The 71,450-nt window shown below is 39.3% G+C and overlaps 3 protein-coding genes across 11 annotated transcripts; 1 reads left to right on the top strand and 2 right to left on the bottom strand.

The window, feature by feature from the left end:
• Positions 1-9,919: 9,919 nt before the first annotated feature.
• Positions 9,920-18,857, bottom strand: CDO1 (cysteine dioxygenase type 1). Of its 2 annotated transcripts, none has more exons than XM_054397830.1 (5): positions 18,679-18,857; positions 16,226-16,303; positions 14,196-14,353; positions 12,024-12,193; positions 9,920-9,989 (listed from the first exon to the last, which is right to left on the bottom strand). In XM_054397830.1, exons 1-5 carry the CDS (start codon positions 18,855-18,857, stop codon positions 9,960-9,962), a joined length of 615 nt encoding a protein of 204 aa, XP_054253805.1. In that variant the 3' UTR covers positions 9,920-9,959. The 2 variants fall into 2 exon arrangements, with proteins under 2 accessions (XP_054253805.1, XP_054253808.1); XM_054397833.1 differs by having other exon boundaries at positions 14,196-14,350; positions 18,679-18,854.
• Positions 18,858-28,183: 9,326 nt separating this feature from the next.
• ATG12 (autophagy related 12) lies at positions 28,184-31,886 on the bottom strand. Its single transcript, XM_054398001.1, has 4 exons — positions 31,715-31,886; positions 31,421-31,557; positions 28,962-29,024; positions 28,184-28,622 (listed from the first exon to the last, which is right to left on the bottom strand). The coding sequence occupies exons 1-4, from the start codon at positions 31,884-31,886 to the stop codon at positions 28,563-28,565; spliced, it is 432 nt and encodes a 143-aa protein (XP_054253976.1). The 3' UTR covers positions 28,184-28,562.
• A 318-nt stretch (positions 31,887-32,204) lies between these two features.
• Positions 32,205-61,672, top strand: AP3S1 (adaptor related protein complex 3 subunit sigma 1). Of its 8 annotated transcripts, XM_054397330.1 has the most exons (7): positions 32,205-32,273; positions 35,132-35,223; positions 37,597-37,708; positions 45,109-45,180; positions 51,109-51,216; positions 59,202-59,232; positions 60,410-61,672. In XM_054397330.1, the coding sequence occupies exons 1-7, from the start codon at positions 32,205-32,207 to the stop codon at positions 60,553-60,555; spliced, it is 630 nt and encodes a 209-aa protein (XP_054253305.1). In that variant the 3' UTR covers positions 60,556-61,672. The 8 variants fall into 8 exon arrangements, with proteins under 8 accessions (XP_054253305.1, XP_054253306.1, XP_054253308.1 ...); XM_054397331.1 differs by lacking the exon at positions 59,202-59,232 and having other exon boundaries at positions 60,427-61,672; XM_054397333.1 differs by lacking the exons at positions 59,202-59,232; positions 60,410-61,672 and adding an exon at positions 54,151-54,186.
• Positions 61,673-71,450: the final 9,778 nt, after the last annotated feature.

Genomic DNA, 71,450 nt, shown 5'->3' with positions numbered 1-71,450 from the left:
CTCAGCACTTTTAATACTATATCGCTATAAGCTGTTTGCCTCACAGTAACATGGGTAGCAATAACACTGATGTGTTAGTACTGCTTTTAACTGATAAGTCACTGACCTTTCGCAAACCAATAATACGAGATTTTCCTAAGAGAATATTTTCCCCAGAGCCCTCAAGGGAATCATATATGTGGAGATCTTATATGATCTTATGAAGTGAAGAATGAAGACTTCTGTAAAAAAAATCAGCCAACATCTAGTTTGTGCAGGCAACTCTGGTCTTAGAACCTCGTGATTACTGCCAGTAGGAGTTCTTGGCCCAAGTTCATCACAGAATCATAGAATCATAGAATAAGTCAGGGTGGAAGGGACCACAAGGATCATCTAGTTCCAACCCCCCTGCCATGGGCAGGGACACCTCACACTACATCAGGCTGGCCAGAGCCTCATCCAGCCTGGCCTTAAACACCTCCAGGGATGGGGCCTCAACCACCCCCCTGGACAACCCATTCCAGGCTCTCACCACTCTCATGGGGAAGAACTTCTTCCTCACTTCCAGCCTGAATCTCCCCACTTCCAGCTTTATTCCATTCCCCCTAGTCCTATCACTACGTGATAGCCTAAAAAGTCCCTCCCCAGCTTTCTTGTAGGCCCCCTTCAGATATTGGAAGGCCACAATAAGGTCACCTGGGAGCCTTCTCTTCTCCAGACTGAATAGCCCTAACTCCTTCAGTCTGTCCTCATAGGAGAGGTGCTCCAGCCCTCTGATCATCCTGGTGGCCCTTCTCTGGACATGTTCCAGCATGTCCATAACCCTCTTGTAATAGGAGCTCCAGACCTGGACGCAGTGCTCCAGGTGGGGTCTCACCAGAGCTGAGTAGAGGGGGAGAATCACCTCCCTTGACTGCTGGCCACACTTCTCCAGATGCAGCCCAGGGTCTGGTTGGCTTTCTGGGCTGCAAGTGCACATTGACAGCTCATGTTGAGCTTCTCGTCCACCAGCACCCCCAAGTCCCTCTCCTCAGGGCTGCTCTCCAGCCAGTCACTGCCCAGCCTGTATTTGTGCTTGGGATTGCCTCAACCCAGATGCAGGACCTTGCACTTTGTCTTGTTGAACCTCATGAGGTTGGCTTGTGCCCACCTCTCCAGCCTATCAAGGTCCCTCTGGATGGCATCCCTTCCCTCCAGCGTGTCTGCTGCACCACACAGCTTGGTGTTATCAGCAAACTTGCTGAGAGTGCACTCAATGCCACAATCATCTTTTTTATTTGTTGCATGTTTCCTTGTGTATGGCTATTTAAATTCTGTTTATCTGAATATGGGATCCCTTCCATGAATCCAGAGCACGGAGTATTATGTAGTTATGTCTGTGTGCCAACTTAGTGTGCTGCTACTTTTCATTAGTGGTGTGACAAAGAGCAAGCTGAAGCTGCTTCAGGCCACTGTATATTTTAACAAGGTGAGAGCATCTCCGTAGAAGGTTAAAGCAACCTCTAGTAGTTCACAGTTGTCATGTTAGTAAGTAGACTTGGTACAACACCGAAGTTTCTTCCTTCCCATTCGGAATCTGAAGAATGTAGATGACAGCCAAAATGGTTGCTGCTTCACTGTTCATTGAATGTCACCTGACCACTACACTTTCCTTTCCATCTTGCACAAAGGACAGCTGAAAGTATGTGACAAATGCATCTAATAAATCTGGCATCAATTTCTGTGTGGCTCAATGTGCAAAGCTGCAGACTGTCATGGATCAGAGTCAGCTTAAGCCTGCTATGTGGCTCCAGGCTTTGGAAAATGGATGTGTAGATAGAAAGCTGGACGTACAACTTCTTGGTCTGTCTGTTTTAAATCACTGGTGAGTCTCAGTCCTGTTTGTTCTTTGCTGAAGTGTGCAAATGTCTTCACACAGCTAATATGAGGGAGCCTGCAACCCATGGTAAAGTCCAAGTTTTGGAATCTCTCTGCCCTACAGTGTAGCTGACTCTCAACAGGGAAGCCAAAGCTAGTGGTGCTGTGAATATGCACTTCTTTGGAATCACTCTGGTTTTAATCGACAGCAAGCTATCCCTTAGAGCTACTCAAGCAGTAGAGAAGCAACCATTTCAAAGAAATGGCTTGTAATGAAGGTAAGCATTTAATGCTGCAGTAACTTTCTCGTCAGAAAAGGATGAGAAGGAGGATTTGGGATCCTCTTACTAGCTGCTCAATGGGTACAAATAAGAGAATTCCAAAGGCAAATCAATATATGGGTCTTGTTTTGTAGAAAACCAACTGGTTTCCAAAACCCCACCTATGTTTTAGAATGATTCTGTGGAAAGAATTTTCCATTTGTTTTGAATCGTTTTCAACTCTGTGGAAAAGACCTGCTCAAGTGTTTGGGAGTTTCTGATGATGAAAGATGCTTTTCTTGAATGTTGCAATTGTGATTTCAGTGTCAGGGACTACTACAAAATACCTGGTGTTATTTCATTTGGGAGTAGGCTTTCCCTCTAAAAGAAGTATTTGATATTTTGATGTCTTAGTTCAACTTTTTAGTCTTACAATAGAAGTGCAAGGTAAGTTTGTTACAGACTCTCCTTATATTTTAGCTCCCCATAGAAGATGATATTTTTATAAGCTGCCACAGAAATGCAGACCAGTTAAATGGAACCTAGTACAGGGTTTGCAACACTTCTGTAGAGCTATTTTTCTTCTCTAACGGTCACCAAATTCACTGTTCACAGTGAATTCACAGTTCCCTCATTATTGAAGAATTTAATATTACTCATTTTCCACAGACTCAATACTGTAGGAATAAATACTTTCAGGAGCTCAAATGCTGCAGCAGAAGAGGCAATACAAGGTTCTTAGGCATAGTTTAGCTCATTTGGTGTATCAGATTCTTATTCTCTAATATTTGTAACATACTTCCACAATCCATGGAGTAATGGCACTATCACATGGCATGTAAGACAACAATAACTTGCATTCTTGTACCTTATGCATTTAATTTTCATTGAGAACCTTGGGTATTTTTCCTGTATGTTTTAAGGAAGTTTACAACTGGAATATTGCACTGGTCTGCAAAGTGCCCTAACCACAACCAAGTTACCAAAATTTCTGAGTCTGAGAAGTCTCCAGATGACAAGCTTTTTTTAGAAATGCTTTGTGCCAACAGAGCAGGGGCCAGAATTAAGAACAAGAACCCTTACCAAAGGGTTTTATTTTTCCAAGGTATCAGAACCCCAAAGTAGGTAGAAAAGAAATGAAAGGACATCCTTAATCTGAGTTTATTTTGCAATGAAGAAATGAAGTGCAAAAGCAGAGAGGTGTGGTGTTTGTTTTAACTGGTGTAATGACTTAGGAAGAGGCTTTTCCTCTCACATTTGTCTTTTGTCTGGACACTCTAATTTTTAAGACTCCTGGCCAGCATGAAACACTGGATATAACAGTTTTTCTCAAGCGGTGCCTTTTCACTCATAAGTAATCCCTTTCAGAAAGGGCCACAGTTTGAAATCTCAGGTAACAAAGCACTCAGTCCCAGTAAAGCCTTAAAATAAGAACCATTGTTTCAGCCAAGGTAAAACATTGTAAGTTAGCTGATGACAGCATTGCTACTACAGCTTATACTGAATAAAGATCTAGGTAATAAGGGCTGATAAGGCTTCCTCCAGGCTCTGAGTTTAAACAGGGCTATTTGCACGTCTCCTTTGAAGCAAACTTTTACAAGTGCCGTTTTCTTGCCCGTGAGTATACTTGGAAATACTCTCATACCAGCACTTCCAGGCCCGTTCAGAGCTCCGGTTACAGCAGAGTAGCTATGTACCACAGGTATGAGTGCCTTCTAGGAGGTTTTTGAATATTTCAGTGAAAGGTTCAAATCACGGCTTCTATGTAACCAGACCTCAAATGAACTTGTTTTTTGCGGTAGCAAAGGACCCTCAGCATTTATAGAGTAGTTCACTAATCTTCAGAGCTATTCCTGCTCCTCGTGATTGCCTGTCATGCTTAGGACATGCACTGTCAGGGCCATCCCCTAGGAGAGTGACTGATAGGAAGTCTCTGCACCTCACACCAAGCACTCACATAGCTGTTTTGCAGCCTAGGCAAAGGTTTGTACCTGCCAGCAGAGAGAAACAAAGGAAGAAAAAAATTTTAGCATTCTTATTTGACCAGAATGCTCTTTGCAAAATTATGATGTTTGCAAACAGATGCAAAGACAGCCATCTCTTTGTGCCAGGTATAGAAGAGGTGGTTCATTTTGCTGCTGTTCTTACAGCTTCCCAAGATAGTGACTTACAAGAAAAATAAAATGCTGCATTCACAATGTGACTTTAAAAATAAAAAAGGCAATTTAAGAACAGAGATTACTGAGGATCTGACCCTGAATACTGAGCCACAGCAGAGAACATGATGTAGCTGTCTTTCAGAGCAGTTTTCTTTCAGATCAGGGAACACATTTGGCCATAGTAGCTTTATCATTCATGTGGATCCCAGGAAACTGGCCATATCAGAGTAGTATGTGCCACACAATCCCTTTATGTCATTTCTCTAATTGTTTTGAATTAAAGAAGCAGGCTAATGAAGTTTTAACCCCTAGGAAGTACATTAATTCACACTTAATTGCTATGTTTTAAAATGTTCTGCACCAGCACTGGCCACAGGTGAACCAGTTAGCTAAACTACATCTGGGAGAGCACAAGGCCCTGAAGGAATATAAATCTAAAAGCAAGAGCAGGATGGGCATGAAAAAGAAAACAAAGCATAGGCCAGTGAACAGTGTATTAACTTTACCTTTGCAGTTAAGAAAAGGATTTTTTTTCCTACTGGGAAGTGAAATGCAAACAGAGTTGATCTTGACATTATGTATTCTTCTGAGCCTACAAGGAAATAGGAAGGAAGCAAACCATATATGTCAAGGAATAGGCTTTAAGAGGAAATAATGCAGTTTTTTGTCTATACCAAAGGTTTTTAGGAAATTGGAGAGTCAAAGCAGAGGAAACTGGTCTGGAAAAGACATAAGTTGTTTCACTGTTTGTTAACAAAAGACCAAACATTTCTTGTGTTGCACGTGGGAATAATTAGGCTAGAAGAATTTTTCTGTCCCTATTTTGGGGGTCATTCATCCCTGAAGCAGTACAGCGTAGTGCAAAGTACCCACAAGATTCAAAGATTTGAGATGTAATTACTGAAAAAAAAGCTTCATACGAGCTAGAAAGGGCAGAACTAGTCTTGAAGGCCTCATAAGTAATCCTGTTCAGAGAGGGCCACAGTTTGCAGGCTCCAGTAATAAATGTATCCAGAATTAAGCACTCAGTCACAGTAAGGCTTTAAAATAAGAACCATTGTTTCAACTAATGTAAAACATTGTAAGTTAGTTGATGACAGCATTGTTATTCCAACCTATACTGAATAAAGATCTAGGTAAAAGGCCTGCACAATTTTTCCATGGTGGTTCTGCTTCCTCTGCAGCCGGAGAGGCTGAAGCTACAGTCCACCCCCAGACTGTAACACTTTCTGCCATTTAAGGACAACAAATTCTTTCATGAGCTAAACCAACAAGAGCAGAATATGGTTGGAAAGTCCTGACCATCACGTTGTTCTGCTTGTCTCTACAAAAAGAGTCACTGTAGGCAGGTCACCTCTTTTGACCTTGGGAAGGCTGTGTTCTTGCAACACAGCTTTCTCTTGGTGGTGAGAGAAGTGTGAGAAAATAGCTGTGAGGTTTAGATAGTGAATAGCACATCTTGTATCTTTGTGGTTTAGAGAAAATGAAACAAAACAAAAAACCCAACCCTGCTTTTTAGTGGAATTAAGGTTACAGAATCACAGAAGGTGTATTTTGGTTCCGCTATGTTTCTCTGTACATCAGCAGCAGAAGGAGATTAATAATGCTGAAACACCAGAAGACTTAACTGTCACCCAGGCTTAAATAACAAATTGAACTAATTCATCCATGCTGAGATTTTGTAGGAGTTGTCCAGAAAGTAACTCCAGGCTCAGTTATCCACAAGAAGATTAAAAAGCTGTGTTTATACAGCAAGAGCTTCTCTCTGAAGCTTCAGAGCTCCCACATCTCAGCACTGGGAGAAAAGGAGCTGCTCACCTGCTGGTTATATATAGGTGAAAACCCCCAGAACACATCCTGAGTTCCTGAGAATCTAGTCCTCATCAGTCACAGCCACACTGACAGGGTTGGCATTTCTGGTCTTGAAGTGTCCCTTGTTGTCAGATTTCCCCTTGCATATGGCGTATTATGCCTTCCCAGGAACTCTGTGCTACAGAGTTTTCCCAAATAAAATGTTTCTTTGATAACAACTTCTTGCAAGATTTCTGATAATGACTCTCTAAAGCTAAAGTAAAACCACCAAACCCTTGCAATTTCATAAAATCACAGAATCCACATGATTGAAAACTTTAAAATCATCAAGTCCAACCCTAAGCTAACATTTTCCCGTACATAGCTGTAAGACTGTGTCCCAAACATCTTTTAAATGCCTCCGGGGACTCCACCACTTCCCTGGGCAGCTTTTTACAGTGCCTGATGACCCTTTTCATGAAGAAAATTTTCCTAATATCCAATCTAAACCTCCCCTAGTACAACTTGAGGCCATTTCCTTTCATCCTGGACATGGGAAAAGAGGCTGGCCCCACCTCACTACAGCCTCCTTTCAGGTACCTGTGGAGAGAAACGAGATCTCTTCTCAGCCTCCTCTTTCCACACTGAACAACCACAGCTTCCTCAGCCACTCCTTATAGGACTTATGTTGAAGACCTCTCACCAGCCTTATCACCCTTTTCTGGACACATTCCAGCACCTCAATGTCCTCCTTGTAGTGTGGGGCCCAAAAGGGAACAATTCACTCCTTGTGCTGCTTTGCCTCCCTATGTTCTTCACCTGCACAGAAATCTTTGCTAATGCACCAAATAATAGTTAGACGGAGTCCCTCCTGCTGTTGCCAGCCTGAATGATTTAGTAGTATTAATGGTTTATGGCAGTATCTCTTAACATTTACAGATTTAAGCTGTAACCAAGGTAAATGGGATACAGTGACCCTGGGACCCATGGGTACAGTGAGCCTGCTCAATATCACCTCCCCAGATGAAAGCATATGAAACGCTAAACATCTCTTCATCATCAAATGAAAGCTAATTGTGAGCCTACAGCATGCTGATATCTCATTAGCTGACCAATTAGCACTACTTCAAAGGTCAAGTACTTTGGTGTGCTAGAAGGTTTAATGCCTTGGCTGTTTAGACGTCATAACGTGCAAATACTGTTTTGTTGTTTCTAAGTTTTAAACCAGCACTGATTACATGAACATATTTGTGTAAGTGAAAAGTTGAGCCTATTTCTCATCATATGGCTTGATATTTAATGATTAAATATTGCCTTTGTTAGGTGCTAGCTGTATGCTTGTTCTGTACACAGCACAAGATGCATAGCTAGTGATTAGGAATTAGTAAAGGTGGCGGCTCTGGTGTATGTTCTAAGGACTCTGGACCCAATTAATCATTTCTCTTGAGGTTTCCTCTATCTGTGCCATGTATATTGGACAGGCTATCCTGTTACATTTCTGGTACAGCAGGCATGAGTACCTGGTAAGTATCTTGTTGTGAAACACTAGTTCTTGCATTATTCTATGTGATGCACAAAACCATGTTTACCATGGCCAAACAGTGTTTGGGACAGCTTGAGCAGATGGTTGGGTTTCTGTTTGGGTTTTTTTGTTTTTTTTTTTTTTTCCTGGCTATATTTCCTCCGCCTCACTTTCTAGGCTAGCTGGCTATGTGTATGGCTAGTGTATGGCTAGCTGGAGTACTGCTCTATGGTTCTACACGGATAGATCTTGGCACAGCTAACTGCTGTTATCATTGCTGTGCTTCTTGGCTGGCTTTCCAATCTTTCCAGTTCCCCTGATCTGACTGAACCTGTGATCTGTGAAGCTGTTTGGTTTGTCCTTTAATTTTACTTAGTAAGCAGAAGTATGATTGATATACTATATTTGAAGTTAGGTAAGTAAAACTGTTTATTTCTTGTAAGAAGGGAGGGAAAAGGACGAGAAGCAATGGGTGAAAACTGAAATATAAGACATTCTTTTATAAACATAAAGCTTTTTTTTAACTGTGAGGGTGGTCAAACACTGGATGACTTTGCCTAGAGAGGCTGTGTTGCCTCCATTCATGGAGATACTCAAAACCTAACTGGATATAGTCCTGAGCTATCTGCTTCAGGTGATTGTGCATGAGAAGGGTGACCAGACTGACAGCCTCAGATCATTTCTGGTGCTGTGACACTCTCACAACTCGAGTCATGCCAAACTAAGATGCTCAAGCCCAGGTTCTGGCCTGACAAGATTTTTCAGAAATTGGTTCATAGTGAATGAGAAAGAAACATGATAAATGCAGCTGTTCTGAAGTCTAGAAAAAGCACAGGAGCTTCTTTACATCTGCAGTGTTATTGTGCCTAATGCTTCCTTCAATTCTGGGCTGCATATTCGCTTGATCACTCTCTGGCATACAAATCTAGCTCCATCCCCACTTAACTGCTGATGCTTATTTCTGTTCTTTTCTTCTTATTATTTCTGTCTTTAGGCTTGATTTATCTTTTCCTTTTTCTACTTCTTCCATGACCCCTTTATTCCTCCTCCACCCCAAAAAAACCACCAAAATACAAACAAACAAAGAAATTAAAAAACACCTGCAAAGCACATACTGCTTTCCTCCAGGCCTTCAAGGAATAATTACAGCCCTAAAGCATTGGTTTGCTTAAAAAGTGCTCAAAGAGCTAAAATTTGACAGTATCCCTGGAAACAGGATCTCATAAAGTACATGCTTTTGGGGATTGGCAATATGCAGGGAAATGAGACTCATCTAAAAAGGATACTGTTAAAGTGCTGCCAGGGTAATCAGCAGTCACCTACTGGACCAGGAGGCTTGCTGCACATTCTCTACTTGTCTTACCTTATTAGCTGCATTAAGTGAGTGGGAAAGCCTCAATGTGGGCACCTTTCATGATTTTGATATGCTTAATTAGAGTTAACTTTTTCAAGATGGTTCTTTCCTTGTAACTAAATCTGGAGGATAAAACTAAGCATCAGTGAACTCAAATGGCAGAACATCTACCAGCTTAATTGGGATTAGGTTTCTTTGCATGTTTGAAATATTTTCAACATTTTAAAGCCTTTTCTAATAGTGTATTGTTTGGAAGACTTCAGTTTTGGTAAAGTGTGAAGAATTTCAGTTACCAGGAGAAAAAGGCTGAAAACTTTGAAATCTGTGCACAAATCCAGTTTTATTTCAGTTACTTTTTTTAGTAGCTATATATAATACCTTGGAAACTGGACATTAGTTGAATTAAGTATGATTAGTCTTATCAAAAAAAAGAAAAAAATCTGCCCAATCAGTTTTGAAAAATCATTGTGCATGAAGCATTTTGCTGCTCCTATTTTAAACAAGATCTGACAAATGAAATTGTAAAAAACAAACAAAAAACCCAAAAAGTAAAAACCACACAAAACTATCTAAAAGACTTAATTTAAAAAAAAAGAAAAAGCTGCTGTTAGTTTTATCTAGTGTACTATCCATAGGTACAAGTGACTGGAAGCTTAGACGTTTATATAGTTAATTACATTGAGAGTATACATACACAGAGGCCTATTAGGTATTGTCAGACAACATTTAAAAACCTTAATTCTGATATTCTCAGTGTGGTATCAGAAGTGAAATCAAAAGGAGGCTAGAATCAGAAAACAAACTATTTAATTCTGACAGGAGCCTGAGAAAAGGCATCTAACCCCTGAAGTAGTTTATGGCACTAGTTAGCTTAGTGTCCCATAACTGGCATTCCCCTGGGTGGCCTGAAAGCTGCCCTAGTGTACTCCTATGTACAAAGGTATAGAAATATAGCTGGCCATAGGCCTTAGCCAAGCAAGTCTTCTGTCCCCATTTAAACATTCAGCAGGTCTTATGCAAACACATGCTGGTGCTTCTCAGTTGTTCTCCTGCAGCACTGCTGTTGCCTAGAAGAAAAAGAGAAGAGGTTGCTGTTTTGAGGAAAGAGCCAGTTGCCCCCTATTTCATGTTCTCAACACAGGCCTTTATTCAGAGTAGCTCAGCACCTTAAAATACTTAGTGAAGTTATTTTCAGTACTATGCACTATGCACCTAACAAAAAATAACCCTGTCCACTGGCTTTGTGTGACGATGAGCAAGCCCATGGCAGAAAGATCAGCTGAGGAGTCCTTTCTCCTTCAGGCTATATTCTTTTCCCCAGTACTTTGTTTTACTTTCTTCTGTCCCTGCAAAATCCTGGCAGGAGGGACTAATGTGCTATGAGACTCCAGACAGAATGAGTTTTCTCTCAGTGAACTTTCACATGAAAATTCCCATATTTTGCAACAGGATGGTATAAACAGCTACTTCCACAGACAGGTCCATGATGACATTATATACTGTTTCAATTATTAGGCCTATATAGCTTATTATCTATTTACTAGAGAGATAGTTAATTAAGATTTTGCAATGGCCACTAGGGATTTACCAGTGTATTTTACCAGCAGAAAAAAATTAAGACAAAGAAGAAGCACCGAATGTGCTTGAGCTAGGCAGGTCTTCTCACTCATAAAAGATACACAATTTACATTACCCTTTTGGTATTTTTAACTTACAGCTCTCTGTCTCCCTACATTCTTTTGAGATCTGGTAAGTAGAAGAATAAAATTCCAGTCAGTTTTCACTGAGACTAGAGGATTTTTGTAGTGTGAAGTCATTTCAGGAAGCTGGATAACCCAGACTTGCTATCACCTTCTCCCTTACTGGAATTTCATTTACAGGAATTCATGAAAGAAGTTCAATGATTAAATTGTACCTCTCTTCTGTAAGTCAGATCCAGTTTCCCACAAAAGGTACAAACACTGCCAGATGATTACAGATCAAAAGTATAAAAATAGTCCTAGTCAAAACATCTAGTCTTGCTTGCTATCTTACATACTTCATATCCAATAAACACTTAAAAACAAAGCAAGCAAACATCGAATTCTTGCACGAATTTTGTTCAACATTTTTCCATGTCAACTTCCCTTTAAAATTTGTAGTATAAATTTGAGTTTACTTTTTCAAGGATTTTTCATACTCAGAAAGCCCAAAGTTTTGCTTCATCTGTTTGGTGAAGTTGTAATCATGTAATGTGACAAACTTCAAAGGAATAATTTACATGGCATTCGTCAATTATGTAACTTTAACTGGATCTTACTAAGGGCTCACCCCAGGAAACGCCTGAACACTGAACTTCTGGCTTCAGTGAAAGATGAAAATGTTCTGTATCTAACAAAACCAAACAGTCTTTGAACCTCTGTGGCTGAATATCAAGGATCTGTCTTTTCTCCTCATATAAGAAGTTCTGTTTCCCAGTGCATGGAAGAGCACTAAAAGGAACCCTATTAAATTCTCCCAGCTTGGTCCCCCAAAGCTGATCTAAAATGTTGTTTTTTTTTTTTCCAACCAAATAAAAGGTCACACCATTGCTCAGGAATGCAGACAACAAATGACCAGCCTACTCCCAGTCCAGAGCAAGTCTTTCTGTCTGAAAGTTTTGAGTTTAAAGAATTAAATTTATTAAATAGTTCTTTAGAGTAAGCTACAAAGGTTTAAAGCAGCTGACTTGAAATACGATGCTTTTTGGCAGAACAGTTCAGGCAGGAATTGTTACACATAGCTTAAGCTGGCCAAAACAATGCAGCTGCTTCAGAGTTTTCCATTGACTGGGTTGCATTTACCATCATTTTCTTCCTGAAGAACTTAGCTAGTAGCAAAATGCTCATTAACTCTCCTCTCTGCTCAGAACTGATGTCCTGCTGATTAAAGGGAAGCAAGCTACAAAGCAGGGAGCTCCACAAAGAGCAAATCCAGTAGTATTTGAAAACAGGTTTTATGCTGGTGCCTAGAGAGGGATGGCCCCAAGAGAGGTAGGGCATCCACAGGCAAGAGGTCAACCCCTTGACCCACACGGGCTCACAACTCATGGCAGGATCGGGAGCATTTTATCTTGTACTTACACTGTGAGTCCTTTCTCCAAACTCACTGTAGAAGGTCATCTTCACTTTGTGCTTGTGTCCAGTCCTCTGATCAAAGGTGTTACAGCTGTCGAAGGGTGGGCTGTACAAATGCAGGCTTACAGCAGTCTCTGTGTGGCTTATGTTCTCCACACGGTGCAGGCCAATGGAGTCTACAGCAGCAAGGGTGTGAAAAAAGAGGTTGTGTTAAGAGAAAGGTTTAATGAGATCTGATGCCTGGAGAAATACTTTCTAAGCTGATACTGGTGAGAAAGCCATATACGTATGACCACACTTTTATGGGCAATGAATAATGCATATGGGGGGTGGTTAACTGTTGTTCTCTAGCAGATTCCTAAATACACTGGTAATTCAAAACATGCTCTCTCCTTCCACACTTCACATAAATTCTGGTTTATCTGCTAAAAGATAAAGGCCAACAGAAACCCAGAGAAACCGGAGGAAGATCATGCTGCTAGCAGTTTTCTAGCTATCATTCCCAAAGAACTTCAAGGTTATTTACTTTCCTAGGAGATGCTGTTGTTATAGTTGCTCCAGAAGCTGGAGGGCTTGTGTTTCTAAAAATTAGTGAGACATCTTACAAAGAAAAAGATTTTATATTGCTAATTCTTAGCCTGTTAACAGATATTAGTCACATTAGAAGTCAGCAACGTGTATTCAGGGTATGGACTTGTAGACAGAGATATAGCTCTCTTCTACTGCAGGCCATGTGTTTCTTAATAAGTCCTTCCAGTCTATTCGTTTGGAGAACAGGCTTTTCATTTGTCTTCTTTTTTGACTAATGTGACAAATTAGTACTGCCTGGAACACTTCCAAACACAACTGAATGGTAGCATAGTTGAATATGTAATAAAAGAGGGCACTATCTGTTGTGTAGTTACAATCAAGTAATGTCTCTTTCTGCGATGATGGTGTAGAATTCACACTGTTAAATGAAAACATAGGATATGAAGAATCACTTTCATAAAATAATTAATATCCTACACTAAAGTACAATTTGTGAGTAACTTAAAAAAGAGCTTGAATATAAATTTATGACCCTGCTGTGAAAAACAACTCAGGCCTTTGTACTTAAATTAATATATTATATAATACATAGCCCTGTATTGTGCAACAATGGCATGATACCCTGAAAATCATGAGTACACCCTCAACTTGTGTAAACCCTAAGTATTGTTAACACAGTTTACCTAAATAGAGGTCCATAAATGAGGATGAAGCTCCCTCCAGCTGGGGAGTTTCCAAGCTCAGCCACACTGAGATGTGTACTTGAGTTTTTAACTCATCACATAGGCATGTGTCCCCCTTCTCTGACACTGCCCTTTTTTTGCTGAAATTGTTGATGTTCAGCATGATGTGCAATGTCTTTCATAGCATCAGAATATGTTACACACAACTGACCACTCCTGGATGGCCTCCAGTGTAGTACAAGGTGATGGTAGTTACACATGCGTAATGACAAAGACTTAGGGTACCTAGTGAGCCTTACTGGAGACAAGTTAGTTTTATCATGTGGAGTCAGGCAGCTTTTTTGGTAGAGTGGGTAGACCTGAGCATCTCAATTCTGCTGACACTGCAATTCAGCAGTAGAATCTTTTGCTGATTTTTCAGGGAGCAGCAATGAGGTTCGGGACCTCTGCTCCTGGCTGGTCCGTTTATTCCATAGCCAGCTTTCACTGTGCATTTATATCTAGGATTTCCATGACTGACCAAAAGGATTGTTTCTTTGAAAAAAAAAAATAAAATAAAGGTAATTTAGCTACTGAAACTTTGTTTCCCTTATTTCCCACAAAATACCATTTAAGATCTATATTTACAAGTAATTTCAGACCGCCATTGGGGACACAATGCCAAAGACTGCTTGGCCTAGAGAAGCTACCCAGGATATTTAAGTATCCAGCCATTGTTACAGTGTCTTAAGTGTGAGGTAAAAGGACATCTTTTAGTCGTGTTTTTTTGTTGTTACTGAATCTAAATACAGGTTTGTGCAGAATCTAGAGAGCCATGTTCTTAAACGGTATATGGATTAGCATTATAGTGTTAAAGTATTATAGAATTATACCATTAAAGGCAGGAGATAGTGAGCAGATGAACTTTTATGTTAGGAATAAGGCTCATGGGTGGGTAGTTGTCAGAACAAGCTTAATAGCTTACCATTAATATAGGCACATTGATTTTCCCTCAAAACACGTTCTGATTTCTTAATCATTTCACCATTCCATTTTTTCTCAGGCCATTCAAACAGAGTCTCCTTCAGATTTCCCTGGAGGATCTTCATGAAGCAGTGTGAGTCAGTGTGGTCATGGATACTGCTATATATGTAGAAAGAATAACTGAACTCAGTCTGACATACATATTTGATTTCAGTACAGCAAGCAGGACAAATTACATAGCATATTGTATATGGACATAGCCCAAGACTGAAATGCCATTGCACAAGGGTCACGAACAAGAGTGGTAGGAAAAAACATTCACAGTGATTAAGCTATGCCTTAATTATACGTAAGGTATGCTGCTTTAGAAATCTCTTAAGATAAGCTCACATACAGGAGAACGTTAAGAAAAGTCAGACATTAATCAGCCTATGACTTTTCCACAGAGAAGTACATGCTGGAGGAAGGAGGACAGAAAAATTTTCAGAACACACTCTTGTGGGCCAAGAAGTAAAACAATGCTTTCCACAGTGACCCCAGTTAGAGGCTGGCATACATTTGCAAGAACACTTGACATTTGCAGATCCACCGTGCTTATGGGAGAAAGGAGCCATTTCTGCTTAATTTATATGGTCTCTTTACTTCCATGGTGCACAGACATCTGCTGAAAAAAAATGTTGTACCCCTCACTCTGATAGTACCAATCATAGCCAGCTACATTAAGCTGTTCATTTCACTAGGTTGGCAAAACATAAACAAAACAGCAGGGTCTGCTGTGATTTGTCTGCTTCCTTGACCTGTCTCCTTATTCCAAAGAAGGTTTTAATTGCTATATTTGGAGAAATATGGGCTAGACATGTAGTCTAGTTTAGGTTTTATTTTTTTAAACAGGTGACTAATGCTTCTAGAAGTCAAAGGGATTAGGAAAATGGGAGAGCTCTGCACTCATCAGGGGCAAAGGAGAAGGGGGAATCTGACCCTCGAACTACAGTACCACTGGGTTTCATTAAAAAACTTCGTACTTTTACATTGTTCAGTAAACAAATGTCAGGGTTTCTTACAAGCTAAGATGCCAAGAGAGAAGACCTTGCTTCAGGCATAAAAGAGTTCACAAATGCCACATTGTCATGCTTCTTCCACGTGCCATGAGATCAATCTGATTGTCCTCATGCAGGAAGCAAAACCAGCTTGTGGTCTCAGTCTAGTTCCAGCAAATGCTCATTCAACTCAAACACGGTTTGACATAAATTATAGGATTTGTGGGAATAGGCTGGAAGGATCCTGAGTATAAAGTCATGGTTTCCCCAGAGAATACTGTAAACATTCAATTGCATGCTCAATTAAAACAAAGAACTGTTCCGACATTTTCTTTTATCTATTCATATTTAAGAACAATCTGTCAAAACAGGCAAATTTTAATTATTCCGTATTTTGTTTTATCCCAAACTTTGTAAAAGATCTTCCAAAGGACAGATCCCACCTTCACATTTGTTTGACTGCAGTCCATGTACACAAGTCAGGAAGCTACATAAGCAGTGTAGCCCATTTTGAAGGAGCAGATGGGATGCATGAACCTGGAGAAAGCCAAGTATTCCTGGAAAGGGGCTCTCTCCTTACACCCTTCTGTCCTAACACAAATCTACTTTTGTTTTCATAGAGATAGGAGTTAAACAACATGAGAGAACAAAAACTATTTACACCGCACCAAGTCCTTCTTATGCAACCATGTTCTATGGGATGGGTTGTACAGACCCTGAACCCACTGTATCTCTGGGACTAAAAAACCTCCCTTGACAGAAGGGATGCTTAGATGTGATAGAATCAATTTTAAGGGTGCTCTAAAAATGTCCATGAGGTACAAATTCGCAAATACTCAGGACTGATATACCAACAGGAGCTCTGCACTGCTTAGTTTCCAGACACTTTTCTGATAGCTCACATAGAGCTGGTTGAATTTCTCTTTTTGCTTGACAGTGAAAGATACAGTGGCTTTATATCTGTTTGCTAAAACCATAGACTTTGGATACGAACCTGCCATGACCTTCACCCCAGCACAAGATCATCAAGTTGAACTTTCCATTTCCACTATCCACAAGATTTCTTGTATACCTGAAATACAAAGTATTTTCTTTTTATTGTACTGATATGCCCATAAAAGACAAAATTACACAAACACGTTTATGAAGGAAGGTCAAGACACAGAAATACAATTTTTTTTTCTTGTTCTTGAGAGCCAAGTTTTACTTGGAAAATTAAGTTGTACTTTTATTTTATTTCTGACAAGAGTTCTTTTTCTGGGAAGAAAAAACTAGATATATTTGATATTTTATAATCATATTGGTTTTGAATAATACAGATGATGGGAGTTTGGGAACTGTGTGTCTGAGACTAGAGTGGTAGACAGGATCAAATCAAAATAGTTATTGAATGAAGTCACTCCAGCAGCTGGCTTATAATTAGAAACAGAAGACTGCAATGAAACAAGGAAAATACATAGTCTCATACTTTTGCAGCTCCTTTTCAGATATTCTTGGCTTTCCTTCTGTTATGCAGCACTCATTTGTACAAAGCCAAAACCCCAAAGAAATAGTATGACAGACTTTCCATACATGTTCTCCTAGTCTGTTACTGAAAGTTCTGTGTCTTGTATTGTAGCATCTTCTGTGGATAAAACACTTGTGGAGTGAATTCTGCAAGTATCTACTTGTAAATAAAGTTTATCATAACAAAATTCTTCCTGAAAATTTCATGTCGTAACTTACAGGTGGCACAGAAGAAGATTGCTTCTTATAGATACACATTATAGACTGTGATTTGCTCACAGGACTTGAAAATATCCGATGTTGGTTTTGTTATACTCTTTTGCAAGCCTTCCCCAAGATGCCACTTATCCTCTATTTGCTCTAGACATCACTTTCCACAGACACTACTTTCCATAGCTGGGCTCTTCTGATCATGGCTGGTGCGTGTAGCTGACATGGTGCAAGTAACCCATTGAGACCTTCTGATGTAATTTTGGCTTTAGTCATGACTATTTGCACTTTGCTAAGAGAAACAGATATTTATGCCAGTGAAAGGACACCTCAGTCTTGCCTAAAAGATGCAGTCAGGAGCACACAGAAAGTGCACTGAGGTCAGCTGGGGTTTTAGTTAGTTTCCACTTAAGACCACTCTATTTTACTCATGATAAGATGCTCATGGTGAATTAATTTCAAAGTATAGCATATACATCTGTATGCTGCTTCTCACTGCATCCACAACTTGCACATTACATAGGTAGACATATTTTTACTGTGATGCCAGAACATAAGCAATCAGTGCTGGCATTTGACTGAATTTTTCAAGTGATGTTATTTCTGTACAGCAGGTCTGGCTGGCCAAAATCAAAAGGCTGCCATGCATACTTCTAAGATTAGCACACTGTATTTTACCCATTCTTAATTCTCTGTGTTCTGTCACAAATTTTGTGCTTTGTTCTGAATGGAGGATAGTCAATGCAAGTTGAAAGGAGGCTAAATGAAGTCCTGCCATGCTTTCATGATGGCAAGGTTAAAAGGAAAAATATGGGGGGTTGGGGTTTAGGTTTCATTTGGGGTTTAATTTTGGTTTTCTTTCTTTCTCTCTCTTTCTCTCTCTTTGGTTTTGGATTTTTCTTTTTTAATTTTTGGTTGGTTGGTCTTATTTGGGATTTTGTTTGCTTTGGTTTTGTCTGTTTTTCGTTTGTTTTGCTTTGTTTTGTTTTTTTAAAGAAAGTCGTGAATAAAATGTGTTTACATTGAAATTTAAGACAGGGAAGTCACCAATGGCAGGAATAAATCAGTTGTTAGCAAAGTTGGAGTGACTCAAAACCCTAACAGGTATCTTCCCTCTTCCTGCCAAACAGCAAAATCCATCGACCTCGGGGATAAAGAGACGGAAGCGCAGGGGGCAGCCAGCACCGGCTCCTCGACAGACACCAAACACCAGCTTTGGGGGGGTCCGCCCCCCTACCCCAGCAGGCTGCACAACCTCCGCGGGGGTTTCTGCTGCCAAGTTGCTTCTCCCGGGCTTTTCTTCCCCCGACTTTTTAATCTTTTTGGTTGCTTCGGTATGTTGCTGTCCCCTCCGCGAGTTATACCCCTGACCGAGGCAGCACCACGCCTCAGCCGTCGCCCGGACGCGGTCCTAGGGGCAGCTCCGCCGGTCCCAACCCTCCGTAGGACCGCGGCTGGGGGCCAGCCGGTGCCGCCATTGGCCGGTGCCGCCCCGCCCGCTCCCCGCCCCCGCCCGGCCCCGCCGCGGGGCACCGCCGAGGTGCCGGAGGAGCCTTTCGCCCTTCGGCCCCCTCGGCGCTGCCGGAGGAGCTATCGGCTGGGTTTGGAGGGCGGCTGGTGGGGCGTACCGGTGGCTCCCGCTGTCTGTCTGGGGCTGTGCCCTGCCGCCGGCCCCACTGGTAAAGTGAGCGTCGCGGAGTCGCGGGATGCCCGCTCCAAGACGTTTTGTACCTGTACTGGTCGAATTTGGCGTATTGCAGCCACTCCTCGGGGTTGCTCTCATACGATTCCATCAGCGCCTGCACCTCCTCTACGCTGACTTTGTCCTCAGCGAATATCCGATGGAGGATGCGGATCAGCTCCTCCAGGCTTTGCGCCTTCCACATCTCCGTCTGCACCGGCTCCATCATCGCCGCCAGCCGCTGCCCCCAGCCGGCCCCTGCCACCTCCCTTTATGCGCCGGGAGGCACGGCGGGAGCTTACCACCGCCCCGGCGGGCGGAGGGGCCGGGCGGTGGCGGGCGGGCCCGCCGCCAGCCGTGCCCGTCCCCGGGAGCGGGGCCACCGACCCCGGCAGGCGGGGGCAGCCAAAGCCTGGCACCGCCCGCTGCTGCCTCCCCAGCCGAGCCGGGGCCGTGCGGGGCTGGTGTGGCCGCGGCAGACAGCAGGCCTTTGGCTCGCTGGGGTCCCCGGCGGAGACAATGCGGAGAGAAGAAATGGCTGTCTCTGCCGGGAGGAAAGCATCTCTGCGGCAGCTCTCCCTCTACCTGCCAGGCCTCTTTGTGTGCGCATCTCCATCCTCTTCGGAAAGGTCTGCGGCTCACAAAGCTTGTCGCGCCGCTAGCCTTAACACAAATACATCCATCATCTCTATTTAAAACAAAACGAAACACAGTGGTATCTAAGCGTCAGGGAACATTGCTGCTTGTGGTTACCTTAGTGTAGCCTGCCTGTTCCATGAGGACTGTGCACTCTGCCTGTAGGGCTCTTCTGACTCTTAGCACTCGGCACAACACCTAGAAATATAATGAATCCTTGCATTCTTCTGTCTCTCAAATATATGCTGGCTGTAGAGCAGGCAGATCCCTTAGAGAGAGTTACCTTGAGGAATTCCTAGCATACCTGCTTTCTTGTCCCTCTTTTTGACCTCTGCATCATGTAGGTGTGAGAAAAACCATTAAAACAGCAGCTACAGCTTGGGAGGCTGGCTGAATTTCTGGCTCCACTGCAATGGGGAACACATTACCACTGATTTAAATGGGGCTGAGATCCAGCACACTGAAGTGAAATGTGAACGAAGGCATTTAATGGTTTCCTTGTCAGGCATCAGCTCAGAACCTCTCCTGGCACACTGAAAGCAGCCCCAACCTTATGACTACTTCTTTAACAAGTTGTGTTTGTGTATGCATGTGTGAGAAGACTGTCATTATTTCAAGCAGACTTTTTAAGGTCTGAGACAACCTAAGGCTATCTTGAATCTCTGAAGTGCTATAGGGATACTCCAGTACCGAAATGAACAGCCGCTATGTGGTTAAAGATGAAAACATTCAGTCCCCCTGGAGAGAATTGCAGGTGATGAACACATACATCACCTTCTGTGGTAATTTGCTCAAACTCACAATTAGGAACAAGTGCATTATTTCCTATGAAATTTGCCTGTTGGGTGGTGTTGAAAGATTGTACAGGTAAGTAGATTTTTTTATTTTTTTCCCCCCCCAGTATTTGAGTATTCCAATATAGATACCATAAAATGGCCTTAGGTTGCAAAGTTAGAATTAATGTAAACCATCTTCTGGCATTTATTTCAAAGGCAGAATTCACTTTATCTTAGATATTGTTGGGAACATCACCCAAAGGAATAAAATACTTACAAGCTGTTGTAGGGATCACCAAAATGAGTTGTGAAACAACCAATGAGATAAGCTTTCAAAACCAAATTTTTTAAAAAATTAATTTATTCTGATATTCCCAGGATCTAATTTAAATTATTTTCCAGCAGTTATAATGACTCTTTGTTTATTCATACACCTATGTGTTTGGTAATGTTCTGGTATTTAAAACCAGGGTGGGGGGGGAAGGAGGAAGTTGAATTATACTTCTGCTCTGAATTCCAGAAACCTCAGAACTTTGATTCCTTTCCTTCAGTGATGCCTTTAAGTACTTCTCAGAAAAGCAAATGACATTTTATATCTTCCTCTGTTACAAACAAAGGATCGGAATTTATCTACCTATTGCAGTTTTAAATTGCTCTTGATTTTTGTTATAAATCACCTACATTATTTACCAATTTATCGAAGTTTTCCTTGATTACCAAAACCTTACATTTCTCTGATAGTAACAGAAAATACCTTTTTAAAAATTCCCCCTTCCACCCCCCCCCCCCCCCCCCCCCAATACTCCAGTGACAGATACAGTGCAAGGATATGGACACATGCAGCAAATAACAGATTCTAGCTTCAGTCAGGATATTCACCACTGAAACTTTAAAAAAAGAAAGGAGCATTGGAATCCACACAACATGGGAATTGTCTTCACTTTCTTTGTGTTTCTTATTGCATACTGCATTTCATACATTCATTTGTATATTTATACCCCTGTATACATCAACTATTGCACACATTTTGAAGCAAATGGCACACTGAATTACATCCAGCTATCTTATGCAGGCTGCGCTACTGCAGCTACTGTTCAGGAGCTAGACTACACACTAGCAATAGTATCATAGATAGTCACACACCAATAAAGGTTAAAAAACTACAGAAACAGTAGTTTTTGATCAGAACTCTACTGTATCAACACACCTCACAAATTAGGTCTCTCAGTCTTTGGACCAGTTCTCTCAGTCCTTGGATTTATGTGATTATCAGGTACTTAACAGTTTATTCCTGTTAAGTAATTCTGCAATAATTACACTTGCTAGTTCCTGTAATCAGGATCTTGTATTTTGTTTCTCTGATAAATGAGCTATTAATCTTTGCTTAATGACGGCACACCTTGGTGTTTCTTGGAAGAGATACGTAATCACATTCGGTTTTCTTGAATCTCTATGCTGCTATGATATCCATAGAATGACATGTGGGTATGTCATACTTCTGTGTTCAAAGTCCCTAAAATAGATATATCTTCTTTGGGCTACAGAGAAAGAGCAAGCACATAGCTTCGGGGAAGAAGCATAAAGGTCTAATGACTTTTCCTGTATTTCACGTTATGCAGCCCTTGTGAAAAGCACAGAACCTCTGGGTTTGCGCAAAAGTGAGTCATTCCTACATTCCTCATGACATAACTTTGTTGAGATGCAGAGATGAAACCAATAGCCCATTCTTGCTGTTACCCACGCATTTAAAGCCTTGTCTTGGAAAATGGGACTTTGGGCTTTAATGACAAACTGCTTTATGGGCAAATGCCCAACCATTCAGAAGACAAGTGTAAGCACTTCAGACAATCATTGGACATGATGTTCTACTCCAAGAGAGGCTTAGCCAGCTGAAAAGCCTAAGCATATATTTGCATCTCATCTCCCACTGAGGTGTACCTCACGGGGGTTTTTCATCTGAATTACTGAGGAAAATCTTTAGTTAAGATTGAGGGAATTAACGACCTCTGGTGTTCATATCTTGAGCCTCAATATGTAGCCTGGGACTGGAGACTTTATGATGCATCTTGTTATTCCAGATAAAAATTGTAGGCATGTCAAAAGTAGGATCCAAGTTGCTGGAATCCTCAGACTGTTGTGGCAACAACTACTCTGCGTCTCTTCAGTCTGTTAACCTGGACAGATAACAGCACTTCAACTCAGTAAGGAGCATTTGTATCACCTCCTCCAGGTACTACAACTTTCATCCCTTTAACAGTGGTATTAGGTAGTGCAAGGCTGAGGGCTACACGACTCAATGGTAATTCCTCTCTGAGGAAGCTGAAGAGGACATTTTGCCATGCAGATCCTAATACAGATAAAAGGTTAATAATCTGCACCATGGAAACCGACCTTACTGAAATACAACATTGTGTTGTGCAGTACCAAAGCATTACAAAAGGGCTACTGCCTCTTTCTTTAAGGACTGCATCCTGCATCTGAGAACCTGGAGTGCTTCCACTCTAACACCTAGAATTCCATCCCTTGTACTTCACATAAAGGTCTTTGAACCCTTGGAAGGGTACCAGCTGTACCAAAGAGACCTTTTGGGTTACAATCATGAGGAAACAAGTAAATGTTTGTTGCAAACATCACTTAGATTGCTACTTGCAAGCAAGCACTAAAATAGCGGTTTTCAAACTCTGACCTGGGGGACCAAGTTCAATGATTATGGAGCCCTACATCCAAGTGAGATGACTCCTTCAGGGGCTTTGGAACAGCACTGCAGCTGTTCCTTAGTCATATAACCTGGGAGGTGAGACTGATTCCTCAGTACAAAACCTGCTGCTTGCACAGTGATTCACAAAAATAAGCCTGAGAAGAAATTGTATCAGACATAGATCATGCAGTGAAACATCAGCAGGCTACAAAATGCAGTAATCAAGAAGTGAAACAAGGGTACCACTAACAACTACTGAACAAAATGCACACAAGTGAAGGAAAAAAAAAACAAACCCTACACTGAAGAGCCTTGAGGCACTAAACCACACAGTGCAGAATGGATCAAACCCATTTATTCCAGGAATCCTCTTTTGGAGGGAGGTTAGTACAGTACACACATCATAAATAAAATATAAAATATTGACATTTCTCTCTGTGAGAAAAAAAAAACTCTAAAATAAGGTTCAATTTCTTTCAATTTGTGGTATTTATATGAGAAAGCTAAAGTGCTGGTTAGTCTTCTGTGCACTGACAATACTTACTGCATATTTTTCTGTTTGGAACTCTTCTCCTTCGGGTTACCTGTTTCAGAGCTAAAGAGCTCTTAATGCATTTTAGTTCCCAGGAGTTCCTGGAATTATTAGTTCTGTTACCAAACTGAGTTTGAGGGAAAGACGTTTTTGCCTGCTTTAATGTCATATACTGATTTTTGCAATTGGAACATGCAACTTGAACTTTTTTTTCCTCTTTTTTTCTTTTTTTGTGCTGAGGCCCCTCATACAATTACAATTTAATACTACATTCACTTGATCCAACTGATATGTATTTAAACAGTTTTCTCATGGAATTATCCAACGAGAAGATACAGAGCAAGGACACTAAGACTGCTGTACTTCTTCCTAGACCTTACTAATGTTTTTCACCCACTTTCAATAAGGAAAGGTATGAGTGCATCCTTAACAAAAAATGGTGTTGAACCTAGATATTGTTAAGCATTTAGAGCAAGCATGTATGTGATGATTACATGTACGGAAAGCTGAAGAACCATTTAGGAATTCAGAGATTGCTCCTGAAGCTGAAAGAAGGACTATGTTTCTCCCCTCAATGTGCAATGTTTTTTCTTGAATGTGCATACTAATTTGTATCAACTAATAAATATCTCAAGGAATGATCTCTGGCACAGTGACCAACTTGCAAAGAACAGTTTGCACCTATATTACTTACCTTTTAATCTCTGGAACAGGCTGGTCACGTCTAAAATACCCACCAGAGACAGTGTCTTGCCAACTTCTGAATTGTGTCCAGGCCAAAACCTGTGCCAGCAGCTGTTCTACCAACTAGCTGTACAGATGACAGAACTACAGTGTCCCAGAAAAAAATCTCCTGGCACTGCTGAGTGTAGTGGCATAGATGTAGTATGACTGGCTTAATGTTAAGCTTTTAACATATTTATTTTGGTCTCCTCCGTCAATAATACAATTCATTCAACCTTTCTTAAGGACCTATTTTAACATTAAACAACCTCTAAATGAATATTTTTCTCTCTCTAGATATTTTCACACCAAGTCTAAAGTTTTTGGAGTAAGATATGGTGAAATGTACCTGAAATCTGATAGTATTACAGCTGTTAAAGCTGTTAAAGAGTGGGGACAAGAAAAATACATAGGGAGCATATTATCATACTAAGAAAAGCTGAAGCAAGGTCTCTGCAAATAAGAAGAAACATATTTAAACTGCTTTCTTGTCAAATGTTCTTCTTCTCTTCATGATTCAGTGAAAAATAAGAACAAACCCACTTCATTCTTTTCAATGCCCTTGGCATTTTATACAAAGCTGTAACAGTCATAATCATGATGAAAAATGGAGAGGAAATGGCATTTTTCTCCCCTTTTGTCTTATCACCACGTGTGAGGATGTTGTAGTACATATTGGCTTGAGTAACCTTAGCACAAAATCCTTGAAGAATAATTAAGACTTCAGGATAGTAAAAAAAACAGCCTAAGCCTGAAGTTTTTGCAGCTAAAAGCAGAATTGGATCTGCAAAATGAGGATGAACTGTAGCAATGGATAAATAGAAGCTGCTTTAGTGTTGAGTAGTCAGCAAGAGATGTATGAGCTTCCAACACCCCTCTTTGAACTCACTGCAGATCAATCAGTGCATTTCAAGTTCATGTTGTGTGGATAATTAACAGACACATCTTCTGTTAATACCTTAGCAGGAATTCTTCAGCTCATAAAAGTAAATATGGCATTTGATCTATACGCATGACTATTATAGCTTCACTCTTGAAACTCCAGATTCGCTTAGCTTCGTCATGTTCTCCATGTGCTTTTAAGACAACTGCAAGCTACAAATTAGAAATTTATAATGGTTTAGAGACCAGCATTAATTACCTGAACAATAATTAATATAAATAATGCTTCCCAGTTTAGAGGGTTTGAACTTGACAATTGTTACCTTTGAAATAAGAAAACTTAGGGTACCTAGCATGATCAGGATGTCATGTCATAAAACCATTATAATAATTTTCTCTTCCTATACTTATTTTTATTTCTCTATCTTTTAGAATTAATTTACCAAACTTTTCAATTTGCCTATTCTGTTAATTCAATTACCTAAACCCAAGTGAATTAAATTTTATTACAAATATTGGGTAGCTCAGTACTATAGCATCTCTGAGTGGAACACAATACTCCAAATAAATCTACACTGTTTTAGACTTGTACAATTCTCACAGGCTTGCCCAAAATGTGAGCCTTTTACTTTCAGATCCTTTTTCCTCCCACTGTAGCGACTGAAGTCACTTAAACTACACAGTGAACACTTTTACTCAAGGTGTAGTGAATACAGAGAACATATTTCATGTTTTACTTAAGCTTCTGATGTTTCAAATGTACTGGAATTATTCTTTTTGAAGAAGTTACATACACTTTAAAGCATTTCAGAATTGTCTGATTTTAGACACTGTAACTGTCACTTTCTAAAATATGAAATTTAACATGAAATTTGTCTTTTGCAAATTCCACAAGCAACATTTATTTTTTCACCCAGTACATTCTGTATTTAACATGTTTGGAATCTACTCTGTTGCATAAGAACATGCAGAAGGAAAACTTTATGACACTTAAACCAGTCACATCCTGACTTCAGACAAAGCCCATCAAGCTACCAGAAATAAACAAGCGTTGGTTGGCTCCCTGATGTGAAAAGGTACAAAACTCCAAGAGTGACAAGTAAGGACTCCCTGTAAAAGAGGTACCTGGCATAATTAGTAGAATCGAAACTGGCAGTCATTAAGCAGAATAAAGACAGCCATGTAGAGCATTCAGGAAACAGAATGCAAGAGCTGGATCAGATGAGTAGTCACTGTATACTAGTTAACTAGGTGGACCAAAACTAATTAGTAGGGGTTGGAGAAAAATTAGAAACAGAAAAATGTTGGAGCAAACAGTAATAAACAAATATTGTTCAAGAAGCAAGCCGAACTTTAAACAAATGAGCAATTAAAATCTGTATGATATCTTGCAAGATACAATGACCTGCATTTCTCCTTCACCTTGAGGTCCTAGTAGGTTGCTTTTTTTTTTGAAGACCAAAACAAAAATCTGCCCCCAAAACACACCCACCAAACTTCTTGCATCACTTCTGAAGAGCATGTTTGCAGTTACATCAGTAGTTTCGTTTAAGATCAAATGAGGTGAAAGGCACCAATAGAACGTGGTTTGAAGAGCCAGACTAGTAGCTTATCTTAGGTAAACATACTGCCACACAGGAGAATGAACTACTTATATTTGTAAAGCTGGAAAGTGGACATATTACGAAAAACGTTGGGGGAAAAAAAAAAATCTAGGAATAACGACGCCAATTCCTTTGTCCTCGTGTACCCCCTAGTGGCTGTGCAAAGTCATGTTGCCTTCACGGGAACCCAGAAGGCAATTTTTCTCAAGGCAAAAAGCAGTGCCTACCTCTGCAGTAGTTGTCTTAATTCTGCCGTGTTACCTAAACCCAAATTCAGGCTTACCACTTAAAAAGTGCTAAAATACGACCAGTTACTTGCATAGCGAGCATTCGGAGCATATGCCCATGTTACTGTGCCAAACACGCAAGGCTGCATGCAAACTGCAGCAATATCAGTGAGTTCAACTGAGTATTATTTCTTCAGAAGTCCTCTAAAAGTGCAAACAGTGTGATGCACAGTTTGCAGAGACCACATAAGAGCCTCTTGGACATGAAACCACAGCACCTGGCTCAAGACTATTGTACAATCAGGCTTCAAACTAGAACAGGCTGTTTTGCCTGTGCACATGCTGAAGTAGATTATGTCAGGGACAAAAACTGTTATTCAGCAAAGTAACACTCTGCAAGCAAAGAGCTAACATTTAATTTAGTTCACCTCAAACAATCACAAAAGATTGTACAAGATGACATTTAATTTAAATCCACAAAACCCAACCCCCACACCCAAATTCTTCAATCCCTTCAATAAATAAAAGGCTCAGTACTCTACAGAAGGTATCAAGCCTTCTCCAGTACGTAAAAAAAAGATTTCTCATGTTATGACTTAGTAAAAGGAAATAACACACATTCCAATTTGCTGATGGAACATGCAGTTGCTGAAACAGGAAAGTAACAGCAGCCAAAAGGAGAATATATAGGAAAGTATTTTAGCACCTCCTGTCACAGAATGGTAGTGATTGAAAGGGACCTCTGGAGATCTAGCCCAACCCCTCTGATAAAGCAGGTGTGCCTAGATCAGGTTGCACGGTAATGTGTCCAGATGGGTTTTGAAAGTCTCCAGAGCAGACTCCACAACCTCTGTGGATATCCTGTTCCAGTGCCCCATCACCTTTAAAGAAGTTTCTCCTTATGTTTAGGTGGAACTTCCTGTGTTCTAGTTTGTATCCACTGTCCCTTGTCCTTTCACTCAGCACCACTGAAAAGAGCCCAGCCCCATTCTCTTGATCTCATCTTTAAGACATTTATAAATTGTAAGATCCCCTTAGTCTTCTCTTTTCCAGGCTCTGGAAAGAGCTCTGGAAAAGAGGACTCTTTTTCTCCATTAACTGAAGATGCAACAGCCAGCTGCATCATTCAACTAATGGCAATAGTCATTAAAGAAACATTTTGGCAGCCACTGAAGTGTCCAGCTTTCAACAAACTACTACGCAATTTGGGTGAATGGAAAGTATTTCTGAGGCCTATCACTATGTTGCACCATATAAATGAGGTATTTATACTACAAACATGATGAAGGCGCATGATGAAGTAATTACATTATAAACCAATACCAAAAGATTAAGAGAAAAAAAAAACAAAACTTAAAACCTCCCTCTTTACTGTCTTGAAATTACATGAGATAATGTTTACTCGATGGAAGATTTCACCAAGAATAGAACGCACACAACAGACGCATGACATGTCAAAATTAAACTGACTCCCAGGTTAAACAGTAAACATTCCTTTTAATAAAAAGGAACTTTTATCTTCAGTACAGCATACAGTTGCAGAGCTATCCACCCAGTCCACCACACAACTATGAAAGTTTCCCTTCAGATACAGCAATAGAGAACTCAGCAACAAGAGAGCTGCCTCTATGCTATAGAAGGCAGATTATTACTTTTTCTGTACCTCAGATGTACATCAGAGAGAAGCCGTATGATCAGGTAGCCCAGGTAGCTCTTCTTTTGTGCTATTTGTCTGCATTGTTGTTACAAATATACAGACATAAGCAGAAATGGAAAAATCCTTCTGTGTTTACAGGTTGAGTTAGTTCTTTTTCCATTCGTGAAGACACCACCTAAACAACTGTATTATTTGTCACTCATCCCCATGCCTGAGTTTTGCAGTAATGCAGTACAAGTTTGCCATCACTTCCAAAACACTGCAAGAAAAAACAAAACCAAGAGCCATTAGATTATTTGTGGGCTAGCATACACTTGAAGCAAAACAAAGCCCCCGCTAGATAATTGTGTCATGTAGTACAGTTATTGATAACAAAGCTCTCCATCATAAAGATGGGCATGACAACATACTGCATGTGAAGGAATGTATTTCCAGAGCCTGTATGAAAACATATCTGTTAAAAACATATTCTTGTAGATTTGTGAATATCAACTACATTATACTAAACTATAACCAGCATAGTTAGGGCCATGTGCCAGAAGTGAACTGACCAATTCTCCTAAGGACATTACAAAAGAATATTTAAGATCAACATCACCTCATAGAGGGTCCCAACTTCTTGGTCGGGAGATGGAGCAAAAGACTGGTTTACATATATGAACTGTAAGAAAAGAAAACAGAAGATGGAGATCTCCTACAGATTTCATAGATCATACAGAAGAAACATTTTGCAGACAGAGGTGAGTAAATCTGCCCTCTGTTCCCCATTTATTTAGTCGACTTTACAATCCACACCAAAATACCACAAATCAGTATTTTCACTTCAGGGTGGATCGGTGACCTGACTTCCAGGAGTCAGCTCTGACTAGCAAACTAGACCAAGTGTGTTGACTTCCTACAAACTGACCCATTAGTCTCCCATACAGCAGCATAAGGTAAACCGGTTTAGTTCTTCCTCTCATTTCAAGTATCCAAACCATTTTGCTATTCCAAACTTACTTTGGTCAGAAGTGCGGACACAGAAATTAGAGATATTTTGCCCTTTTTGAAGTCATCCTTCTCATTTCCTGCTGCAAATGTATGCAAGCATAATGTCAATGAGGGCCTGGGATCTGCAATGTGAGATGGCAATGTGCAGTAGGGTAGCCTTGGGAAAAACAAATGCCACGATTTCCAGGTCAAAGAGATAGCTAGTGAAACTATGCCTACACACTCAAGAGGCTCCAGACCAAAACCAAAGTGATTTCATCTACACTTTAGCTACGTGTTTGACTAGATTGCTGAGTCTAGCTCTAACTTTGAACCTTAAACAAAAACTTTAAAAGTGTATGGATTTTAAGAGCTTAGCTCTTATCACAAATTAGTACAATTATATTTCTGAAGTCAATTAAATATGCTTCAGCAATATGCCCAGGTGGCCAAGAAAGACAACAGCATCCTGGCTTGTATTAGAAATACTGTGGCCAGCAGGAAAACGGAGGTGATCATACCCCTGTACTCAGCATGGGTGAGGTCACACTTTGAGTATCGTGTTTGGTTCTGGGCTCCTCACTACAAGAGGGACATGCAGATTCTGGAGTGTGTTCAGAGAAGGGCAATGAGGCTGGAGCACACAACCTATGAAGAGCACCTGAGAGAGCTGAAGTTGTTCAGTCTGGAGAAGACAAGGCTGAGGGGAGACCTCATCACTCTCTACAACTTCCTCAAGCGAGGCTGGAAAGAGGATGGGGCCAGTCTCTTTTCCTTGGTAGCAAACAACAGGACTAGAGGAAAAGGCCTCAAGCTGTGCCCGGGGAGGTTCAGGATGGATACTAGGAGATACTTCACAAAGAGAAGTAATGTCTACTTTGAGTCAGTTTTACTGGTGCCCCTTTGCCAAATTTCCTGCTCAACACCAGAATTTAGATCAGTATCATAGAATGGTTTGGAAGGGAACTTTAAAGCTCTTCTAGTCCAATCCCTCTGCAGTAAGCAGAGACATATTTAACTAGCTCAGGTTGTTCTGAGTCCTGTTCAAGATGACCTAGAATGTTTCCAGGGATGGAGCACCTTTCTGGGCAACATGTTCAGACCTGAAATGATTCAAGATTAGGGAGGACACAGCAATCCCAAGGAAACATTTTTTATGGCTAGCAGATCGAGAGGAGATTCTCCCCCTTTAGTCTGCTCTTGTGAGACCCCCACCTCAAATACTGCATCCAGTTCTAGTGTCCCCACTATAAGAGAGACATAGAACTGTTGGAACAAATCCAGAGGAGGCCACAAAAATGATCCAGGGGGCTAGAACACCTCTGCTATGAGGATAGGCTGAGGGAACTGAGATTGTTCAGCCTGGAGAAGACTCCAGGGGGACCTTAAAGCTGCCTTCCAATATCTGCAGGAATCCTACAGGAAGGCTGCAGAAGGACTTTTTACAAGAATGTCCACCCACAGGACAAGGGAAGATGGATTTTAATTGAAGGAGAACAGGTTTAGATTGGATCGTAGGAAGAAATTCTTCACTACAAGGGTAGCAAGGCTCTGGAATTCTTCACTACGAGGGTGGATTCTCCAGAGAGATTGTGGATGCCTCCTCCCTGAAGACTTCCAAAGCCAGGCTGGATGAGACCTTGAGTAACCTGGGCTAGTTGAGAGGCATCCCTGCCCATGGCAAGGGGTTAGATTAGGCAATCTTTAATGTCTCTTCCAGCCTAAGCCATTCTATGGTTCTATGGCTTCAGTGTTTCACCATCCTCATTATAATGTATTTCTTCATCTAGTCTAACTATCCCTTCTTTAAGCTTAAAGCCACTAATCCTTTTCCTGTCACAACAGGACCTTTCGAAAAGACTGATATGAGGTCTCCCTAGAGCCTTCTCTTCTCCAGGCTGACCTACTCCAACTCTACCAGCCTTTCTTCACAGGAGAAGTGTTCCAACCTAGGTGCTCCAGATTCAAACAATCTGCTGTCAGTGTGACGGCTTGGGCTCTGGGTAAGCGGAGCTCCCGGCCACGGTTGACTCCCAGCCTCTCCCCTGGAGAGCACGCCGGGCCCGGCTGCCAGATGCCCGCCCCTACCAGCTGCTCGGAGGCCATCAGTTTGAGGAACTTCTTGATGAAGTCAACGAGACCCTGGATTGTCCGGGTACGCTCCACAGCCCACTTTTTGGTCTTCATAATCGGGGTGTCGCCCACGGCCTTCAACAGGATATCAACTGCAAGGGAAAGGGTGCACATTAATGCCGCCGGTCGCGGACCCACCCTCTGCCCCATCATTGGCCGGAACCACCCGCTCCCACTGATAATTGGACAGTGTACCGCCCTTCACCGTACAAGCCCGTCCACCCTGACAGCGACTTCTAGCTCTGTTACTTTTCTTTCTGGTGTCGCCAGCCGGCTCCTCGGTGCCCGGCGAGCCGGCCGGAGGGGGAGCCGGTTCGGCAGCCCCAGCTGCCGCTCCTCCTTCCAGGGCTTCCTCGCCACCCTCGCTTCGGCCCTCGCTCTGAGGCGAAGCTAGAGGCTTCTGCAGCTCCGCTTCCGCCATCCTACTTCCAGGGCAGCGGAAATTGCGTCATGCACAGCCGCTACGCTAAGGCGTTTTGACCCTTGCGGGACACCGCCTTCCCGTCAGCTGATGGGATAGGGGGCGTGTCTCGCGCGGCAGGATCTGCGCCGCCACTAACGACCGCGGATCGACGACGACGTGGTGCGCGCGCCCCGCTGCTGCCGCCACCCCGAGAGCGCGGGGGGCGGGGGGAGGGGGTGAGGGTGGGGAGGAGGAGAAGGAGAAGAAGAAGAAGAAGAAGGAGGAGGGGCACAGAGCCGCGAGCCCGGCGGTTGCCGCCGCCGCCTCAGCCCCACCATGATCAAAGCCATCCTTATCTTCAACAACCACGGCAAGCCGCGCCTCTCCAAGTTCTACCAGCGCTATGTATGGGCGGGCTGGGGCCTGGTTTCCGAGGCAGGGGCGTGGGGAGGGAAGGGCGTTCGTCCGCCTTAGGCGGCGGGTTTTTCTTCCGTACAACCCGTCAGTTTCCCCAGGACCGGCGGTTCCGGCGTGTGGCCGGGGGCGGGGTGGGGTGATTTGCACGCAGTTACCGGGCCGGGCCGGGTCTGGCCCCGTACTGCTGCTTGTGCTATGCTAGGGGCAGCAGCGTGGGCCCAGTGCGTGGGGAAATGGAGGGTGCTGAGACCTCCTTAAAAGGAGTCAATAAGGAGGATGAGATTCCGGAGAAAGCTGTTTTCCTAGCCAGTGTTATTTTCATGGGAAATTGACCTTTAATAGTACTGAAGGTGAAGAAAAAAAGTCCTGTTCGACGGCTGGAGTTCTCTGAGCTTCTTTGTGGAAGCGCAGCTCAACTCTGCCATGCTTTTTAAAAGCCTGACTTCGGGCGTCTTTGAAATAGTGTCTCGTGTCTTCATGGTGTGGCAGAGGCGTTAGCATTGGAAAAAAGTTTTGTGGACTCAATAAGCAATGCCTTTCCTTTGGAAACTTTCAGAGTACCATAGAAATGCAATTGACATGAAAAAGAAACGAAATAGAAGAGTATATTTTTTTACATTGGAGAAGGCAAGTATCAGAGAAGCTCTGAAAATCCAGCACAAGCACTTGATCTGAATGAAGAGAAAGTGCAGTCACAGGAAATTAAGAAACAGTGTGGAAACAGGTGATTTTATTCAAGCATAAGAGGTTACGTTTTGATAATTTTCTGTATTTCCTGGCAGATAGGCCAAGCTCTGTGCAGACCTTGGGCCATAAAACACAAGAAAAAACCCTGATGCTTCCCAGAATTGTGGAAATGAAATATTCTTTCTCAGTAGTGTAATTACTTGTTTGCGTTTCTGGCCACTTATTTGCAATTCTGGCTATTACACAATTCATACTTAACTTTGTGAGAAGGGTCATTTCTTTCTTTTACACCTCTGCATGGAAACAATGACTCTGACACTTCAGCAAGGACTGTAATTGATACATTGCTGTGGATGGCTGAATTTGAGCCCTTCTCCTTAGTCAATATTGAGAAATTCTTACAGATATTTTTTAACCTGTTTTCTTATTAGTCATCATTTTTGGGTTACTATTTCTAATTAAGGTGGAATATTCTCATCTATGTATTGATTAGCATTCCCACCCTGCTCTTGTTAATCTCTACTACAGTTACAGTATGTAGCTAAAGAAGTTTCTCGTTTGTGGAGGTAACCAATAGGCAGATGAAAGACCTCAAAAAAGGTACAAAGCTTACATTAACGTGAAACAGTTACCTGCCATTCTCCTATTCCATTCAATAGAATTGTTGTTTTGTTTCTGCTGTTGTGTAATCCAAGTCCTGGGAGCAAGAAGGAGAGCAAGGAATGGCAGGACGATACCAGATATTTCTTGTCCACTCTATTCTGTTTTACTGCAGTCATAACTGGAATTAAAATAAATCCTCAGTGTTTAAAGTAGGGTAATATATCTGCATAAACAGAACACCTTGAAATTTTTTAAAATGTTAATAACAACGAAACTACAAAATTATGTGATTAGGTGATTTCTCTTATTATTTGTAGTGCACAGAAACATTGTCTTTTTGTGTGTGACTTAAATAAGCCAGACTTATTTATGGGCTTTCTGAAACTTAGGTATACTTCAATATTGATTGAACCATACTGGAGGGGAATCATCTTCTTTTCTTTTTTTCCCCTGCAATTGTAGGCACCTTCTGCTTTTTAGAGAGATTAAATTGATCAGATCTGTGAAAGAGTTATTTGCTTCATTATACTAAAACGTATACAAAATTCAGCCTTTTCCCCTGATGTATCTGAGGATGGAAAGAGTTTCCCCTGCATAAAATGTAATTAATATTTTGCAATTAGGTAGCAAAATAATAATTCATGATAAATAAGAAACACCCGTGCTGTGGTTTTATGTTTCAGAATATAGACCTGTGGCCATGATTAAGAATAAGCTGCTAAACAACTTTGTAAATAAGTCCAGGTTCTGGAAACAGAAAGTTACTTCAAATACTGAGATTCTTGGTGTCTTAAGGAAAGTTGTTTTGTCTCTTTCTTGCTACTGCAGAAAATACAGAAGAATTAACAGAAATAACCACAGTACAGTAAGTCAGGCATGATTTAAGGAGCACAAAATATAAAAGCAGAGGAACCTGCATTTTCTTGTTCTGTGTTTCATGAAGCGATTGGCTGCAGCATTTTGCTGTTGCCTTTCAAATTCTAGAAGTTGTTTATAAAATAAGAATTTAGAGTGATGAATTAAGTCAACTGAATTCAGACTCAGAATTGATGTATCTGGTCTGCTAGAGGGCTTAGGAGAACATGTTGCTTATAATGCTGTTGTATGCTAGGCTATTTCTGAAAGTTAGGTCTTGTGGGATTTTTAGCTTCCCCACTCACTTCAAATCTCTGAAACATTGTCCGTCTTGTTAGTGGGTGAAGGTAGTTTCAAAGCATCTCTTTAGCAGGTCAATGCAATGGACCTGCTAAAAGGCTGCAATGGAGATAAAAATAATAACATGACAAGATTTCCTGGTTGCTTAAAACTAATTTTAGATTAATTTATTTTTGAAGTTTCTTAATCACTTTTGCAGTTTTTTCTCAATAATGTGGTCTTCTGCAACTTGAAAAATGTCTTTTTGTGTTAAAATGACAAAATACGCAGCTTATTCATTGGCAGATAAAGGCTTCAGAAATGGATAGTTTGAAGTTGCTTTGTGTTCTATTTATTAGTTCTGCCTGCTCTGTTTTGTTAACCCGTTTACACTTGACAGCAAAATATGTTTTCTTTCGTAGAGTGAAGATACACAGCAACAAATTATCAGAGAAACTTTCCATCTAGTATCGAAACGTGATGAAAATGTCTGTAATTTCCTAGAAGGAGGACTGTAAGTATCAAGTTTTAAATACATGCCCAATACTTAATGGTTAGCAAATTAATGATTTCATTACTGATGATTGCGATGTAACTGTTTTTACAGTTGTAGTGTAAAATCAATGTCATTCAAGAACTTTCAATACACAAAGACTAATACCATGCTGCACTAACTAAAGCTTACATTTGTATATATGTATGTAGGTATCAAAATGAGTTAGGCAATGAACCTCCTTTTTTTTTTTTCTAGTGTTGTAGCTGACACAGTATGATACCTGGTGCTGTAGTTGTTTCAGAGACAAGACTGGGAAGAAATAAACACACAGTAACCAAAGATTTATGGTCTCATTTGAAGAGGCATAGGCATCTGCCATAGCCATTGAGAAAATTAAAATATTTTGTAGGCAGTGCTTTTGTTTGAGTTTCTAAACTTTGAGTTCACAGCCTTTAATAATAATAATTCTTAGCCTTTTTATCAGGACTTACACTTGCTATATAAACTAGGAAGAGAAAAAAGATTTTAAATGTTCTAACTAATGCAGTTCACCTCAACTGATTTTTAATGTGGTTTCGCTTTAGTTGAAAAGACAAAATTATGAAATGGGAAAGTGTTTTCTTTTGAGGTATTAGTCACCAGGAGTAAATAGTAACAAAGCCACCTTCTAGAAAAAGCAGACATAATTGATGTGGTAAGCTCATGATCTCCACTTTAAACACAGAGATTGTCATAACCTGTTAAATATTTTAATTATATAAAATTGTGCTTACTTAAAATTACTTTGCTAATGCCTAAATTTTCTGTGTGCAGCGTCTTAAGAGCTGACATGTTAGTTAAGCAATGGTGTCTTTTTAATGATAAGATTATTCCTAATATTTTTAGTTCTTTTTTTTTTAACCTGAAATTATTCTCTTCTGGCTATTCAGCTGGTGATTCTATTGTTAGGTTCTTGGAGATAATTTCAAGATGGAAACAGGTCTGTGTTGTATTCTGGAAGTGAAAGACAGAAGCCATTTGGAGCCTTTAAAAAAAGTCACAGCTGTGCAGCAAAAAGAAACTTAAGACACGTGACACAATCCTGGCTTTCTTCCTAATGCTCAATTCCAAAGTTACCATTTCAATATATTCGGGTTTTTTTTGTTTGGTTTGATTTTTTTTGTTGTTGTTGGGTTTGGTTTTTTTTACTCAGGATAGACATTACTTTATAGTTCACAATATATGCAAAGGGCTCAACACATTATATGTACTGTGTCCTGAAGGATTTGAAAGAATTGTGTAAAAAAAAAAAAAGATCAGAAAAGAGGCAGCTTCAGTTGCCATTTCTTTTACTTTCACATTTATTTGTAGTATTCTTCTTAAACTTAGTTCCTGCTCTTTCCTTCTGCCCACCCCACTCCATGCTTTATTACAAAGCAAGGTGCTTAAGCAAAAGGGACCTGAAAGATTTCTTGTACTTTGTTTACATGTTCTCTCCCTATGGTAAAGGCAGAAAATAAAGGGACGAGGTACAATACACCAAACAGGTGATTGAGTTCTGGGCATGGAAATAAGGGAGAATTGTGATTTTCGTGGCCGTGTAGGTTTGGGCTACAAAATATTTTTGTTTCTCTTTGAGCGTACCTCTTGCTGCTCAAGTGAGTGTCAGTGATCTAAGGAATATCTTCTCTTTCTGAAAGCTGTAGGAGAAGAGTAAAAGGAAATACCTATTTATATCTTTATTTTCTTGGCTAGTATCTTGATTAGTGAGTTGAAAAAAAAAAAGGTAATTGTTTCTGTGACCTTAACATTTCATCACAAACTACTGATTGTAGTACAGTCTTATTTCTCAAGATATCTAACATTTTGTAGTGTGAGTGTTAGGTGTTTATGCTTATTAAGTAAATGTTAAACCGATTTAAGTGTGTGGGTTATTTTTCTTTTTTGGTTGGTTGGTTTTTTGGTAATCCAAATGCCAATCTGCATTATGGTTTTCTTTTTCTGTTCCTCTGAGAACAGGGATAGGGAAGGATTCATAAGCCTACACTCTGCTAATCTGTAAAGTAGATCAATCCCTGTACAGTCCCCGTGTGTGTCTAATGGAAGTACATTTAATAACTGTATTTCAGTGAAACTGAGTGATCCACTTGAGTTGATTTTAATAAAAAGGTGCACATATTGATGTCATTATTAATATGGATAACAGGTGACTGTGTTAAATGTAACTTGAGCTGGTACATTGTATTCTTCCATTGTAATTAGATCACAAAATAAAAGCTGCAATATAGTTGGGTTTAGGAAAACTCCAGCCAACCACAAACAATAGGCCTTCTCTTAACTCAAATAACTGTGATGTTTCACTGAGCTTATCCCAAGGTGCTACTAAGGTTTCGTGTTTTCTTTCCTGCTTAGATTAATAGGTGGATCTGATAACAAGCTGATTTACCGACACTATGCCACCTTGTATTTTGTCTTCTGTGTGGATTCTTCAGAAAGTGAGCTTGGCATTTTAGACCTCATACAAGTAAGTTTATTTTTTCTGCTTTGTTTTTGTCTTAAGAAGTGGAATTCTACTTCTAAGGATCTTAGAATTTCAATATTTAGCTGGCAATGAAGGTGGCTTTCATACTGTGAACACACCCAAAGTGCTTTTGATTGTTTGCCGTTTGCTGTCTGTCTTTGAAAAAATTGTTTCTCAAGTTGATGAGCATGTAAAAAAACAATTTGTTTGGAACCTACTGAACACTCAGCAGCTTATTTTTTGTTGTAGCTTGTGAAAGGCCTTTGGTTGCAGGTAAAAATGGTACAGTTCAAACATTCACAAGACTCATTTAAATTATAAGAACTTTGATACACAAAGCTGTGTGTGTATATGTGTCTTTCTATACCCATCAAATATATAATGGAGTAACACATCCAGAACTTCTTTGGATTAAATTTTCCTTATGGCTTGTGAGTTTTTGGTCAGATATTGTTTGGCAACTTAGTGAAAAGGCTGCCCTATACATGTTGTGCTCTGGAGTGGGTGAGGAGGGATGAAGAGAAAGAGAGCTTGGTGCAGGCTCATTCTGGATCTCAGTAAGAAAGGGTTCACAACAAAATGATTTAGTAAGATAACTCTTTATTAAAACAGAATAAGAAGAGGAGTGTAGATAGTAAATCTTAGACTCCTTTAAGATCCTGGGCATCATGTTTCATGCAGGATCTGATGGAGTGCAGGTGGATTTCCCCATGGTGTGCTGTGCACGGCAGGTCCAGTGCATGGAAAGCTCTCCCCTTTTTTTGGACCTTTGAGCTATGAAATTTCCTCACAAGAAAACAACTCACTTCTAAAGGGTGCTCTCATGAGAGCTTCTTGTATGCATGCAAGGGCCAGCCATTCAGTCATTTCATCACTGGTACCAAATGGGAGTTGCCTGCAGGCTCCTCTGCTACAGTGAGCCGGCTGACTATCTTGCAGCCAAAGAATTTGTGCAGCACAGCATAGGCCTATGCCAGTTCCCATTAAGTGTTTTGTGGATCACCAACTCCCAAACATGCAGTGGTCTCTTGGTCAGGATAGTGGCCTTGGTCCACCTATAGCTTACCTTTCCAAAAGGCATTATGAGTTATAGCTTGCATTAATAAGATACAGGCTTCTGAAGCATAATAGAGCAGACATGGCCTCTTGAAGATCACTTGAAGTCCTCAAATACAATGTCTTTTTACAGGCTCGAAATACAGCATCTATGATTGAAACTGTTCAGTAGGTCTGTGTCAGCTCAGCAGCAAAAATCCTATCTGGTTTCACGAACAGTCCTATGTTAAGAGAACTGTGACTACATCAGTGATTTTTCAACTTGAAGTTTTCACTGACAGTTGTTGGTGTGGTCAGATGTAGCAAAAAGTTTCACACCATGAAGTGATGTATATCATTAAATGAAATGGGTATTTTATCTATATATGTACGTATGTGTATGTGTGTATATATATATATATATATGTAATCCATTTGCTGTTTAAGCCTTTCAAGAACTTGCACAGGAAGAAAAATTATTTATTACATAACAGAAATTTTTGGTGCCCTAAGATGTGGGCCACTACCTATTAGTCACCGCAGACGGTACTGTGAGCCCTCAAAAGCCTCACAATTCCCTGCAGACCTTTCTTGTAGCTTCTCATAGTCACCTATTAGTGTTCATAACAGCTGTTTAGTGTTCTTCTGGGCAAGAGATCCAAATTGTCTTTTTGAGTAACTGTGTGTGTAGCAGGAAAGGAAAATTTTTCAAGACTCTTCTGTCATGTTTGGCCATGGAAACACTCTACAATATCAGAAGAGTGCAAGTTACTGAGTGAGGTATACAGTGCCCTACTTGTACTTGGCAGTTTTGCAGAGTGGCTTAGCTGCCTGTTGCATAGTGTTTCTTCTTATTTGCAATGCTAAAATATTTATGAAGTGAGAAGAAAAGCATGTTAATATTTCATGTGATTTACAGATATTTTTCAGATAAAGGGGATAGTATAAGTACCTTATGTTTAATTGACTATCCAGGTCAGTTGGTCTGACCTGTTATATTTCACAGGGACACTATGCAAGTTCAACTAGAACATTATTCATTATGGTATATTAAAAATGTCACATCAGTAGCTTCCACTTATTTCCAGTTACAGTGTAACTTAAACTTCACTTTAGTAAAGTGATGAAGCCAATTGCTTGAACTCACTGCCACCTACATTTGTGTAGCTCTCAAACCCTCTGAATTAGGGAGATCTTACAAACTTTTCTCTAAATTGTTAAATGTTTTCAATTTCCAGTTTGGTTCTCAAGAAGGATCTGTTTAATCTTCTTAGCAGTAGCAATCAGAATTAGATTTATCTTACACTGGAAAAGCACCCTCCTAAATTTGGTTAGTACATCCCAGCCCCACATGTAACAGACTGGCAATTTATACAATTTCACATCTGCTGCAGTAAACACACTTTGTGTGGTTTTTGTTGAGAAGTGTTTACTATATAGGTTAGACACAGCACTTTACTACAGGCAGCACAAGTAAGAGTAAGACATCTAGAGTTCGTAAGGAGTCATACATTGAATTGTTGAAAGAGTTATGTATAGGGCCAGTTAATGATCTCATGAAAATAAACTGGTGAAAGGAACCTAGAACTCAGTCTAGCACTTAGGATCCTGTTTTCTCACTTATAAACAATGTAGTAAATTAGATTACATATGCCAGTCTGCAGTTTTCAGCTTAAAATTGTCATTGTAATAGCTAAGATACTTCTGTGTAGGCCACTTACAGTACCATAAGGTCAGACCTGCTTCACAGATGAGTCCTCTTGGTTCAGATATAAATGCACTGTTACTGATTAGACTCTTCCTCAGAGTTCATGCTGTGTACAGACTACACGTGTTTGAATACCTTATTCAAATTTGTAACATAAATTTTTGTCCTCTCTTTTTTAGTACAAACACAAGATTCTGTTTATTGTTTCTGATTAATTGGATGAGAGATAGGTCAACATCTGTATTGTGCTTGGCAGGTTTTTGCAATCTTCTGGACTCATTGTAAATTATGTTGTGTTACTCATACAGAATAGCTATTTCAGACTCTTATGACACTGTGAAGTACAAGGTTATAGTGCATGGAAATAAAAGTACTGAAGGAAATAATAGCTGTAAACTGCAATAAGGAAAAATGGAGTCATATTTACAGTGATACCTGACTATCTGGACCTAGCAGCCTGTGTCAACTCCAAAAATAAAGCACAAGGGGGAGCTAGTAATGCATTGTTCATGCATCCTTCTTTTCATGCTAATTGGCGCATCTGTTTATGTTTCTTTTCCAATAATGTGACAAGGTGCTTTTGGTGTGTGTGTGGGGTGTGTATGTGTCCCCTGAAAAAAATTAGTGTGTTTTCTGGTTATTTTGATCTAAAACTCCACAGCATCTGAAGTAATTACTGGAGTACTTAAATCCTAGCACAACTCTCCATAGTGTGCAATTCATTTGAGTCTCAACTAAAACTGTGATTAAAGTGCCTCTAATTTTATTTACCATATTGATTATTTGAAGGCATCTTAAAATACATCAAGGAATGGTAGTGTGAAAAATTTAGCCTGGGTTGTAGACTAGTGCTTTTAAAGATCTGCTACAAAGACAGGCTAAGTGAGCTGTTCAGTCTGGAGAAGAGAAGGCTCTGGAGAGACCTAATAACGATCTTCCAGTACCTGAAGGGGGCCTGCAAGAAGGATGGAGAAAGACTGTTTACGAAGGCCTGCAGTGATAGGACAAGGGGCAATGGTTTCAAACTAGAGAAGAATAGATTTAGATTGGATGTTAGGAACAAGCTCTTTAGCAGGAGGGTAGTGGAACACTTGAACAGGTTGCCCAGGGAGGTATTTGAGGCCCCATCCCTGGAAATGTTCAAGGTGAAGCTCGACAGGGCCCTGGGAACTTGATCTAGTTGAGGATGTCTCTCCTTACTTCAGAGGGGATTGGGCTAGATGACCTTTGGAGGTTCCTTCCAACCCAGACCATTCTATCATTCTGTGATCAGTAAATTTGTGATAGATGTATACCTTGTTCATGCTGGCATTAACTCAGAGTGAACTCCACCAGTGGAAGATTGAGGAACTTTTTAAAGTTTCCCTGAGAAGTACTTAGCTGATGACAAATCTCTCCAAACAATGCTTAGTGCCAGCTGATTTCCCTTGGATTAAAACCTGTTTGGTATGCATTACTGGTCATACATTGCATCTGTGAATTTATTCAGTGTGTGGTGGTGTCCCTGTGTAATAGGTAAAAGTTTAATTGTAAATGTGAATTGCATGTTGTTATAGGAGGAATCTTAGTCACTGGAAGAGAGTCACAAAAATAAAATGTCTGTGTTGTCAGTGTGGTGGAGGTCCCTGTGAGGAGAGATGCATGCTTGGGCCTTGGCTGGGGATGCGAAGACGGGTGGCAGCCTTGGCTGCAGTGACCGTGAGATGGTGGAAAAAAAATCTTAGGCCCTTTTGGAATAAAGTCTGTCAAAGGATTTAAAAAAATAACAAAAAAGGCTTCTTCACATATATTGTCAGGAGAATAGAGAGAGGGCAAGAGTTCCTGAAAGCCTTCTGTGTTTCAGCCTTTATTGCTAAGATTGTCCCTCAGACCCTGGAGGTAAGAGAGTCTTGAGGAAGGAAGACTCTCTGTTAGTCAAGCAGAACTGGGTTAAAAATCACCTAGACAGGCTGGACATTCTGAAATCCATTGGCCAGATGGGATGCACCCACTAGTGCTGCAGGAGCTGGCAAAGGTTATTTCTAAGCCATTCTCTATCTTTTTTGAAAGATCATGGAGAACAGGGAAGGTGCATGAGGACTGGAGGAAAGCCAGTCTTCAAAAAGGGCAAGAAGGAGGATCCAGGAAACTACAGGCCAGTCAGCCCAGGGGGTGGGCTCTTTGCAGTGGTGGCCAGTGATAGGACAAGGAACAATAGTACAAACAACACAGGAGGATTCACTTCAACTTAAGAATAAACTTCTGTACTTTGAGGATGACAGAGCACTGGGACAGGCTGCCAAGAGAGGTTGTGGAGTCTCCTGCTCTGGAGACTTTGAAAATCTGCCTGGATGCCGTCCTGTGCCACTTGCTCAAGTTGAATCTATTGTAGCAGGGGGGGTTGGACTAGATGATCTCCAGAGGTCCCTTCCAACTGTTCCATGGTTCTACAAATGTGTGGGTTAACACATGGTACTAAATGCATAGATCTGTGGCAGCGTTTTGAGGATTTTTGGGTTGTTTTTGTTTTTAACAGGCTCATTTGTTTCAAGGAACTAGGTGGATGTGAGGGTCAGAAATGTAAATTCATGTTCAAATGTGATGTATATGAGGAATATTTTCTTTCAAAAATGGTGTCAAACTGATAACCTTTATCCAAAGGTTTTAGTCACAAGAGTTATGTTTACACTCTGATTTCCAATCTTCTTCCTGCAGCTAATATCAAACAGCATTGTCCTTGTAACCACATTCACCTAAGGTACAAGGAAAGTAAGAGAAAATCTCTGGTCCTTTGTCTCGCTGCACATAGTTGTGAGTTGTGTAATTTGTTCTGCTTAACATACATGGGTTCTTTGTTGCTGGCATTCTTTACAGAGAACTGTTAACTATCACAACAAATTAACAGTTACTCAAAGAAAAAAGTAGTTCTGCTTTGCTTAGTTTAACAGAATTAAATTTAACAGAAACATATCCATTTACTTCGTTAACTGTCATCAGTGAACTCTACTGTCTTGAGTCTGCCTGTGAAAATGCTCTGTGTTCCTAGTTTAAGTTATGAACTGGTACTTTGATAGTAAAGATTAATCCTTGTTCTAAATGCATGGGACATCAGTTAGATGTAGTTTGACTTCAAAATGGAGTTTGATAATTGTAGTAATAGCAATAGCAGAGTATGATCCTCTTCTCTTTTATAGTGTAAAGAGAATCTGAGATCAAGGATTCAGATTTTAAAGTTTTACCTTTCTTAATATGAAAGGTAGACAACCAGAAATGGCTGACGTCAAGCAGACCTGTTTCACTGTGTGTAATGACATAGCTATAGAAGCAGGCCTTTTATCCATGACTGTTTCTGTCAGCAGAACATGGCTTCTCATTCCTGTTTCTCTGAGCCTGGGCAGTTTGAAACCTGATTCCTCTCAAAGTCTTAAGATGGGATGAATAAACCACATTGAAAAGAGAGAATCAAAGCCAGGTGTTTAACTTCTTCCATATTACAACTTTTGGATTTGAGATTAGAACTGCAAAAAATGTTTAATACAGTGACAACTTAATATGAAACCCATGCTGTGACAAAATGGCCTTCAAACATAAACCTGAGATTACCATTTCCCACAAGCTGCAGCTAACTTACTAGTCATGAATAAATTACCTGTAAATTCTTAGAGAAATTATTCTTAATTTTTAAAGATCTTAAGCTCTCAAACCCAAACATTTGCTTAATTTGGAGGTCTTGACAGGTCTCTTCTAAGTCAAAAGGAGTTATCCCTCATGTAAAGGGAACTGTGCTTACACCTCTGTTAAGGCTAGAATCTTTATTGTTTCTCACCCCAAGCACATGGTGATTTGCTTTCGGGAGTGCAAGTAAAGTCATCTTTTCTTTATCTGGCTTAAGGGGGTACTAGGATGCTCATAGTGTACCAAAACTGGCCAATGTGAATACCAAGGTCAGTTACCAAAGCACCCAGAGCGTACTAATAAAGGATCCACATCTGCAGAGGTCATCAGCGCTGGACTTTGGCAGCTGCTTGGATTTTCTGCTTTGTGCACTTACATTCTAAAGGTTATTTGCCTGGGTACAAGCTGCTGTACTTTAAATTTTTGTGGTGGTATGCCTGACAGGATCAGCAGATGTGATATTAAGACAGCTACCTTTTTGCTTGGTTCATCCTCGATTCAGCAAGTTTAAACCAGGTGAAAGCTGCTGAAGTAGTGTTGCTCGAAGCTGTGACAAACTTGCATGGTGCTGAGAGTTTACATAGTGCATATGGCAAAGTTAACACTAGTATGGTTAACTGGGAGAAGCCTGCAATGTAGTGAAAAAAAATAGCTTATTTTTGCTTAGCTATTGGATTCTAATGAAACAGGAAGGAACATTTTGAACTGCAGCTGAGAAAACTGCAATATAGATGGTGTTACTGTTTTCTTCAAGATGCAACTGATGCTTAAAACTGTGTGACTTTTAGCAGAGTTATAACATAGACTGACAGGTTTGCCCCCCATATATAACATGCTGTTGGCATAATAATGTCTAACCACATAATTTCTCTAGATGCTTTTAATGCCTTAAAATCTGCTTGTGTTTATTTTCTGTATTTGCTTTTGTTAAGCCTCATGTCTAATGGAATTATTGAATTTCTATTAAAGCTTGACCTCTGGCTTTATATTTTTTCCTCTTTTGCAGGTATTTGTGGAAACACTAGACAAATGTTTTGAAAATGTCTGTGAACTGGACTTAATTTTCCATGTAGATAAGGTACTGTGAAGACCTCCTGTAATATTTCCTGTCAAGTAAAATGTTGGTTCAACTGATACTTGGTGCTAAACTCTGCAGTGATTCTACTTTTATTGTCAGTGAAGTCTAGACAATTTCTATCAATGTGTTATTTTTCAGAGCTGAAAGCCATGGTGGAATATGTCTGAGGAAAAAGAATGTGAGAGATTTTCATAGGGTGACTGCATATATAACTGTCAAATTGGAGGTGTCTGAAGTAGGACTTAGTTTCAAGAAATACTTTGTTCTGCTTTGTTAATGATTAGCTGTTACATTACTCAGAACTGAAATTGTTACCTGGTTTTCCAGTTAAAGCTGGCATTTGCCTTTCAAATGCTATGACTGTGCAGTTTGAGACTTGGACAGACTGGAGAGCTGAGCAGTGAGGAGCCTAATGAGGTTCAACAAGGATAAGTGCAGAATCCTGCACCTGGGAAGGAATAATAAACTACACCAGTACAGCTTAGGAGGTGATCTACTAGAGAGCAGCCCTGTGGAGAAGGACCTGGGAGTCTTGGTGACAAGAAATTATCCATGGGACAGCAATGTGCCCTTGTGGCCAGGAAGGCCTGTGATATTCTGGGGTGCATTAAGAAGAGTATGTCTAGCAGACCGAGGGAGGTTCTGCTCCCCCTCTACTCTGCCCCAGTTCAAGAGGGACAGGGATCTACTTGAGAGAGTCCAACAGAGGGCTACAAAGATGATTAAGGGACTGGATCACATGCCTTATGAGGAAAGACTGAGAGGCCTGGGGCTTTTAGTCTGGAGAGGAGAAGACTGAGAGGGGATTTAATAAAAGTATATAAATATATGAGGGCTGGGTGTCAGGAAGGAAGGGACAGCCTCTTCTCACTTGAGCCCTGTGATAGGACACGGGGCAACGGATGTAAACTACAGCACAGGAGGTTCAACCTCAACATGAGGAAAGACTTCTTTGCTGTCACAGAACACTGAAAGAGGCTCCACAGAAAGATTGTGGAGTCTTCTCTGGAAACTTTCAAGACCTGTCTGGGTGCACCTCTGTGTGACCTGTGCCAGATTATATGGTCCTGCTCTGGCAGGGGGCTTGTACTAGACGCTCTCCAGAGGGTCCTTCCTGTGATCCTGTGGATACCATGTGAATTCTTTCTGTTGTAAATCTCAAACAGACATTATGTCTATCTCCAAACGTTTACAGACAATCTTGGTTGAATATTCCTAGCTATCAGGAGCAAGTATAGTTATTAAACTAGTTTTGAGAAATGCTGTTACTGTAGTAATCTTTTATTTTAAAAGGCATTGGCACCTTTTGGTCTAATACTTAGAATGCTAACAATAAAATATATAGAATTTATTCCTTTTATTTGGATTTTGTGCCTACTTATGTTTTCTATGCAGTCACCTTTCCCCATCTATGAGCATCTTTTTTCATCAATAGCAGGCAGCCTGGTCTGGTGAAGGTGTCCCTGCTCATGGCAGGGTGGGGTTGGAACTAGATGATATTTAAGGTCCCTTCCAAACCAAACCATTCTATGAATCTGGGACAAAAATCCCTGAAAGTGAACTAAAATTAGTAATAAATATCTGAAGTAACCATTTGGAACTGGCTCATCTTGTTTCAAAATCAGGAAGCTCTTTTGGAAGAAGCACTGGTACCTTGTGTCAAATTTGAGTCAGTAAATGATGCTAGTAGCTGTTTGAGCTGAAACCATGCTCATAACAAGTCATTTGGATTTCAAGCTTTGCTGGACCATGTTAGGTGTTTTCAAAATGCTAGATTTCAGTACAAAAGAATTTGAGTAGCTTATATATTGGTTTTTAAGCTTAAAGAACCAAAATGATGCAAATATTTTGTTGCAAGAAATTTAATCTTGTATCTTTAGCTGCAGAATACTTTGGGTGCTGTGTAGACCAAGTTGCCTGTAACCTGTTTCATTCAGTAGCATGCCACAACATAAGTAGTCTTTTACACTTTGTAGGAAAAACATCTTTCTCATGTGCTTCGAAATGTTAAATTTCTTGAAGAATACTTTTTACTGGATATGAAATTATATTCTTGAAATTTTTTTTGTCAAAGGGGTGCTAAAATTTGAGAGTTTAATTTGATTTACTGAAAAAAATGCATGAGAATGACATTAAATGTTTAGACTAGAATTTTCAGACTCTGAGGAAAATGTGAACCCTAAATAATCATTAGAAACTTCAGTGAAAGTAGCAAATTTCCAGAACAAAAGATCAGTGAAATCTTGAGTTAAAACATTTTTGAACATGACATTACCCAGTGCAGTTATTTTAACTTAAGCATAAATCAGCTAAAGAATACAGTACAGAAAGCTCAACTTCTGCCGTAATGCAAGGCTTCTACCAGTAGATTAGTCAAAACTGCACAACTAATGCTAATGTCATCTCTATTATTTTTCTTTCTTTTTTTTTTTCTCCAATGTAATTGGTTTAGTAAGACTTTATTCTGTAACGTAGGATCAAAACATTTGTTTTGGTTTAGTTTAAGTTCGTTAGAATTCTCCTAGATCCATAATAAAAATAAAAAAACAGGAAAATTTATCTGTGAGCATGAAATCACAGCATTAAATTCTCTTTAAACTGCTAATGAGGTCACCTTGTCAAGAAGGAAAATGCATGGAGTTTTCTGAGTTACAACACATTCAACCATTGACTTTCTCTTGCCAGATACTTGTGGCTTGTTAATAGATTTCAAATGTGAAATAAGGAAAACCAGCAACTACTACTGGATGTTTTGTCTGGGCCGAATCCTAATTACAGTGGGTATTTACATGTTTGAGTTGTTTGGGATGAAAATTTCCAAACAACTGTTTTGAGTGGCCTGGTGTTGAGAAAAGGAGAATTTGGATGAGAGTTGATCTGTCTTCAAGGAACAATGGGTATAAACAGGAACACAGGAAGTTCCACCTCAACATGAGGAGAAACTTGTTTACTGTGAAGCATGATGGAGCACTGGAACAGGCTGCCCAGAGAGGTTTTGAGTCTCCTTCTCTGGAGACTGTCTAAAACTGCCTGAATGCGTTCCTGTGTGGTCTGCCCCAGGTGTTCCTCCTTTGGCAGGGAGCTTGGACTCAATGTATCTCCAGAGGTCCTATCCAACCCCTAAGAAACTATGATTCTATGAATTGTGGAAGGTGGGGGTGCTTGGACTCGATGATCTCTTTGGGTCCCTTCCAACCCCTGACATCCTGTGCCTTTTTTCCAGTTTTCATGCTAGAACTGCCTAAAACCCAAGCAATACCATTCCTGTGGAAAAAAAAAAAACATGTAACATGTAGAAGAATTAAACTCTAATGTCAACAGCTTTTGATTCTTCAGTAGCATTTTATTTGGCATTTCTGTAGGAAAATACTCACTTTGATCAGGTAGTCGTCATTATACAGGACCTAGTGACAGCTGGCAGTAACTGGGAGTCAACAGAGATTCTTACTCAAGAACAACATGGTTGTAGTACGAGACATGCATTTGGAGAACAAAATGGTGGGAATAAGTGGGTTTTATGTGCTGTAAAAGATCAGAACTTGGGGTGTTGGGGCATGTAGTTTGTATAGGAGAGAACTGGGCTCTTCACTTGCAGGTCAGCTGTATTAGAACTAAACAGATTTGCTGTAGCTGGAGCAAAATGTTTCCCAGAGCTGAAGGATTATTTCACTCCTGTACTGATTCCTACACCAAGTCCTGGAGTGTAATACTTTCTGGTGGAAAACACATAGCAGAAAGCTATCATATATGTCTTTCACAACTAAAATATAGTCAGTCAGGGATGTAAGAAGATACTTCTATTTTTCCACAAGTTTTTGGCACCAGCTGAAATATCCCTGGGATTATCATGATCTCTTCCAAGAGTTTATTATCTGACCAGAACAGTGAACCCTCCAGAGTCAGGTTGCAGCTTGAAGACAAAATATGTTTGCCAAATTTTCCTGGGAGAGTTTTCTCTTGGCACATTCCTTCTCCACATTTGTTAGTGCATGCATTCATGCTTTTAGACAGTGCATGGAACAGGAGTAGGAAACACTCTTTATTTTCACAAACATCTCCAAATTTTTGTTATAAAATGGAAATTTCAGATGTTCTCAACAGTTTCTTTTAGAATATAAGAGATACATTCAGTGTGCCTTCAGTCTTAAACTGTTTCAAATGCACTGTTGGTATTTTGCACTTCATTGCCACTTAATGCTTTTTTTTTAGTTCAGAAAACTTTTTTTCCTTAGGAAAATAGTGATTTTTTTCACTAGAAAAAGTAGAGAAAATATGTGGGTTTTAATATGTATTTGTAATAAAAAAGAAAAAAATAGTTAATATTAAATGCATGTCTTACTATTGCCTGCCTATAAGAAGTAAAATATAGAGAACACTGGAGACAGAGCAGTAAGAAGTGTATTTTTAAAAAAAGGTTGTTGAAGGGCCTGAAGAAAATGAACAGCTGTGTTTCTCAGAAATAAAGAACAGTGGGATATCAGCTCAAATTTCAGGAAATAAGTTTGAAACAAGGAAGATGTATTTTTCAGGATTGATAAGTAAATTCTGGAATGCCAGAATATTATAAATAGGTTAAAAAGTGATTAGACACAAACCTAAGTAAAATCTGAGATGGGCTGTAAAATTTGATAATATAGGAAGAAACTGCAAATAGTTTGTGTTTCAGGAATCATTCAGCTGGAGGTATTTGGAAGAGGATTTATGTGAGGATATGTTAGTACTCTACATAATTTTTTGAACTGTGAATTGGTGAATATTTGAAACAATGAACTTGGCAGGTTTTGTCTTGGTCTTAAGGTTTTTCAGATTTGCTTGAGCATAACTAGAAATTTTAACTTCCATGTTTTATACATCAACTTGCATGATGGAAGGGTTGCTGTCACAGTGTGCATCTTCTCTATCATGGAACACTGAACATGAAATACTGAAACAGATACCCAGCAGTAATTCACAGTGCTTAGTTTGTACTATATACTTATTAGAGGACTTTCTGAGAGCAAAGTCCTTTTAAACACCCAACATCTAGGGGAACGAAATAGGTTTTCTTACAGCTATCCTTTATCCACAGGAAAATTGCAAGACTATCCAGAGTAATAGTGTAATGAGGCTTTGAAGTATCAAATTGTACAAAGGGTTTTCTTGAAAAAAAGTAATAAAACACTTCTTGTTTTCAGAATCATAATGGGATTAAAATACTTTACGTTAATACTGCATATTTTATCTTTAGATAAGATGCAAATCCAGACTCTGAAGCACAGATTTGTGAACCAGGGCTTTCTCATCCCCAAATCTGCAGGGTACAGGGATATTTAAACATTCCCCTTTCATTAATGTCTCCAGCTGGTTTATATAGTCCTTCAGTACTAGCTGTCAATCTCAGTCCCTGATGCTGACAATTTGTGGTGTAGCTCAGTTATGTTAATTCTACTAGTAAGCCTAGTTTTGATATCCATGGTGAGTAAACATCACTGTGTCTGTCTTCCTTCATAGATGTAGCTCAGAGTAGTTTTTCCACATCTATTTGCAAGCAGTTTGTTTAATCTTGTAGAACCTGCTCCTTAGAGATACCAGTGCTAATTATAACATCCATAGTCCCTAGACAGAAAGCAGATGCTGAAAGAAAAATGAATCTGAAAGTTTCTTCCAGCACTGGTAAGCAAAGTGGTTCAACTGTAATGGAACTATGAACAGAGAAGATACTGAGAACCAAACATCAAGTTGCAAGCTTTGTTCCTAAATATTTTTAAATAAACTGCTAAATCACAGAATGGTAGGGGTTGGAAGGGACCCCTGGAGATCATCAAGTCCAACCCCCTGTAACATTAGTGACTTGAATCATGTGTTTCTTGCATTGAGAAATGCAGATACCATCTTCCAGTTGCATGTAACACATTTTGCATTATCAAATTTTGTTTTGGTCGTTCTTAGGTCCATAACATACTGGCCGAAATGGTCATGGGTGGAATGGTTTTGGAGACCAACATGAATGAAATTGTTACTCAGATTGACGCTCAAAATAAACTGGAGAAATCTGAGGTAAGAGTGACGAAATGTGTAGTTTTTGAACTAAAACCATGGTTGTAGTAAACGCATGCTGTAAAACGCTTTTTGCCCTGCACTAGCAAGCTATATATATCTAGCTGCTTGCCTATAGTGCTAAAAATTGACAATAATTCATTAGATTTGGATGTCAAAGCTTCATCGTAAGTAATAATTGCTTAGAGTTGCTGCTGATTACTTTTTGCTATTTGTGCATCATTGCTGTTGAGATACTTTGGTAGTTCTCTAAGTTTCTATTGCAGAAAGTGTTTTATTTCCAGTGTGTTTATCATGTGACTATAAGACTCCAATTAAATAGATAAAGTACCAAAATGAGTATACAAAGCCTTCATATTCCTGTCTTCTCATATGTTTCTAGTGCCTGAAATTAATGGCAGCATATTTAGTGTCACCATAATACTTCAACACAAAGTAATAAACTGAAAAGGACTAGATAAAATGTAAAGCCCAATTCTGGACCCTTTAAGTAAATACGAATTCTGCTGTTTTGTTAATAGGAACATTTGCTCCACTGAGTAGATTCAAGTAAGAAAATTACATTCTGTATATGCCCATAATAGAATGAGTGAGGAATACTCACAGAAGTTATCCCTCTTCAATTCAACAGTTGCTGAATTTGTGTTTAGGAAAGAAACTTAGAAAGGCTTTTAGAATTACTTTAGCCATGACACTGTCTATTATTGTTCCTTCAACATCACCAGGATATTTTGCCTTGTAAGCCAAAATACTACTAATAAATCTTAGCTAAGTCTGGGACTGGTTCTTTCTAAGATGAGAGTAATTCTACAGAATGACACATCTGATTCTCAAAGTGTAATATTCCAATTTGTAAACAAACCTTTGCTTCAGTTGGAGACTATTTCTAAAGCTGAAGTCAGCTAAGCAGGTTGAAGTATTGCAGGTATTAGTATATGAACTAAATGACATTTTAGGAGAAGACTCAGCAAAGTTCTTCTAAGTGCAACAAAAAAGAAAAAGGAATTTTTCAGCTTTCTTGTGGTACAATGTATACTATTTTCATAATTCTGCGATCTCATACTGCACCATCTCAAGTCTTTTAATACATCTCTCTGGTTTGCACAACTTCAAAACTGTATCCAAGAATGGGATATTTTGTTTAAAAAACCCCAACCAACCAAATAAACAGAAAAAAGCTAAGTATGATAGATACAGTGCATAGCAATATACATCCAGAAAGACTGTATTACAGGTTATTAAGATGTCCAAAATGTTCATCTTAAACATTTTTTCCTCAAACTACAGTGAGCTGCTGATCACAGAGATGAATATTTGGATTATTAACATAGATTTTTATTATAGTTGAAGAACTTCTGTATACATATTTTTCTTTACTTGATAGAAAGAAACAGTGTACCAAAACCTGAACTTACTGAGCAGTTCTGTTCTACCAAGTGTTATGTACATAGCAGTTTTACCTAAAAACATTTAAACTATTTATTGTTAATTGTGTGAGGTATGTTACCAAATCAACATAGACCAGTCTCTGACTAGTCATCTGAAACACATCCATTCAGTGCAGCCAGCTACAATAATTGCTGTTTTCCATTGTTCATCAGTAAGTCATTCATTCTTTTAAGATTCTTTCAGTGTTGAAATAGGTGGTAGGAGAGCTGAAAAAAAAGCACCATGAACAGCTTAGCGCATATGCCAGGCAAATAGCAACTTCTAACTACATTCCACAAAGTAGGTAAAGAAGTGGCACTGATGAAACATTTGCTGATGGGGATGGAGTAGATACCTCTCAGTCTGCTCATCACAAATGCTTTTATTTTGTCAGTTCAGTGATGTTTCTTTTCAAATTTAACAGTTACTGTAATGCAGAGAATTCACAATACCTGGTAACTATTTCCTCAGACCATTAATAATTTGTTTCATATATATTCACAGAAATTCCCTGATGGCTATTTCTTGTCTTTTTGTCCTTTTGATCAAGACTGTAAATCTTTGAACACGTTTTTCCTGAGCATGTATTTTCAAGATACAAGCAAATTCAATTAATATAAATCAAAATCAGTAATAACTTAATAATATATTTGAATGCTGGTCACTAAGAAATCAAAACTGGTGGATTTTCTTAATGTATTTAGAAAAAATACAAATTCTAAAATTTAGAAATTATTATTGATACAGTCTGTAGTTCATCAGACTGCCACCTATGCCACAGTACTCTTGCTTTAGTCTGGCTTGCTAGACCTCTGTCATAGTTCTTGCATTAATATAATAGATGCTTTAAGGTCAGATTGCATTTTATTTTATAGCTGCAATGAGGAAGCAAATAAAATTGTAACTGACCTACATTTTCAGAAATATTTTAAATTTTTATTGGGCTCACCTGGCTTCCTTTATTATAAAATATTTATCCATTTGGTATTTGTTTAATTATATATTAGGTTTCTAAATAGTCTTTCAGTTAGAGTTTATCAAAGATAAAGTGCATTTAATAAATTCACAAATACTTGAGCAAAATTATCACTTAGAGAATATGTTAAATGTTTTTAACACAGATGAATTATTTGTACCACTATAAGGGAGTCCCTAGATTTGATTTCTGATTCAGCTCTTATATTGCTTGGATTGGCTACAAGGTTTGGACCCTGAGAAATGTTATCTTAAATGCATTTCACTACCTTTCAGTTTAGTATTTACTTGTGAATGCATTTCTGGTCAATATTACTAAAGCCAGAGGATCATTGTGGTTAAGGGAGGGGATTTCTGGGAGAGGGGTCATTGGGATTTTATCCAGAGCCTCTGGAAGAATTGTAGGTAAACCTGGTCTACCTATTCTCTATTTGGAGTGTTCAACTGCGTTTTATTTAGTCTTAAGTTGGACCTCATTTTTTTCTGAACCTCCTGATCTTTTCTAGCTCTTTCCATTCTTCTCTCTTACAGACCTTTATCTTTCAGTCTCCCAGACAGGACAGGTAGACAAAGGTATTGCTGACTTTTAGAAAAAAATGTACTTTTAACAAAAAGGGAAAGCAAAATGATGTCAAAGGCAATAAATTATATAGGCCAGACTCAAAAATTATGTGTAAAAATACCCATACTAGTCCTTGTAGCCTACTTTTTGTGCTAGTTTCTTCTTGTAGCTCCCTCATCTTTTTATTGGCTATAGTGTATTTTACTAGCTTTCCATTGACATCATATTTATTTTGTCTCTCTTCCTGCATTTTAGAATTTAACTTTTTTTTGGTATCGTTTAAGAAAATAAGGAATATGAACTTGTAAAAAAAAAAAAACCTGCAAAACTGATTGAATAAAAATTGAACACACAGATAATAAAATATGATGTGATGACATAACAGATACAGCTTCCTTATTAAAATAATTTTGTTGTTTATAATTTAAAATAGGAATTATTTTGTTTCACCCTTTAGTATTTCCAAATGACAACAATGAACCTACTTGAAAAGAGGTTTCAGATGAACAAAATGTTAAAAAAACCCCAACGAACAAACCCAAGAAACAAAGCACCAACCCCAACAAATTGAAATAGTTTTATTCTGCATCTATAAACTATCAGTGAAATTTGCAAAGATGAACTAGAAATACCAAAGTCAACCTTTCAGCCTTAAGCATGAAATAAGAAGGGTTGTCAGCACGTACTCGACTTCAGGTGTACATTTGCTGCCCTTCTAATTTGACTCACTGAATTTTGCTGTAAGATATCTTGGTAACTGCAGTCACTGAACATGAATATTAACAAGGGGCTGAAAAGGGAGGAGAGAAATGTGTGTTAGAAGTTAGTTTATGCTCATCGTCTGCCATCATTTGCTCTATGAAACATTTAGTTCAGCTCAACAGTTTCAGTGTTGGTCAATGTTAATTGCAGTACTACAAATTTCATTTTCACTCATTTTAAGTATCTGTGTATTCAAACTGCAGGTGTTTTAAATAGCTGGAATCTTAAGCAGATGAAGTTTGTTTCATTTATTAATAGCTTAGATTTTTCTTTTTACCATGATGTTCCTAGGATAAAGTAATGCAATACCTTTAAGATTTAACAAATATAAATCTGTAATTTGATTTGGTAGCACTAAGTTGTAAAGCATGAGCTGAAAATATTTTTGGGCAGTATGAACCACTTTACCTAAATTTGCAATATGCTATAGTACATGAAAAACATCAAGCAAATGATCTTCCTCTGCCTAATATGTCAATACTTGTAGCATATTATCGGTATTTCATTGTATCAGTAGGGAGCTTAATTTCAGGTTTATTTATTTATTTGTGCAAAACTACTTTTCTTCTCTCTTCTGTTCATATTCTGTTTTTATTTTTGGGTCTGGCAATGAAAAACAAACAAACAAAATTAATCATTCCCATCCATTATTCTCTTTGTGATTCAAGTGCTTAAAATTTCTAAGAGTATGTCTTAAGTCTTCTTATCTGTTTGGCCTCATTTTGATATACTTGCAGACTTCATTTTGTTTTTTCTCTAATTATGTTCATTTATTTAACTTCATAAGCAGGGGACATGATCATTTCTTTATATTATGTATTGCATCCTTTCATGATTTCATAACCCTGCTGCTTTGAAGTCATACTTATTCTGGAAAGAAGCATTGGTATGAAACACCATCAGCAGAGAGGTCCTTGTACCTCTATAATGCCTGGAAGAGGGTGACTTATTTGGCAAAGCATTAGCCTTCATTATTTTGTTTTCCAGTAGGCTGTATATATTTATATATCTATTTTAGCAATAGTTAGCTCTTCGTAGAGTTGTTTGGGATGGCAGCTTGTTTTTTTTTTTCCCCTCCCCTATTTATATATGCATATTAACTACATTTGTGATGTGTAATATTTTTCCCAAATGATCTGAGTTTCTTTTTAAAGGGTAAACAATGTTGCTGGGATTGCTTTCATATAAAGTTACCAGTGGGGCGTTATGAGAAAAGGTGATGATAAGAATGAGGAAAACTGATTCCTCTAGTGATTAATAATGACCTGAGTAAACTAACAAGAGCTCATAATTCTCACTAGGTGTGAGAAGATCTAGAAGACTAGGGTGAGGAGAACAAAACTTTTGTTACTATGTCTATTTCAAACTTTAAAATAGCATTGTTGATTCACATATGTGGCATTGCTCTTTCGCTGTCAAAGTATGTGACATGTTTACAAGTAATTGTTGCAGTAACCAAACCTAAAATTTTAATATACAGCATTACAACATTAAAGTAAAACCTTCAATAACAAATGGAATCGAGAATACAAAGCAGCTGTGGCAAAAATGTGGTGTATTGGCGTTTTGTAATACTAGCTGTATGCAGTTCTTGCTGTATTTCAATATTTTAATATGTCAAAAAGTTTCATTTTCACTTGCTTAAGTCATTTGCTCACTATGACAAGACAACTCATCACTCACTGCATGTTTTAAGCTTGCTACATGTTTTGGTTTTGTTTTCCAAGTGAAACAGTTCTTTTCTTTGCACCTCAGCAACCTGTGTGCTGAATTATTTGATAAAAAGGCAGTTGAAACTTCTCCAGTTTAATGTTACAGTGATGGCTCTCTTAATCAGGTACCTTCATAAAACAACTGAAAGTGTGCTGAGCTTGAAGTACTTCTCATAGTACCTGTGTGTTTGCTAATGCAGTTCACGTTCTGTAAAAGAAATTATAATTAAATGGAAGGAATGTGTGTTAGTTCACTATCTGTAACATTCTAAAAAGGAATGCCAAGGCATTCAGATACGAGATAGCATTTGAAATGCTGTATTAGTTACCCAGTTTGGGAGTTTAACTACTTTTCAGTCATTTTATCTGTTAGACATTTTTTGTGAACTGTTTGGTCGCTCTTCAAAATGCTGTATGAATGTCTTGTGCTTGAAAGAGTTGGCATTAATTGTGATAAATAGCATTCTGCTATGCATAGTATGTATACACTGAATTACAAACCCACTTAATACAGAGAATTCCAAGAGAAGAGGATATAATAATTTGAAAATCTCTACTCGATCATACGATAGTGAAAGACAGTCTCACTGGCAAAAACAAACAAACAAACAAAGACTCTTTAAACTGATAGCACTTCTATCAGGTATCTTTACTGATCCTGATCCAGAATGGTCCTCATGAAATGTGACTGTTGGAAGTGGTGCCTGTATAAGGGGGTGGAAGGGCAATGGTCATGTCACTTGTGGTATTTTAAATAATTCTCAATTGTGTCTCCATTGTATCCTATGCCATTGGGGCGGGAGGCAGGGACTGTAAGTCTTTGTAAAGAGGATAGCTGCAGGTAGGTAAAAAAAAATGACTGGTTATACTAAAACTTTTACTTGTCCATTAAGTTAGGGTAAGGGAATCTCCATCCTAGTCACCTAGAAGGCATTTCTTTTGAATCAACAGTCATGCCTGTTTGTGTGGACCATGTCCATCACTTACGATATTTTTCTGATGTCCCATTGTTTCAGTTGCAAACTGTATAATTCATTGCTTTTGTTACTACCTTATGAGTATTTTCATCTTCTCCATGGAAAACAGTTTACATTACCCCACCTGTAGTTTTGCTTAAAGATTTTTTTCTCCAGTTACTAAGTACAGAATTTAAAGGATAGAACCAAATAAAAAGAAAATGCATTTCTTGTATTATCTGATAAAAATTCATTGGTAGTTACCTCTTGATTTCAAATTAGTATTTCCAAGTTCTCAAAAATAAAAGGACAGTGTTGATCAGCTTTGTATTATCTGCACCATTTTTTTAATAAATAGCAAGAAATTGCAGTGTCTAATACTGTTTCTTTAAGATACTGCAGATCCAGGGATGCATATTTTGGATATTTGCATTTGTTAATGCTATTAATGTTAGGCCCAGGTTTTCTTCTTCATAAAGGTATTGCGATTGAAGCAGCCTCTGAAGTGAAACAGAGGCTTTGAAAGAACTTTTTTGCACTTCCAAAGTTTTACTTAGTCTGTACTTTTGAGAACTAACAATTTAGATTGTTTGCCAAAGTGAAAGCAAATTTTTTGGTTGCAATAGAGATTTACTATTTCCCAAGCTTTCTCTTCTACCTCCACATGCCTTCATGTAAGAGTGTGTGGCATGGAAGACGTTATAACAGATGATCATGGCTTTCTGGTCTTTGTTCATGGTACTGGGAATCCTTCTGTGACTAAAATCTAGGGATTTATGATGCTTTAGCCTTTCCACATGATATAAAAGGGTTATTTCAAATCAGAAAAATTAATTGGTTTTGTTTTGAATGTAGGCTATGTTTTTGTAGAAAGAAGAACAGTAGGTAGGTTTGAAGTGGAAATTGTATGTTTATTTGACCTTACATTTATTTCTTATAAGAGGGTAGTAAAAGAGAGAACATATTTCTCTTGGACAGCTTTCAAAAATCAGAGTTGATATCAGAAGAGCATAGGGGGCACCTCTCTCCTTTTGTGCAGAAGTGCAGGTGGACACCATGAAAATCAGATGTACTCCTCAGTAACTACACCCCATAATTGCAGTGAATTTGAGTGAACATCAGAATCTGAAAAGGTTATACTTTGAGCAGTACTCACCTACTAACAATGCTTAATAATCAAGTTATGACACAAAATTCACCAGGGGTTAGTCTTTTGTTTGGCTGCATGGCTTGCTCAGATTTACTTTTATCTGTAGGTGCACTGGTCTCTTCAGTCTTTGACACTCTTACCATGAAAGACCTTCTACCTCCACAGGTCTTTTGTTTAACTAGTTCTTAGCAACTTGCTTCATTTCTTGTGGATTGCTCCTTTTCGCTTGTCCTGCAAGTAAACAATATAAAACTGTAGTACTTCTGCAAAACTGCTTTGTGATTTTAATTATTTTTTAATATTTTAATCCTACTTTTAACACTTAAAGGTTTTTGGTTTGGTTTGGTTTTTTTACATATTCAAAGAATTTGGAACACAATGTCTTTTTTTTTTTTTTTTTTTTCCCCCAAAATAAGACTTCTGTTTTTAAAATATTCCAGGGCTGGGTGTTGTTTGGGGTTTTTTGTTTGTTTGGGGTTTTTTGTGTGTGTGTGTATGTGTTTTTGTTGTTGTTTGGGGTTGGTTTAGTTTGGTTTTTTTTCCCCATCAAGAAGAAAAACTGCTTTTGTGCCAAGCCTGAAGTAAAACCACACAGCTAATTAGATCCACACAGAGAATCTGAACTTTTCGGAGAAACATTTCGATACTTAAAATGAGCAGCACTTCTCTACACAGAATCAAGATTAGTAACAATTATAGGCCTTTTATAAATAATCCATAGCATAACAAGATTTTGAAGAGGTGTTCTTCTGAAGCAATAGAGAAGGGTCATGTTCTGTATGTCTTCAGGCCTCTGAGCTGTTTATAGTCTTTGTGGACATTTCAGTAATACGTGTAAAACTGTTAGTTGCTTTAGACAAAAGGCAAAACTAAATGAAAGTCTCGTGAGTTTACCTCTATATTGTAAAACTTGCATATTTACACAGAAAGGCTGTGGCTTTAAATGAAGAGAGGACTTTAATACAAAGCAGGTACTTCAATGTTTAATTTGGAATAACCAGGTTATTATGTATTGTCCCAGTGTGCCTGGTGGCTGCATATATGTTAGCATATAATTAGGTACCATGGGACAACAGATTGTTCCAGTGGGTCTGTAGAAATGATCCCTGCACGCTTTTTATCACCTACAAATATAAGGTGTTTATCCTTCCATTGTAGGCTAAACCACCTTGAAATACTTTTTTTAATACACTTTTAAAATTCATTTTTCATTTAGATAAGTAATGTAATTCAATTGACATTCATTAGCTTGTTACTTTTGAGGTTGCATACTCTGAACTTGTAAACAGTCATCTGTGAACAATGTGAATAGAATAGGTAAGAGGCAGAGACTGCACATTGGACTTCCAATACCCTCATGACTGTTTGTTCTATAACATACACATTACCCACGCTTGGATGAGCCTCTTATTCCTCTCCACATATTTTTCCATCCAGTTGGCATTACATGTTTTACCATATAAAAAAGAACGTGTGAACTGTTTTCTTTCTGGTATACTATTTCCAAATAACCCATTTCATTCCAAACACAATTACCATCTGGTCTTTCTAATTGTGTAACCATGAAAGTCCTTGGAGAAGTTAGCTGTCTGTGTATATTGCTAGTTGATGACCTTCTTGTGACCAGCTTTGCCTAACTTGCACTTTCCCTCACTTTATACGCAGGCTGGTTTAGCTGGAGCTCCAGCCCGGGCTGTTTCAGCTGTAAAGAATATGAACCTGCCAGAGATCCCAAGAAATATTAATATTGGTGACATCAGTATAAAAGTGCCAAACCTACCCTCTTTTAAATAACATGGCCACTCCAGGTAAAACCAAGGAAGAAGTGTAATAGAGATTTACTGCTTACTTGTTTACTAAATAAGCACCATGTCTAACTTTTGCTGTTTGGATAAAACTCAAGGTACTGTTTAGACATAATTCGAAAAATCAGTGTGTGGAATTCAACGTTGCTTTTGTCTTGTTTGTGAAATTAAAGGAAATGGGTAGTTCCCATGTGATTTCTGAATTACATTCCTATGCCCTCGTAAGGCATATCACTGTCTCTCGGCTGCTGCAGTATTTTGGGAACGTATGTAAGATGTTCTTTACTTTGTATAACCTGTAACGCTGAGGGGTTCTTTTGTATATCACTAAGGTCTATAATTAGTGCATTCCTTAACTTTTCTGCTGTTTGTCATGATTATTTAAGACTTTAGTGCAAATGTTGCATGAAAACATTAAACTCCTGTTTTGTTTAAATAAAATCGTAACAAACTGGACTTCAAAATACCTGTTTGTCTGAAATCTACTCTTTGCAATAAGTCATGTTATTTCCTACTCATGGAGCCAATTGGCTGTATCTACATACTGTCGTAGCAAGCATTGATGTTGTAGTTTAATCTCTGAAGGAATTACACAGGAGTGCTGTGATGGACATATTGGCTCTTCACATTTTTCACAAAAGCTGTTCATTATTTCTCTGAAGGAAAAACTGCCTTTACTGAAGTTTGATGACTTCTGTTTACATATAGATGTTGAGAAGATACTTACACAATCTGATAGACTTTCTCTGATGGTCAGACTTTGTTGTGGGGAAAAAAAACATCTGCAATTACTGTGTTATAAGAAGTACAGAATGGGCTGAGAATGGGCAGCTCAGAAGTGTAAATGTGAGTGTATCAAGTAATGTGATGAAGAAAAGGAGCTCTGGAAATGAGGGTACTTGAATAGGGTCTCTGTGCTTGGGGATATTTGTGATTCTCTACTTTGAGAATTAGATTTATAATATACTTAATATTGTCAAGACCTCAGAAAATCTAAGTGCTATCACCTCTGTGTAAGTTACTCAGCTCTTAAACTCTTTTGTGATTTAAAAAAAAAAATAAAAGGGGATAGTGACTGGTTTTTATAATCATGCTTTTAAGCTCTGTGTGATGTACAAGTCTGTTTAAATGAATAATAAAAATATCATTGGGATATTTAAGAATTCCTGTAAAGTTTGTTTGGTTTTGTTTGGTTGGGTTTTTCTTGGTTTTATTTTTGTTTGTTTTTATTTTTTCCTTCAAAAAAAATATGCCATTAATATGGTATATGAAAATACATATAAAGGACAACACATTTCAGGACCTGTCTGAAAGATCCTCTGTTACTTCAGAAAGTTTCATTTAATGTAAACCAAGCATCAAGCCTTCTTTTCCTTCAAGTTGAATGTTAAGACATACCCCACAATATAAACTTGGAATCACATCACGTTCTCTGATCAGTCACAGGATGTTAGGAGCTGGAAGGGACTTTGAAAGATCATCCAGTCCACCCTCCCTGCCAGAGTAGGATCAGCTATACTAGATCACACAGTAACACATCCAGGCAGGTTTTGAGTATCTTCAGAGAGGGAGACTCCACAACCCTCCTGGGCAGCCTGTGCCAGTGTTCCGTCACCCTCACAGTAAAAAAATTTTTCCTTATGTTTCCCTGGAACTTTCAATGCCTCAGCTTCCACCCCTTGCCCCTTGTCCTGTCATTGGGCACTACCGAGAAGAGCCTGGCTCCATCCTCTTGGTATTCACCCTTTACATATTTATAAACATTAATGAGGTCACCCCTTAGTCTGAACTGTAATAGCTAACATTGGTGCCTTCTGAGAGCACTTGAGAAAGGAAAAGATGATTTATTTTTGAAGTACCAAATATGATGTAATGAAAGGAATATTGATGTATTTTTTTTGGGTGAGGTGGGGGAAGGAGATTTCATGTGTATCGTTTGTATTACATTTAGTTAAGTAGCAATATTTTTTAATGCTTTTGGGGAAAAAAAAAAAAGTTGTTCTCTCCATACCTCTTGAAAAGAATATTTATTCTTCTGAGTTCACTTTCCTAAGTTTGAGGCTTCAGGAAATTTCATATGGGGTGTATGTAGAAAACTGCCACTTGCTCGTTTCCACAGAAGACTTTGAGATAATGGAATGTGCAGCTCTTTTTTTTTTATCCCTATGAGGCTGAGTATTATTTACTATTCTCCAATTAGACAGCTTAGCTAGTACAAATCTGGAAGTGTTGGAATTTCACTTGCTTTAGCCAACTTCTGTTTTTCTGCTTAGTGCATAGATCTTGCTACACAAAGTAGAGATGTAAAAATTTTCTGCCTTGTTCCTCCTGTTAGGACCTGGTGTGGCTGCTGAAGGATAATTTTTAAGTTTATGTAGTTAAAATATTTTTCATTCCTTGCAGAGAAATATTTTCTGGCTTTATTTGAATTAAAGATTTTTCCAAATCCCTAGAGAAAAGCTGAGACACATCTTCACCTGAAGCATATTTGTGATGAGTTTCTCACTTCTTATCTGTCAATAACCAGGCTTTCTTTCATCTTAGAGAATTAGATCAATTCTCTTAATTATATGGCATTTTTTTAGTTTTGTGTTTTCCATTGCTGTTCATACTACCTTTCTCCTACCTGACAACATGGCTTTTGCCAGAAAGGATTCTTCTCTGCACAGCTCTTGCCATAGACACCAGACTTTAGAAGCTTATCTGTTTGTAGCTGGCCAGCAAACATCTAAAAAATCCTTGCACAGAAAGAAATTTCTAACAGGTTTTCACAGTATAATTGCACTTCTTTCTAAGACAAAATTCTGTTTTGCACACAGTTACTGTACAGAGAGTCCAAATTTTTTCTTTAATAGAAATAGAGGGTATGACAATGTAGGCTTCCTTAGGGTTGTTACACCTATCTCTATGCCACCCCTTTGCCAGAGGCATGTCTTTAGCTTGCTGGGGACACAACTGTCTCATCTTGTCGTTTGGCGCTGCATACCTTAAACTAAAATCAGTCAGAGGGAGATGGGATACTTGATTGATAGAAATTATATTCTCAACACTTTACCTTCTAGGACTTGTCTTGTGCAGAGAACAGTCAAAGGTTTTCCACAGTGCTGATGTGCTTATATTCATGGCCTTCATGAGAATGATATGCCTTCTGAATTCTTCTCTTTCACCAGTGTTCTCTTAACACTGGAAGTAAAGTGTGAGCTGTAGTGATTAAGATCTTGACTATAAATGTGAATGTTTTTAATGCTTTTGCAACCACAGAAACACAAAGCCTTAACCATATACATGTGTATATATATGTATTTATGTGTGTGTGCATATATATACATATACTGTTCCTTTTCATTAGCTGTTGTTACAAAGGAGAGCCGGTCATCTTGAGTCATCCTTTAGCTGCAGAAACCACACAACTAATTTGCAGTACTCCACCTCCACAGGGCCTACCTTCTGAGTGAGATTCATCAGAGTGCAAGGATGTATAAAAAATCAATAAAAGCCATTTTTCCTAACTCTGGGCATTTCTTAGATCTGCCAATGAAACACTATTAAACAGTAGCTGAGACAACACCTCATGTATTGATTTCTTACACTAGGTTTTCTTTCCTATTTAGTTCAGTTTCTCTGCTAGTGAAATTCTCTGGGGGAGAAACCCTTTAATGCAGTCATAGCAATTTAACTGCAGTAAGTATTACCTGTACTACTTTGTGATAGTTCTTGATAAATCACACACAAGAGATAATTGTAAGGAGACTGTGTAATTAATTATGCAGTTAATAATCAAATTAGTAGTTAAGCCTTCAGGATGTCTTAACTAATTATTTTTCCTGCATTTCCCCAAACCTGGTTACTTGTCTTAATACATAAGTGGTGTATTGAGTGGTTATTTGTTTCAATATTCCACAAGGTATATTCCACCTTTATTTGTATTCTGGGGATGCAGGGTAAAGTGCCTCAGCAACCAAGCCTGGGAGTGGCTGTTCAGATTGCATGTCTCCAGACAGTGGCTGTCTCTCTCATTATGATTTACACCTTTCAAACTCAGAGGTACTTAATGTGAAACTTAGAAGGCAAGAGCTTTGAGAGCAACTGCTAGTTCTGGGAAGTGATTATTCTGGTTTGGGGAAGAAAAATTATTTTCTGGGGTACAGACTCCTCAAATATTGAGGAAAGATGCTGGAAGCTTTATCCTTTTAGAAGTCAAAGGCTTTCTCTGAAGGCTGCCATGGAGCCCACAGGTGATTTTGTTCCTTCTTGCAAGATGGGTTCTTCTAAACAAATGGAGAAAAGGCAAAAAGGGCAGAGTTACTCAGAATTAGTGGGCATTCCCTCCATACACCTGAAACAGAAACAGCTTAACTAGTTGTGCCACTGGGCAGGGGCAGTGAGTACTGCTGTGGGGGAGAAAAGAAAGTTTTGGTTCTTTGGTACTAGAAGTATCTCCTGTTAGAATCAGCTGAGAATGCTGTCTGCAGTATTGACAGCACAGACAGGTCAGGTACTGTCTCAGTGTTCTCCCATTGCCTGCTTGAGTAGCAAAGCACTGTTGACTGTTTATGTAAGAGGAAATAACAACATTGCAAGTGTATACAAAATTCCTGTTAAACAGATGCAACTGGTCTGATTTATTCTGCCTGACAGGAGTGGTTGGGTGGAGGAAAATGTCATTTACTGCCAGGGAGAATAAGGTTTAAGCCAGAAACTAAACTGGCACTGTCTTCCTGCATGAGCAGATTTGATCTTATCTTTCTAGTAGCATATTCCATTAAATGCTAAAATTAGTTCTGAGTTTTACTTAGGCCTGTGCTAAGAGGCAAATGGGGAGTTGCTAATGTTCTAAGGGTAGTCTCATAAAGCTCCTTGATACTGAATTACAGCATATGCCAAGATATAAAACACTGAAGGAATTTGAAATTAAAATGTCACAAATTGAATCATTGTCTGTTTATAACTCTTCAAAAAGCCATCCTGGGTCTTGCACAAAATGTATTTCTCAACTTCTGCACAGAGTATTCATAATTTTACTAGGAGCAAGGAGAGCAGTCAAATACTGCCAAAACTGACTAAAGTTGAACAGTTAATTTCACATGCACACAAAAAATACTGTGACTTACTTTTGTAATTATCAGAGCAACTTGCAAACCCTTTAATCTAAGAAAATGATCTGTCCTTGCAGTTTACTCCAATATGCTCACTGAACTCAGGAAGGTTTATTACCTCCATTCCATGGATGGAAATGCAAACGTCAGCTTAGCAGTCACATTTCTTGTCTGCAGAAGTTTTGGCCTTGTGTGTTGTGAGGGCCATGACAATGTGGTCTGACTGGGGAAGAACTGGAGGTCAAGACATCTGTTTTTTTGCACAGTGTACTCCATGGTTGGGATGCTAGAGGCATTTGACTTGACCCATCATCCACAAAGCGGCATGATAGGCCAACTTGTTCTGTAGTCCACAGCTTCCCCATCCAGTTTGGCTCTTCTGAGACTCAGCAGCACACACAGGCCCCAAGTGTCCCTTTCTTGGCTGGCTCTGCTGTCCAGACAGCCAACAGGACTCCACCAGGAGTGTAGCAAATTCCTTTCCAGGTTCTCTCTGTGCAAAACTATAAACATGTCACCAGAGCTGAATCTGAAAGCAGGCCTGCAATAATGACTGTGAGCTGCTTGGATGGACTCCCAAGTGTGTGGTCTCCCTGTTTACTTTTGCCTTTCACAGCCCAGTCTACAATTCCCTTCTGGTACCATTTTAAGCACTCAGCAGAAGAGTTTTGGTGCATCACAGGTTGAATTTCAGATGTTTGCAGGGAACTTGCCTGACTTGCATATTACACAATACCTGCATGACCAGTAGCCAGTGTGTACACCTAAGAAATTTTGCCACTGGTGCAGCTATGTAAGTGGCACCCACATCTCCACCAAAGGTCCATCCAAACAAATTTCATCAAGCAGTCTGCAAAAATGTGCAGAGAATAAAACTAGAATAGACTCCACATTCAAAATGAACTTTACAATAATTTGTTGTTCTGATGTGTGTTTAAACAGCAAAGACTTTTCATGATTGAAACAGCCATCCTGTTGCAAAGTGTGATGCTGTTTTACTTGGTGTTAGAAATTGTCTGGGCCACCCAAGGGCAGAATTCATGGTTCTGTTCCTCCCTGAGGCATGCTGGCATCTCATATGTCATAGGCAAGCCTACCTGCGTCTCTGTAAAAAGCCACCAGGGAGGGCTGGCAGGCTGGCTGTCATTCCTGTGTAGCTTTTCAGGACAGGTATCTTCACAGATCTCTCCAGCGAAGTCCAGCAGGGCACATCCTGGCTGCTGTCCCCCTGCAAGATGTTGTGCACTCATTCAAGATGTGATTGCCCTGGCAATATGTAGAATATGTTGCTCTACAGAAATATGTCAATGCACGCATCTGCATCCTGGATCAGGTTTGCCCCACTTGCTTAAAATCTAGGACAGATAAAAGCTGGCTGGGGACAAACCCTTCTACAGATCTGCATGCTGAAGTCATGGTGCAGAGAATGGGGAGAGAGAGTTGATATGAAAGCCTCTTGTTAGAGCATAGCATCTGAGTTTGTACTGTAGGACTGGTTGTCTGAGGAAGCCTTGTGAGGTGTTCCCCTTCTCCTAGGTAGCATAAAGCTACACAAAAGGCCTGGATTGCAAGAGGTGCTATTGTTGAGATGCTCTTCAAGAAAAAAAGAAAGCAAGAGCAGGCAGGAAGAGCCAGAGCCAGAGTCACCCAGGAAATCTGTCGCAAGGCAAGAAATAGCGCTCATCCTTTTCCTCCTGGCATCAGTCCAACAGCTTCTGAAAGTTTAAAAGTATCACCCCATTTGCCCTGGAAATTTCTGTTCTTGGGAATCTGTTACAGCACTTTTAAGTAGTTTTAATGCCATTATAGTGTCTTCCTTTGTTTGTTTGAAGTTAGATTGCAGTTTATTAAAATACTCATTTCTAAGTACTGGGGGTTAGCACAATTAAATTGCAGCTGTGCTGGCTATGTCACCTCCCAGGTTCTTCTTCACCACAACCTGCTCACTGATGGGGCAGTGTTAGAAAAGGTTTTGACACTGTAAGCACTGCTGTAACTGAAACGTGGGTATTCTGTCTACACTGTTTTGGTCACAGATGCAAAACATAGCACCATTTGAGCTATTTGGCTCTATCCCAACCAAACCCAAGAAAACAGTATGACAGGTAGTAAGATGAGGGAAGAGAAGGTGGTGGGGTAGTAACTCAGTAGGGCTTTGCATCATGCATGAAATGATTGTTTTAAATTAATTCATAGTTTTGTATGATGAAGGGCTTCCTGCTAAATCTCACTTAGGCTTCCCAGGAGGGCTTGGGTGAAAAGAAATTGATTGCTTGAAACACAGCTTAAAAAGAATGCTGCCAAAAAAAAAAGAAACCAGAAGGAAAACAAAGTTTAAGGAAGGTTGTAAAAGAAGAAGGAGCTAAACAATTTTTTTTATAATCTAGGGATAAAAGTGGGAGAGTTGTGAAATCGGTTGTTAGGTTAGTTGATCTATATGGGAAAGTGGACAAGACATTGAAAAAACAGGTGTTTTTCAAGTAAAGGCAAAAGCATCAATCTTTAAACTGCTTCTAGAATAGATGTGTTTTCCTGAGAGGCGCTGGTTGCTCTACTTTTCTGTCAAATGTATCTAGAGCAGTGAGGAAACAAAGACACAAGAAGGAAGAAAATTGATTTGAATATGAGAGAAAACATGCTGTTTCTTAGTAAGTGCTACCTAGTAATAAAAGTGTTTGCAAATGCAAGAAATTGCAGCATGTTTGTGCCCTTTCTGATGCAGAACAGGTAACAGGGTTGCTGGTGGGTGAATATTCAATTTCTGTAGTGGTGACAGAGGATTTCTGTAGCTTCCTCTTTCCCTTGGTCTCTTTCCTAGCTGTACTACCTATTAAATCAATTACAAGCTAAAAGGACAGGAGGGCTGGATTTCTTCAGCTTGTATGTTCATTTTGATGTGGAGTCTGAGATTTCCAGGTGTTATTTCCTTTTAAGAAAATGTATCTCCTGTCCACAAAAAAAAAAAAAAAATTAGCAAGATTCTGAAATCATTGTTTGTTTGATATCCAGTTTTCGCAGTTTTTCAATATTATTTACTTTTCCGAGAACTCAAATACAAAAGCATATAAGTAACACAATTCTCTTGATTGAAAACAAGAGTGAAAAACAAAGGGTTTTTTTTTCATCCTTCAGAGGTGTATTCAGCTATGCACCTGTTAGGTGTTCCTCTCCAAGTTTGTAAGTGTGTCACATCCACTCACTGTTTGATGTGCATTGTGGCAGTCATACCTGTTCATAGGAGGACATGCTTCTGGAATTTCAAATGCCTCTCTCAGTTGTTCCCACTGGCCTACTTCATCAATTTTTAGCAAAGAAATCCCAAACAGCAGTTCAAATATGTTTGAAAGGGCTGCAATCACTAATGGAGATGAGAAAGGTTGGAAGAGAGTTGCAAAAGTGCTGGCACACTTTTCCTCTCAGGCTGATCCTGTGGATTGTATCTCCTTTAGCTGGAGATCGTACATTAGCATCAAGCTCAGATTCATTAAAGACCTAAAGGAACCACAGCCTCCAATGAGCCCTGCAATGTGCAGCATGTGTGTGTGTCTGCTGCTTCTTGTACAGTCATGCAACTGATCCCTCTTCCCTGTTCTATCTAGTTTGGACTCCACACAGCCCCACAACACTGAGAGACCTACAAGGGCTGAGAACATGCTGGGCATGTCTGCTTCAGGCTGCAGACCCACCCCACTATGGATGGCAAAAGCAGAATAGTGCCTGGACAGCAGTGGGGAGGCTGCATGCAGAATGTTTTAACTTAGGTAGAACAGTAAAACAAAGAGAGAGAGTCCGCTGCCAGAATAAGTGCTGCCAGTGGCTTTTCACTTATTTAATCTTATTATATTTAAATATTGTGCTGAAGGTTCAGGAGTTTCAGTGATTTATGACCAAACAAAGACCTGTTTAGCACATGGAATGGGAGCACAGGGGCAGTGAAAAAATATTAAAATATGATCTGATGTTATCCTGAAGTTAATTCTTACACCATATGGTTCATTTGCCTTAACAGGATCATTCTCTTTTTTTCTTCCTAGATTTTCTGGGTTTCAGTATAAAACAAATCTGTCCCCTCCTTCAGAATTTTTGTAGAGATTGTGTTGTTCTTTGTACAAGGTTAGTGGGTGAGAGTTTTGGGGAAGGGTTGACTTATAGGTGGTCTGATGGGCAGGCAGGGTTCACAACTTCATATTTAGGCAGGTCCTGTAAATCCACTGTCTCACAGCACACACACAGGGAGCTGCAGACCCTCCATATAGCTGGAGAGTCCAGGTTCTCTGCACGAGGGGCCATTTGACTTCCTTATTTGGAATCAGGCAAGAGTCTGGTTTTCACAAAATTACTCACAAATAAAGGATGGGAGAATAAGAATCAAGATGCTACTGGGAGACTCTGCTGTACAGGGTGAAGCTTGCTGGAAGACTGCCAGATGAGAAAAATCAGAAGAGGTTGTGACTCTGCTTCAGAGCTACTTGACTAGGACAAAAGGAAAAAAAAAAAAAAAGTATCCTATCAAGCCACTGGGGAGGACTACAGAGGAAATTTTCTTTTCAGATTGCTCTGGAATATCTTCTCCAGGTGGACAGACTTTTCCACCATGAAATTTTAATACTAAACCCACATTTATTCTATTTTGTGACACAGAAATTGCTCTAAAATAAAATCAGTTTGATTCATGCTAGAGAAAATGCATGAGTTATGCTAGAATATTTGGTGAATTATACAGGTCCAAATGAGAGCTATAAAAATTCTTGGGTTTGGAGTGAATACATAAGAGTTGTGTTGGTTTTGTTAGTGGATTGTTTTCATACAAACTTAAATGGTATTGCATGTATCCTTCTAGTTATACAACTGTTTGGGTAAGGGGACTAGCAGAGAGGAATGTGAAACAAGGAAGGGATATAGGGGTTATTGCTTGTGTAATTTCTTGTGTAATTACTTGTGTAATTTCTAAGAGATGTGCAGGTGTGGGCTCAAGAGGGAGATTAGATTAGGTTAGGTAGGTAGGTAGGTAGGTAGGTAGATAGATGCAGGAGTGGGCTCAAGAGGGAGATTAGATTAGGTAGATAGATAGATAGATAGATAGATAGATAGATAGATAGATAGATAGATGCAGGAGTGGGCTCAAGAGGGAGATTAGATTAGGTAGATAGATAGATAGATAGATAGATAGATAGATAGATAGATAGATAGATGCAGGAGTGGGCTCAAGAGGGAGATTAGATTAGGTAGATGATAGATAGATAGATAGATAGATAGATAGATAGATAGATAGATAGATAGGTGCAGGAGTGGGCTCAAGAGGGAGATTAGATTAGATAGATAGATAGATAGATAGATAGATAGATAGATAGATACATAGATACATAGATAGATACATAGATAGAATCAACAAGGATGGAAAAGACCTCAGAGATCATCAAGTCCAAGATGGATGATAGACAGATAGTTAGATAGACAGAATGACTGATTCATAGACAAACAGAACTAATTGATTTTCCTACTATTCTTGAAATTCTTTCTAACTATGAACATGTACTTTGTCCAAGCTGGATAAGGCATAGGCTTACTTGCATAGTACTTCTGCCCAGATGACTGTTCAGTGTACATGTGGTCTACTGTCACATGGCAACTGAGGAATAATCACAACTCTCATAATGAAACTTATTTTGTCATGGTGTGTCCGCAGTTTAAAACATCAACACCCCCCCACTCCCCTCCTCTTCCCCCCCAAAAAAACCCCAGATACTTGTACAAAGCTTCACACTAGTGGGGCAAATCCTGCCTGACC

Source organism: Indicator indicator, chromosome Z (assembly GCF_027791375.1).
Source record: "Indicator indicator isolate 239-I01 chromosome Z, UM_Iind_1.1, whole genome shotgun sequence".
Lineage (NCBI taxonomy): Eukaryota > Metazoa > Chordata > Aves > Piciformes > Indicatoridae > Indicator > Indicator indicator.
Note: the sequence above shows the minus strand (reverse complement) of the source record. Positions and strands in the feature narration are given on the sequence as shown.

Coding starts and splice junctions, on each gene's coding strand:
- CDO1 (XM_054397830.1), bottom strand. CDS start 18,857: ATGATGGAGCCGGTGCAGACGGAGATGTGGAAGGCGCAAAGCCTGGAG. Junction 14,354..16,225: donor TGGGGTGAAGGTCATGGCAG/GTTCGTATCCAA, acceptor CTACATATATAG/CAGTATCCATGACCACACTG. Junction 9,990..12,023: donor TTGGAGAAAGGACTCACAGT/GTAAGTACAAGA, acceptor TTTTTCTTCTAG/GCAACAGCAGTGCTGCAGGA.
- ATG12 (XM_054398001.1), bottom strand. CDS start 31,886: ATGGCGGAAGCGGAGCTGCAGAAGCCTCTAGCTTCGCCTCAGAGCGAG. Junction 31,558..31,714: donor TGGCGACACCAGAAAGAAAA/GTAACAGAGCTA, acceptor TTTCCCTTGCAG/TTGATATCCTGTTGAAGGCC. Junction 28,623..28,961: donor AAGTTGGGACCCTCTATGAG/GTGATGTTGATC, acceptor TTTTTCTTGCAG/TGTTTTGGAAGTGATGGCAA.
- AP3S1 (XM_054397330.1), top strand. CDS start 32,205: ATGATCAAAGCCATCCTTATCTTCAACAACCACGGCAAGCCGCGCCTC. Junction 32,274..35,131: donor CCAAGTTCTACCAGCGCTAT/GTATGGGCGGGC, acceptor TTTCTTTCGTAG/AGTGAAGATACACAGCAACA. Junction 35,224..37,596: donor AATTTCCTAGAAGGAGGACT/GTAAGTATCAAG, acceptor TTTCCTGCTTAG/ATTAATAGGTGGATCTGATA.